Below are 62,498 nucleotides of genomic sequence, written 5' to 3'. Positions count from 1 at the left end.
AAAAAATAAAAAACAAATACAAACAAACAACCAAACAAAAACAAAATAAAACCATTCAACAAAAAAAAAAACAAAAAAAAAAATCCAAAACACAACCCCATCAAAACACACCACAAAAAAAAAACAAACAACAATAAAACCAACAACAAACACAACACATCCCAACACCAAACACAAAAAAAAAAACACACCAAAAACAAACATAGAAAAAACAAAAACAAAAAAAAAACTAAAACAAACACAACAGAAAAAAACAAAAAAAAACTACAAACAACAAAAAAAAAAAAAAAAACAAAAATAGAAACACAAAAAGATACAAACAACCTGCCTGCCCCGCCACTACTGCCTACACCTGCACCACACCCCCGCCTGCACCACTTTTCTTCCCCTACCACCTGCCTGCCCTTCCCACTACTACTACCCCACCCCACCCTGCCACCCTGCCTGCCTTCCGCCACCACTGCCACTACCCTGCCTCCCCTACTGCCACCCTGCCACCTGCTACCCTGCCTGCCTTCACCACCCCGCCATACCCTGCCTGCCACTTCCACTACTACCACTGCCTGCCACCACTACTACCCTGCCCCTTCCTGCCTGCCACCACTACTACTACTTCCTGCCTGCCACTACCGCCGCCACCCCTTCCACCACCACTACCCTCTGCCACCACCCCTACCACTACCACCCTACCGCCTGCCACCTGCCACCTGCCACCGCCTGCTACTGCCTGCCACCCCTTCCTGCCTGCCTGCTACTACTACTACTACTGCCACCCGCCTGCCACTGCCTGCCTACCACCACCCTGCTACTACTACCGCCATACTTTTTCAAATACAAAAACATGAAAAAAAAACAAAAAACACAAAACAAACCATAAAAAAAAAATAAAACACAAAAACACAACAAGTTTTTTCTTTTTTTTTTATTAAAAAAAAAAAAAACACCAACACAAACACAACCCAAAAAAAGTAAACAGACCATTTCACAATAAAAAAATGGTGTCTTTTTTTTAAAAATGGGACAAAAAAAAACCACACAAAAAATTTGTTGGTAAAAATGTAAACATAACAGAGTGCACACAAAAACAAGGAACAGTTAAAAAAAAAAAAAAAACTGTTGGAAAACATTGTATGAAAACACACAAAAACAAAAAAAAAATGGTTTTTTGGGGGGACCAACAAATAAAAAAAAAACCAAACAAAAAAAAAACAAAAACTTTGTATTTAACAACAATAACGTGGAGGGGTCAACAAACAAAAAAAAATTGAAACAAATTTGTTTTTGTGTAACAACAAACCTCTTTTTTTTTTTTCTTTTTTTTTTTTTTACCCGGCCGCCCCCGCGCCCCCACGCCCCGGGGTAAAACGCCCCCCGAAAACCCCCCCTCCCCCCCCAAAAAACCAAAAAAAAAAATACAACGTTGGGACAAAAAAACACAACAAAAAAAAAAAAAAACAAACAAAAACCCGCCCCGCCCCCCGTTGGGGAAATCAAAGTGAAACCCAAGATAAGTAAAAAACTTACCAACAAAAAACAAGCGCGCCCGCGCTAATTAACAAAAAAAGCCTCGGTTAAAAAAAAAAAAAACCAAAACGCCCCCCCCGCCCCACGCCCGCCCCCGCACCCTCGCCCCCCCCCCCCGCCTGCCCCAAAAAAAAAAAAACAATCGCCCACCAGCACTCCGCCCACAATTTTTTAACCCCCAAACCCACATTTGACCAAAAAAAACAACACCCCGCACCCCCCAATGACTTTTTTTCACCGCGCGCACACTGGCAAAACCCGCGCCACAACCGCGCCAACATTAGGCCGGAGGCCCCGCGGGGCGCGGGGCGGAGCGGGCGCGGCCCCGCCGTGCGTTGGGGGCGCGGGGCGTGGCGGCGGGGGGCGGCGCGACCGGCGGACGCGCGGGGCGGGGGGCCGCGCGCGCCGGCGCGCCGGCCGCTGGGGCCGCGCGCCGCGCGCCGCGCGGCCCGCGGCCCGCCCCCGGCCCGCCGCCGCCCCGCCCGCCCCCCCGCGGGGCGGCCCGCCGGCCCGCCGCCCCCCCCCCGCCCCCCCGCCGCCCCCCGCGCCCCCGGCCGCGCCCCCGCCCCCCCGCGCCCCCCCGCCGCGCCCCGCCCGCCCCGCCCGCGCCCCCGCCGGCCCGCCCGCCGCCGCGCCGCCGCCGCCCGCGGCCGGCCCCCCGCCCGCCCGCGCCCGGCGCGCCGCCCGCGGCCCCGCCGCCGCCGCGCCGCCCGCGGCGCGCCGCCGCCCGCCGCCGCCCGCGGCCCCCGGCGGCGCCCGCCCCCCCGCCCGCCCCCCCGCGCCGCCGCCCGCCCCCGCCCGCCCGCGCCGCCCGCTGCGCCCCCCCCGGCCCCCCGCCCCGCCCCCCCGCCGCCCCCCACCGCCCCCCCCCCCCCGCCCCCCGCCGCCCGCCCCCCCCGCCCCGCCCCGCCCCCCGGCCCCCGCCCGCCCCCGCCCGCCCCGCCCCGCGCCGCCCCCCGCCGGCGCCGCGCCCGCGGCGCGCCCCCCGCCGCGCCGCCCCCCCCCCCCCCCCCCCCCCCCCCGGCCCCCGCGCGCGCCCGCGCGCCCCCGCCCCCCCCCGGCCGCCGCCCGCCCGCCCGCGCCGCCCGCCGCGGCCGCCCGCGCCCCCCGCGCCGCCCGCCCGCCGCGCGCGCCCCGCGCGCGCCCCCCCCCGCGGCCGCCCGCGCCGCCGCCCGCGCCCCCGCCGCCGCCCCCGCGCCGCCGCCCCCCGCGCCCGCCCGCCGCCCCCGCCGCCCGCGCGCCCCCCCCGCCGCCCCCGCGGCGCCGCCGCCCCGCCCCCCGCCGCCGCGCGCGCGCGCGCGCCGCGCCCGCCGCGCGCCGCCCCGCCGCGCGCCCGCCGCGCCCGCCCGCCGCGCGGCCGCCCCCCCCGCCGCGCCGCGCCGCCGCGCGCCCCGCGCGCCGCCCCCCCGGCGCGCGCGCGCCCCGCCGCCCGCCGCCCCCCCCGCGCGCCCGCCCCGCCGCCCCGCCGCCCCCCGCGCGCCGCGCCGCCCGCCGCCGCGCCCGCCGGCCGCCCCCCCCGCGCGGCCCGCCGCGCGCCGCGCGCCCGCCCCGCGCGCGCCGCGCCCCCGCCCCCGCCCCCCCCGCCGCGCCCCGCGGGCGCCCCCGCCGCCGGCCGCCCGCCCGCCGCCCCGCCGCGCGCCCCGCGCCGCGCCGCCGCCCGCCGCCCGCCGCCGCCCGCCCCCCCCCGCCCCCCCCCCCCCCGCGCCCGCCCCCGCGCGCGCCCGCGCCCCCCCCGCGCCGCGCCCCGCGCCGCCCCGCCGCCCCCCCCCGCCGCCGCGCGGGCCGCCCGCCGCGCCGCGCGCCGCCGCGCGCGCCGCCCGCCGCCGCCCCGCGCCCGCCGCCGCCGCGCGCGCCCCCGCCCCGCGCGGGCCCGCGCGCGCCGCCCGCGCGCCGCCCGCCCCCGCCGCCCCCGCGCCCCGCCCGCCGCCGCGCCCGCCGCCCCGCGCCGCGCGCCGCCGCCCCCGCCGGCCCCCCCCCGCGCGCGCCGCGCGCGCGCGCCCGCGCCCCCGCCCCGCGCGCGCCGCCGCCGCGCGCGCCCGCGCCGCGCCGCCGGCGCCCGCCGGCCGGCCGCGCGCGCGCCCCCGCCGCCCGCCCGCGCCCGGCGCCGCCCCGCCCGCCGCCCCCCGCGCCGCGCCCGCCGCCGCGCCGCCCCCGCCCGCCGCGCGCCGCCCCCGCCGCCGCGCCCCCGCGCGCGGCCCCGCGCGCGCCGCCCCGCCGCGCCCCGCGCCCCCGCCCCCCCGCCGCCCCCGCCCGCCGCGCGCCCCGCCCCCCCCCCCCCGCGCGCGCCGCGCCCGCGCCCCCGCGCCCCGCCCGCGCCGCCCGCCCCCCGCCCGCCCGCCGCGCCCGCCGCCCCCGCGGCGCGCGCCCCGCCGCCCCCGCCCCCCCGCCGCGCGCGCGCCGCCGCGCGCCGCGCGCCCCGCGCCCGCGCGCGCGCGCGCCGCCCCCGCGCCCCCCGCGCGCGCCGCGCGCGCCCCCCCCCCCGCCCCCGCGCCGCCCGCCCGCCCGCCGCGCCCCCGCCGCCGCCCCGCGCCGCCCGCCCCGCGCCGCGCCGGCCGCCCCCCGCCCCGCGCGCCGCCCCCCCCCCCCGCGCGCCGGCGCCCGCCGCGCGCGCCCCGCCGCCCCCGCGGCCGCGCGCCCCCGCGCGCCCCGCCCGCCCCCCCCCGCCCCGCGCGCGCGCGCGCGCGCGCGCCCCGGCGCGCCCCCCGCGCGCGCCCGCGCGCCGCGCCGCGCGCCCCGCCCCGCCGCCCGCGCCCGCCCGCGCCGCGCGCGCCCCCGCCCCCGCCGCGCCCGCGCCGCGCCCGCGCCCGCGGCCCGCGCCCGCCGCGCGGCCCGCCCGCCCGCCGCCGCCCCCCCCCCCCCCCCCCGCGCCCGCCCGGCCCGCGCGCCGCCCGCCGCGCCGCCCCCTCGACGCGCCGCCGCGCCCCGCCCGCGCGCGCCGCGCCCGCGCGCCGCCCCCGCGCGCGCCCCCGCGCGCGCCCCGCGCGCCGCGCGCGCCGCGCCGCCGCCGCGCGCGCCGCGCGCGCGCCGCGCGCCGCCCCCCCGCCGCCCCCCCCGCCGCGCCCGCGCCGCCGCGCCGCCGCCCCCGCCCCGCCCGCCCGCCCGCCGCCCCCCGCGCGGCCGCCGGCGCGCGCGCCCCCGCGCCCGCCGCGCGCCGGCGCCCCGCGCGCGCGCCGCGCGCCGGCCCGCGCCCCCCGCCCCGCCCCGCCGCGCGCCCCGCCCGCCGCCGCCGCGCCCCCGCCGCCCGCCGCCGGGCCGCGCGCCGCGCGCGCGCGGCCCCCCGCCGCGCGCGGCGCCCGCGCCCGCGCCGCCCGCGCCGCCGCCGCGCGCGCCCGCGCCGCGCGCCCGCCCGCGCGCGCGCGCGCCCCGCGCCGCCGCCCCCCGCGCCGCCCGCCCCGCCCGCCGCCGCGCGCGCGCGCGCGCGCCGCGCCCCGCCCGCCCCCGCGCGCCCGCGCGCGGCCCCCCGCCCGCGCGCGCCCCCCGCGGCCGCGCGCCCCGCCGCCGGCGCGCCCGCCGCGCCCGCCGCGGCCGCCGCGCCCGCCGCGCCCCGCCCCGCGGCCCGCCGCGCCGCCGCCGCGCCCCGCCGCGCCGCCCGCCGCCCCGCCGCCCCCCCGCCCGCCGCCCGCGCCGCGCCCCGCGCCGCGCCCGCCGCCCCGCGCGCCGCCCGCCGCCGCGCGCGCGCCGCCCGCCCCGCCCCCCCGGCGCCGCCCGCGCGCCGCCGCGCGGGCGCGCGCGCGCCCGCCCGCCCCCCGCGCGCGCGCGGCGCGCGCCGCCGCCGCGCCCGCCGCCCGCGCGGCCCGCGCCGCGCCGCCCCGCCCCCGCGCCGCCGCCGCCGCCGCGCGCCGCGGCGCCGGCCGCGCGCGCCGCCGCGCCCCCCCCCGCGCGCCCCCCGCGCGCGCGCGCGCGCCGCCGCGCGCGCCCGCGCGCCCCCCGCCCGCCCCCCGCCGCCGCGCCGCCCGCCGGCGGCCCCGCGCCGCGCCGCCCGCCCCCCGCCGCGCCGCCCCCGCGCCGCGCGCGCGGCGCGCGCCGCCCGCCGCGCCGCGCCCGCGGCGCGCCCCGCGCGGCCCGCGCCCCCGCCGCCCCGCCGCCCCCGCCCGCCGCCGCGCGCCGCGCCCCCGCCGCGCGCCCGCGGCGCCCCGCGCCCCGCGCCGCCGCGCCCCCGCCCCCCCCGCCGCCCGCCGCCCCGCCCCCGCCCCGGCGCCCCGCCGCGCCGCGCGCCCCCCGCGCGCCCCCGCCGCGCCGCGCGCGCGCGCCCGCGCCCGCGCCCCCCGCCCCGCGCGCCGCGCGCGCCCCGCGCCGCCCCGCCCGCGCCCGGCCGCCGGCCGCCGCCCCGCGCCCGCCCGCGCCCCCGCCCCGCCCGCGCCCCGCGCCCCGCGCGCGCCCCCGCCGCGCGCGCGCCGGCCGCGCCGCCGCGGCGCCGCCCCGGCGCGCGCGCGCCCCCCCCGCCCCGCGCGCCGCGCCGGCCGCCCCGCGCCCCGGCGCGCCCGCCGCCCCCGCCGCCCCCCCCCCGCCCCCCGCCCCCCCGCGCGCCGCGCCGCCCGCCCGCGCCCGCCCGCCGGCGCGGCCGGCGCGCGCCGCCCCCCCGCCGCCGCCCCGCCCGCGCCCGCCCGCCCCCGCCGCCGCGCGCCGGCCCGCGGCGCGCGGCGCCCCGCGCCCGCCCCCGCCGCGCGCCGCGCGCGCGCGCGCGCCGCCCGCCGGCCCGCCGCGCGCGCGGCCCGCGCGGCGCGCGCCCCCGCCGCCGCCGCGCCCCGCCGCGCCGCCGCCCGCGCCGCCCGCGCCGGCGCCGCCGCCCCGCCGCGCGCCGCCGCCGCCGCGCCGCGCCGGCCCGCGCCGCGCGCCCCCCCCGGCCCGCGCGCCGCCCCCCCGCCCCCGCCGCGCGGCGCCCGCCCCCCGCGCGCGCCCGCGCGCCGCGCCCCGCGGGGCCGCGCGCGCCGCCCGCGCGCCCGCCGCCCCCCCGGCGCCCGCGCGCCGCGCGCGCCGCGCCCCCGCCCCGCCCGCCCGCGCCCGCCCGCCCGCGCGCCCGCCCCCGCGCGCCCGCCCGCCCGCCCGCCCCGCCCCGCCCCCGCGCCGCGCCCGCGCGCGCCCGCGCGCCCCGGCCGCCGCCGCCGCCGCCCGGCGCCGCCGCGCCCCGCCGCGGCCGCGCCCCCGCGGCGGCCCCCGCCCGCGCCGCGCGCCCGCGCCCGCCGCCCGCCGCGCCGCGCGGCGCGCGCGCGCCCCCCCGCGCGCCCGCGCGCCGCGCCGCCGGCGGCCCGCGCCCCCGCCCGCCCCGCCCGCCCCCGCGCGCGCCCCCCCCCGCGCCGCCGCGCGCGCCCGCGCCCCCCCCGCCGCGCGCGCCGCCCGCGCGCCCCCCGCGCCGCGCGCCCGCCCCCCGCCCCGGCCGCCGCCCGCCCGCGCGCGCGCCGCGCGCCGCGCCCGCGCCGCCCCCGCCCCCCCGCCCCCGCCCCCCGCCCCCCCCGCCGCCGCCGCCGCCGCGGCCCCGCCGCGCCCCCGCGGCGCGCGCCGCGCGCCCCGCCCCGCGCGCGGCGCCCCGCCCGCGCGCGCGCGACCCGCCCGCCCCGCGCCGCGCCGCGCGCCGCGCCGCCGCCCGCGCCGCCCCCCCGCCGGCCCGCCGCGCGCGCGCGCCCGCCCCCCGCCGCCGCGCCGCGCGCGCGCGCCGCGCCCCCGCCCCCGCGCGCCGCCCCGCCGCCGCGCCCCCCCCCGCCCCGCGCCGCGCCCCCCCCCCCCCCCGCGCCCCCCGCCCCCGCCCCCCGCCCGCGCGCCCCCGCCCCCCGCGCCCCCCCCCGGCCCGCGCGCGCCGCCCCCGCCGGCGCGCGCGCCGCGCGCGCCCGCCCGCCCCCGCCGCGCGCCGCGGCCGCGCCCCCCCCGCCCGCGCCGCGCCCCGCCCGCCGCCCCCCCGCCGCCGCCCGCCGCGCCCGCCGCCGCGCCGCCCCCGCGCGCCCCGCGCCGCGCCCGCCGCCCGGCCGCGCCCCCGCCGGCGCCCCGCGCGGCGCCCCCCGCCCGCGCCGCGCGCGCCGCGCCGCCGCCCCCGCGCCGCGCGCCGCCCGCCCCGCGCGCCCCCCCCCGCGCCCCGCCCCCGCGCCGGCCCCCCGCCGCCCCGCGCGCCGCCGCCCCCCGCCCGCCCCGCCCGCGCGCGCGGCCGCCCCCCGCCGCGCCGCGCGGCCGCGCCGCGCGCGCGCCGCCCGCCCGCGCCCGCCGCCGGCCCGCCGCCGCCCCGCGCGCCGCGCGGCCCCCGCCGCCGCGCCGCCGCGCCCCCCCCGCCGCCCCCCGCGCCCCCCCCGCGCGCCCCCCCCCCGCCCGCCGCCGCGCGCGCGCCCGCGCGGCCCGCCGCGCGCGCCCCGCGGCCGCCCGCGCGGCGCCGCGCCCCCCCGCCCCCCCCCGCCCCCCCCCCGCCCGCGCCGCCGCCCCCCCGCGCGGCCCGCGCCGCGCGCGCCGCCCCCCCGCCGCCGCGCCCGCCGCCGCGCGCGCCGCGCGCCGCCCCGCGCCCCGCCCCGCCGCCGCCGCGCCGCGCCGCCGCGCCCGCCCCGCCGCCGCCCGCCCGCCCCCCCCGCCCGCCCCCCCCCGCCCCCCGCCCGCGCGCGCGCGCGCCGCGCGCCGCCCGCCCCGCGCGCGCGCCGCCGGCGCCGCCGCCGCCCCCGCCGCCGCCGCCGCCCGCGCCCCCCCGGCCGCGCCCCCGCCGGCCGGCCGCCGCGCGCCGCGCGCCGCCGCCCCCCGCCCGCCCCCCCCCCCCGCGCCCCCCGCCGCCCCCGCCGCCCGCGCCGCCGCCGCCGCCCGCCCCCGCCGCCCCGCCCCCCGCCCGCCGCCGCCCGCGCGCCCCGCGGCCGCCGCCGCCCCCGCCGCCGCCCCGCGCCGCCCCCCCCCGCCGCGCCGCCCCGCGCGCCCCCCCCGCGCCCCGCGCGCGCGCCGCGCCGCGCGCCCCCCCCCGCCCCCGCGCCGCCCCCGCCGCCGCGCCCGCGCGCCCGCCCCGCCCCCGCGCGCCCCCCCCGCGCGCCCGCCGCCCGCCCCCCCCCGCCCCCCCCCCCGCCCCGCCCCCCCGCCCGCGCGCCCCCGCGCGCCCGCCCGCCGCCGCCCGCCGCGCCCCGCCCGCCGCGCCGCCGCCGCGCGCCGGGCGGCCGGCGCGGCGGGGCTGCCGCGGCGGCGGGCCGCGGGCGCGCGGGGCCCCCGCGCCCGCGCGCGCCCGCCGGCCGGCGCCCGCCCCGCGCCGCGCGCGCCGCGCCCGCGCCGCCCGCCGCCGCGCCGCGCGCCGCCCCCGCCGCCGCCGCCCCCCGCCCGCCGCCCGCCGCCCCGCCGCGCCGCCCGCCGCCGCCGCCGCCCGCCCCCCCCCGCGCCCCCGCCGCCCCGCGGCCCGCGCGCCGCGCCGCCCGCCCGCGCCGCGCGGCGCGCCCGGCGCCCCCGCCCCCCCCCGCCCCCGCGCCCGCGCGCCCGCCCGCCGCCGCCGCCGCGCCCGCGCCCGCCCCGCCGCCCCGCGCGCGCCCCCGCCCGCGCCCCGCGCCCCGCCCCCCGCGCCGCGCGCGCCCCGCCGCCGCCCCCCCCGCCCGCGCCCCCCCCCCCGCCGCCCCGCGCCCGCCCCCCGCCCCCGCGCGCGCCCGCCGGCCCGGCGCGCGCGCGCCGCCCCGCGCCGCCCCCGCCCGCCCGCCCGCCGCCCGCCCCGCCCCGCCCCCGCCCGCCGCGCGCCGCCGCGCGCCGCGCCCCCCCGCGGCCCGCCGCGGCCCCGCGCGCCCCCGCCCGCCGCCGCGCGCGGCGCCGCGCGCCGCGGGCGCGCCGCCCCGGCGCCCCCGCCGGCCCGCCCCCGCGCCCCCCGCCGCCGCCCCGCCCCCCCCGCCCCCCGCCGCGCGCGCGCGCGCGGGCGCGCCCCGCCGGCGCCCCGCGCGCGCCCGCGCCGGCCGCCGCCGGCCCGCGCGCCGCCCGCGCGCCCGCCCCCGCCCCCCGCCCCCCGCCCCCGCCCGCGCCCCCCCGCCCCCCGCGCCGCCGCCGCGCGCCCGCCGCCGCGCCCGCGCGCCGCCCCGCCCGCCGCGCCCCGCCCCGGCGCCCCGCCCGCGCCGCCCCGCCCGCCGCCCCCCCCGCCGCGCCGCCCGCGCGCCGCGCGCCCGCGCCCCCGCGCGCGCCCGCCGCCGCCCCGCCCCCGCGCGCGCCCGCGCCCCGGCGGCGCCCCCGCCCGCGCCGCCCGCCGCGCCCGCGCGCCGCCGCCCGGCGCGCGCCCCCCCGCGCCGCCCCGCGCGCGCCGCCCGCGGCGCCCCGCCCGCGCGCGCCCGCGCGCGCCCGGCCCGGCCCGCGCGCGCGCGCCCCCGCCGCCCGCGCGGGCCCCCCCCCCCCGCCCGCGCCGCCCCCCCCGCCGCGCGCCCGCCCCCCGCGCGCGCCCCGCGCCGCGCCGCGCCGCCGCCGCGCCCGCGCCCCCCGCGCGCCCGCGCCGCCCGCCCCCGCCCGGCCGCGCGCCCCGCGGCGCCGCCCCGCCGGCGCCGCGCGCGGCCCCGCCGCGCCGCGCGCCCGCCCCCGGGCGCGCCGCGCGCGCCGCGGCGGCGCCCCCCGCCCGCCCCGCCGGCGCCCGCGCCCCGCCGCGCCCCCCGCGCGCGCCGCGCGCGCCCGCGCCGCGCCGCCCGGGCGCCCCCCCGCCCCGCGCCGCGGCCGCCCCCGCGCCCCCCGCCGCCCGCCGCCCGCGCGCCCCGCCCGCCCGCGCCCCCGCCGCGCGCGCCGGCGCGCCGCCGCGCGCGCCCGCCGCGGCCGCGGCCGCGCCGCCGCGCCCGCGCCGCCGCCCCGCCCCCCCCCGGCCCGCGCCCCCGCGCGCGCCCCCGCCGCGCCGCGCCGCCGCCGCGCCGCGCCGCGCGCCGCGCGCCCGCGCCGCCGCCGCCCCCGCCGCCCCGCCGGCGCCCGCGCGCCGCCCCCGCCCGCGCCCCGGCGCCCCCCCGCGCCGCGCGCCGCCCCCCGCGCCGCCGCCGCCCCGCGCGCCGCGCCGCCGCGCGCGCCCCCGCGCCGCCGCCCCGCGCCCCCCCCGCGCGGCCCCGCGCCGCCCGCCCCGCCCGCCGCCCCGCCCCGCCGCGCCCGCGCCCCGCCCCGCGCCGCCCCCGCCGCCCCGCCCGCGCGGCGCCCCCGCGCGCCCCCGCCGCCCCGCGCGCCCGCGCGCCGCGCGCGCGCCGCGCGCCCCGCCGCCCGCCCGCCCGCCCCCGCCCCCCGCGCGCCGCCGCGCGCCGCGCCGCGCCGCCCCCCGCCCCGCCCGCCCCGCCGCCCCGCCGCGCCGCGGCCCGCCGCCGCCGCGCGCGCCGCCGCGCCCCCGCGCGCCCGCGCGCCCGCGCGCCGCCCCCGCGCGCCGCGCCGCGCCGCCCGCCCCCCCCGCCGCCCCGCCGCCCGCGCCGGCCCCCGGCCCGCCGCCGCCCCCCGCCCGCGCCCCGGCCGCCCGCCCCCCCGCCCGCGCCCCCGCCCCCCGCGCGCCGCGCCGCGCCGCGCCCGCCCCGCCCCCCGCGCCGCGCGCGCGCCCGCCCCGGCCGCCGCCCGCCCCGCGCGCGCGCGCGCCGCCCGCCCCGGCGCCGCCCCCCCGCGCCGCCCGCCCGCGCCGCGCGCCGCGCCGCGCCCCGCCCCGCCCGCCCCGCGCCCCCCCGCGCGCGGCCCGCGCCCGCGCCCCGCCGCGCGCGCCCGCCCCGCCGCCGCCCCCGCGGCGCGCGCCCGCCGCGCCGCCCGCGCGCCGCGCCCGCGCGCCCGCGCCCGCCCGCCGCGCGCCCGCGCCGCCCCCGCCCCGCGCCCGCCCGCCGCCCCGCCGCCCCCGCCGCGCCGCGCGCGCGCGCCCCGCCGCGCGCCGCCCCCCGCGCCCCGCCGCGCCGCCGCCCCGCGCGCCCGCCCGCGCCGCCCCCGGCCCGCCCCCCCGCCGCGCCCGCCACGGCCCCCGCCCGGGCCCCCGCCCGCCCCGCGCCGCCACCGCCCGCCGCGCCGCCCCGGCGCCGACCGCCCCCCCACCCCCCCCCCGCGCGGCGACGCCCACCGCGCCCCCGGCCGCCCGGGACCCCCCCCCCCCCCCCCCCCCCCCCCCCCCCCCCCCGCCCCCCGGCCCGGCCCCCCCCGCACCCGGCCCCCCCTCGGCCGGCGCGCGCCGCCCCCCGCGCCCCCCCCCGCCCCCTCGCGGGGCGGCCGGCGCCGGGGCCTCTCGGCGCCCCGCGCCCCCCGGCCGCCGGCCCCACTCCCCCCCGCGCCCCCGCTCCCGCTGCAAAAAAAAAAAACCGCCACCAACTGGCACCCCCCCCCCCCACACACAAAAAAAACCGAAAATAAACACCTACCACCCCCATGCAGGCAGCACTGCACAACGGCCCCCGCCACCCCCCCGCCCGGGACTGCCAACACCCGCCCCCCACACACCACCCCCCCACGCCGCCCACCCACTGGCCCCCCACACACCCCGCCAAAACGGCCCCACACTCCCCCCACCCCCCGCCCCCCCACCCCCCAGACGCGCACCGACCCCCCCCCCCCACGCCCCCCCCCCCCCCCTGCAACCCAAAAACCCCAACCCGCAAACGGGCGGCCCCACCCCCCCCACCCCCCGACAACCCCCCCCACCCCCCCACAAACACAAACACCAACCCACTCCCCACAACCCCCACCCAGAAAACCCCACCACAAATACCACCCCACCAAAACCACGCACCGCTGCAAAAAACCAACACAACACACCCACACAAACACACCCCACACCAGTAACCCCCCCACAACACACCAAAACCCCAGCAGCAAACTGCAACACCCCCTGCCAAAGAAACGGGCCAAACCCCCCCAGACCAAACACACACACCATACTACCTGCCCAGCACACCACCCCACCCCACACCTGCACCCCCATGCAAAGCACTCACACACTGGCACACATGCACACACAGCCACACCACAACCACCAAGCACACCCAACAAACACAACCAAACAACAAAAACAACCACATCGAACAACAAACAAAAAGACACCCAGCTACTGCCACACACCCCCACGCCAAAACAACCGGCTGACAGGTGGTGCATTAACTGCACCAAGCACTGGACTGGCCAAAACACTGGGCAGGGTGCAAAAGGGCAAACAACTGTGTGGCAACAATGCGCAAACAACAGAAAAAACCCCGTGACTGAACCAACAGAACCCCCAACCAAAACAAAAAACAATTCAACCAAAAACAAAAAACCAACAAACACACCCAAACAAACCAAAAAACCCAAAAAAAACCAAAAAAAAAAAAAAAAAACAACACAAACAAAACAACAACCAAAAAAAAAAAAACCACCCCAAAACACAACAAACAAAAAACCCACACACATAAAACAAAAAACCAAACACAACAAAACCAAAACAAAACCAACCAACAAAAAACCACCAACAGACCAACCAACCAACCCCAACCGCACCCAAAAAACCCAAAAACACCCAAAAAAAAAACAAAAAAAAAACAAAAAAAAACAAAAGCAAAAAAAAAGAAGCAAAAAACAAGAAAAAAAAAAAAACAACAAAAACAAAAAAAAAAACAAAAAATCAAAACTCAAAACTCACAAAAAAAAAAAAACAAACAAAAAAACTCAAACCCACACACACACACAGCACACCCACACCAACACGCCCAACCCACAACCACCCACCCCACACCCCATGACACACCACCCACAAACACACCAACAACACCAGAACCCACACCAACACCCAAACACACCACCCACACACAACCACCCCCACCACCCACACCCCCCCACACAACCACCACAACCACAACACCACCCCCCAACGCACACACACACACCACACAACACCCCACACCCCACCTCGACACCACCACACACACAACCAACACCCCCCCCCAAACACAAAAACCCACAACACACACCACACCCCACACCCACACACATTCACACCACCGAACACCCACACCCTGACACAACACCCCCCCACAACACCCAAACCCACCCCCACACACACACCCCCAACAACAAAAAAACCAACAAACAAACAACACAGCCACCCAACAAAAACACAACACAACAAAAACACACAACACAAACAAACCACAAACACCACACCACAAAACCTAAAAAAAAAAAAACAAAAACAAAACAAAAAACAAACATCAAAAAAAAAAACAATCAAACACTCACAAAACAAAAAAAAACAAACACAACACAACAAAAAACAAAACAAAAACAAAACAAACAACAAAAACAAAAAAAAAAAAAAACACAAAAATAACACGCAACAAAAAAAACATAAAAAAAAAAAACAAAAAGGCAAAAAAAAACAAAAAAAAAAAACACTCACAAAAAAAATCAAAGAAAAAAAAAAAAAAAAAAATCAAAAAAAAAAAAACAAAAAAAAAAAAAAACAAAAAATAAAACAAAAAAAAAAAAAACACAAAAAAAAAAACACAAAAGCAAAACAAAAAAAAAAACCTCAAACACAAAAAAAACAATCAAAAAAAAAAAAAACCCCCTCCACACCCCCCCCACCACCGCACCACCCCAAAACACGCAACAAAAAAACACCAAATCCCACCATAACAACACGCAAAAAAGAGCACACCAAAACAACCAAAACGCAAAAGGACAGCACAAAACCACCCAACCAAAACAAAACACAACTAAAAAAAAAAAAAAAAACAAACATCAAAAAAAAAAACAAAAAAAAAAACACAACAAAGCCCAAAAAACAAAAAAAACATACCCAAAAAAAACAACACAAAAAACTCAAACCAAGAAGCATAAAAATCAAAAAAAAAAAAAAACTATCCCAAAAAAAAACAAAACAAAAAGAAAAAAAAAAAAACCACAAAAAACCCGCACTCCCTCAAAAAAAAAAAACCAAAAAAAAAAACGGCACCCCCAACCCCACCAACAGACACAAAAAATCAAAAAAACAAAAACAAAAAAACAAAAAAAAAAAAAAAAAAAAAAAACTTTAAAAATAATAAAAAACAAACAAACAAACAAAGAACAGCACCCCCGCTCCAAAAAAAAAAAAAAAAACCACACCCCCGTCAAAAGAGCGCAAACCACCGCCACAAAAAAAAAAAAAAAACCATAGAAAACAAACAAAAAAAAAAAAAAACCAAAAAAAAAAAAATCCTTGCCCCAAAAACAAAAACACACCATCAAAAAAAGACACGACAAAGCATCCCACACCCCGTCCCCAACCGCACCACCCCCCCAAAACACACGCACCCTCCCACACACACCCCAAACTCCTCCTCCCCAAAAAAACGCTCCTCCGCACAACACACACACACAACCACACCCAAAACCAACACACACCACCACCCATAACAAAAAACACCAACAACCCAAAAACCAAACACATCAACGCACACCACAACACAACCAAATCACCACACCAAAACACCCCACGCCACAACCACAAAAAACAACAAAAACAAACACAAAAAACCACAAAACACACAAAACAAACAACACAAACCACCCACCCAACGAAAACAAACCAAAACCACAACAAACACCACAGCACAAAAAACCACCAAAACACAACAAAAACCAACACAAACACCAACCATAAGAACAACCAAAACAACAAACCTCAACCACAAAAAAACACAAACCCACGCACAAACCAAAGAACCACCACCAACCGGCCAAACAAACACCCAGCCCAAAAACCGCAACACAAACAGCCAAACCACCACCCCACAACAAGCAAAACCACACCAACACAACGGCACCACACAAACCACACCCACACAAAAAACTGCAAAACCACCTCCCAAAAAACAAAAACAAACAAAAAGAACACATCAACACAAACACGCCCACCAAAAACAAAAGCACACCCCCACACACAAACCACACAACACCACCCAACAAACACACACAAAACACAAACAAAGCCCCCACAGCACCACCCAAACAAACACCACACCAAAAAAACGAACATACAAAAAAACATCAGCACAAAACTCAAACACACGCAAAGCAAAACAACCAAAACAAAAAAAACAAACTGCAACACAAAACACAAAACCAACAAAAAAACCCCAAACCCACCACAAACGCAACGCACAAACACCCCACAAAAGGCCCCACAAACCAAGTACAACAACCCACCACACAAACAACCAGCCACAAAAAACAAAAAGCACCCAGCAAAACTGCACAAACAAACCAACACACACACGGCAAACACACTGCACTCCACCAAAACTCACAACAACACCACACACACACACACAAAAAACACCCACCCCCCAACACCAAAAAAAGCCACCACAACACCCCCCCAGACCAAACCAACCCACACACACACAAACAACCCCAACACACCAACACAACACAACCACAACAACACATCACCCAACAAAAACAAAAACCCAACAACAAACCCCAACAATCAGCACCAACAAACAAAAACACACCCAACAAACTCACAAAAACAACAACACAACAAAAAAAAACCAACAAAAAACAAAAACAACCACACCACAGCACACACAACAAAACAAACACACAAAAAAAGGCACAACCCACAAAACAAAAACCAACAACAAAACGACAACAAAACACCACAACCAAAGAACACACTCCACACAACACAAAGAAAAAACCCCACACACCAAACACAAACCACAACACAGACCACAAAAACCACCACAACAGCAACAGCACCAACAAAAAACCCAAACAACTCACAACCCCCACCACCCACACAAAAACACCACACTGCAACCAACCCAACCACAACACACCAGCACAAAAAACACACACACAACACAAGCACAAACAAACCAGCAAACACCCCCAAACGGCAAACAACACACACCGCTCAAAAAACCCAACAGCACCAACCAACATCAAACAAAAAGAACAAACTGCAAACCCAAACCCACCAAAACCCACAAAAACAAAACAACCAAAGCCACACAACAAACAAACAACAACACAAACTACCAACACCAAAAAAACAGCACAGCACAAAAAAAAAAAAAACCAGCCAACAAACACACCAAGCACAAACACCAAAACACAAGCAACAAAAAAAACACACCCAACACAAAAAAACCCAACACAACCACCAAAAACAACCCACAAACAAACACACGCCTCCCAACACCAAAACCCCAACACAACCAAAGCACAAACAAACCCACAAGCCACTCCAAGCAAAAACCACCAACCCAACCAAAGCAAACAACACCACAAAACCAAAGACAACCCACACAACACCCAAACCCACAACCCAACACAACCACACACCACCACAACACACCACCCAAAAACCCAAACACTCCACAACACACTCACAACCACCACGAACCTACACAACACACAGCACAAAACAAAACCCAACCACAACACAACTGAACCAACAAACAAACCCCACAACACACCAACAAAAAACAACGACCCACACACAACACGCCCCGTCTCACACGCCAAAAACACGCAAACAGCAAACAAACACACCCCACACACACCACAACACACACCAACACCACAAACTGCACAAACACCCACCACACCCACTGCAACACACACCCAACCACACACAACAACACACCCACCACAGCAAAAAACCCCACACACTGCACACAACAACACACAACTGCAAAACAAAACACCACCCATGAACACACACCAAAAAACAAAAAAAAAAAAAAACAACAAAAAAACCTCCCACACACCCCACAACACCAAACTGCAAACCTGGGGAAACCCAATACCAACCCCCCAGCAACACAAACACCCCACACAAAAACATCACCAAAGCACACCAAAAACCAAAAAAAACCACAAAAAACACCTCCAAAAACCAAAAAAAACTAAAAACACACCCAAACTCCCACACAAAACACCAAACAAATCACCCCACAAAAAAAACCCCAAACACACGCAAAAAATCAAAAAAACACGCCAAAAACACCCCTTCCAAAAACAAACAACCAACTCAAAAAAAAAAAAAACAACAAACCCAACAAACACAACAAACCCACACCCCTGCACAAAACAAACAAAACCACACGACACAACACACACACAAAACAGAACACAAAAAAAACAAAAAACAAAAAAAACAACCCACAAACCAAAACACCCCAAAAAAAAACAGGGGGGGGGGGGCAACTGCAAAAACACCCCACCGCCAAAAAAACAAAAACGCCACAAAACAAAACCCCCCAACCAAAAACACCCACACAACAACACCCAAAAAAAGCAAAAAACCCAAAAAAAAAACAAAAAAAGGGGGGGGGGGGCCCCAAAACCCAACCACAACAAAAGAAAAAAAAAACCATGCCACAAACACCGTTCAAAAAACACCCAAAAACTCCAAAACAACAAAAAAAACCACCAAAACAAAAAACAACAGCAACACCCGCACAAACAGCCCCAAACAACCCAACCAGCACACAAAAAACACTGCCAAAACCAAAAAAAGGGGGGGCACAACCACACACAAACACCCAAAACCAAAAAAAACAAAACACACCAACCCGCCCAACCACACACACAGCCATCAAACACACACCACAGGGGGGGGGGGGGGGGGACAAACACACCAAAAACCCAACAAAAAACCCACACAACACCAAAAGGGGGGGGGGCACCCCACTGGGAAACCAAACCCAAAAAAACACAACAAAAACCACCAACACCAAAACAACCCACAACACAAACCAACACACCACCACAACACCAATGGGGGGGACCACCACATCAAAACCAACAAACCAAACACACAAACACACACCAAAAACAACAACACCACACACCAAACCCACAAAAAAACCACACAACAAACCACCCCGCATCCACACGGTCACCCAACAACCCCCTTCAAAAAACCAACAACCCACACCAAACACACCAAAAAACAACCACCAACCCACAAACACACACAAAAACAAAAACCAAAAACAAACACACACCAAACAACTGCAAACACTCCACAACAACACACCACAAACACCCCACCAAACACAAACCAACCCCACACACCCCACCCCCAACCCACACCAAACCCAACACAAACCGAACACAACCCCCAACAACCCCCACCAACCCCACAACACCCCCCCCCAAAACAACCCCAAACACACAAGCCACCACCACAAAACACCACACCCAAACCACACCCCCACACCACACACCACTCCACAAACTTGCACCCACCCACCACACACCCCACAAAACCCCCACCAAACCCCACAACACACCATCCCCCCCCCACAACCCCCCCCCCACACCCACCCACCACCCACACCACGGGGCACCCAAATCACACACCAAACCCCTCCCCATCAACAAACACCGCCCACACCGCCCAACCCCAAAATATCAACCCCACCCCCACCCCACCACCCAAAACGCAGCACACACACCCCACACACACACCCACCACCAAACCCACACCCACCACCAAAAAAACACACATGGTGCAAAAAACCCCCCCCCACCCAAACACCCCACCCAAAAACTCAAACCCACACACAAAAACCCCCACAAAAAACACCAAAAAACCACAAAAACAAATACCAACACAACAACACCAAACCCCAACACACTCCCCCCACCCAAAAACCACCCACCCCCACCACAACACACAAAAACCAACCAAACCCAAAAACAAACAAAAAACACCAAGCACCAAAAAAAAAACCAAACACATAAACAACTCAACCCACCCCACAAAAAAAAAAAACCACCAACTCCTTAAGCCCCACCCACCACCACAGCAAAACCCCCCACCCCCCCCCCCACACCACACACCACGCCACCACCAAACACACCCCAACACAACCCAAAAAAACCAGCAACAACAACCACAAACCCCCACACCCCCCCCACCCCCCCAAAAAGAAAAAAAAAGCGCAACAACAAACCCCCCCCAAACCCCCAACAACACAACCCCCCACAACCCACACCAAAAAAAACCACCATGAAAACAAACAAAAAACCCAACACCCCCCCTAAAAATACAAAACACACCCCAACACCTCCCCCGAACCAAAAAAAAAAGCACCCACCCCCCCACCCACAAAACCCACACACCCCCTCCCCAAAAACCAAAAAAAAAAACACCACAAAAACAAAACCACAAACCCCACAAAAAACCCCAAAAAAAAAACAAAAAAAAAAAACAAAAACAAAAAAAAAAAAAAAAAAAAAAAAAAAAACAAAAAAAACAAAAAAAAAAAAAAAAAAAAAAAAAAAAAAAAAAAACCACCCCAAAACAAAAAAAAACCACCAACCAACCCCCAACCCCACCAAACAAAAACAACAAAAAAAAAACCCACCACCCACCAACCGCAAAACCCCCCCCCCCACCAAAAACAACCCACACACCAAACCCAAGACCCAAAACAGCCTAAAAACAACACAACCACACAAAACAAAACCACAACAAAACCAAACCAACAAAACCAACCAACAACCCCAAAAAAACACAAAAAAAAAAAAACAAAAACTTTTTTATATTTTTATGATGATTTTTAGAAAAAAAAAAAAAAACAAACAACAACAAAAACCACCCAAAAACAAAAAAAAAAACACACAAAAAAAAAAAAAAAAAAAAACACACCCCACAAAAAAAAAAAACCCACCACAAACCAAACAAAAAAAAAAAAAAAAGAACACACCCACCCCCAAAAAAAAACAACCACAAAAAAAAAACCCAAAAAAAAAAAAAAAAAAACCAAAAAAAACAAAAACACCAACACCAAAAACCAAAAAAAACAAAAAAAAAAAACAAAAACAACACAAAAACACCAAAAAAAAAAAAAAAAAAAAACAAAAAAAAAAAAAAAAAAACCAAACCCAAAAAAACCCACACACACAACCAACAAAAAAAACAAAAAAAACTACAAAAACAACCAACCCTCAAAAAAAAAAAAAACAACAAACAAAAAAAACAAAAAACAAAACAACCCACCCAACACAAAAAAAACATAAAAAAAAACCCAAAGGCAAAAAACAAAAAACAAAACCAAACAAAAAAAAAAAAACAAATCAAAAAACAAAACAAAAACAAAAAAAAAACAAAAAACACAAAAAACAAAAACAACAAACACAAAACCAAAAAACAAAAAAAAACCAAAAAAAAACTGTCAACATCGACATGTGAATACCCAAACAAAAAAAAAAAAAAAACAACCACAAAAACAACAAAAACCAAAAACAAAAAAAAGCAACCAAAAAAAAAAAAAAACAAACACCAAAAAAAACAAACAAAAAAAACAAAAAAAACAAACAACAAAAACCACAACCAAAACAAAACCCAACAAAAAACACACAAACAACCTCAAAAACCAAAAAACAACAAACAAAACAAACAACACAACTTAAACAAAACAAAAAAAAACAAACACAAAACCCAAAAAAACAAAAAAAAAACCACCACACACAAAAAAAAAAACAAAAACACAAAAAAACAAAAACAAAAAACACCACAACAACACAAACCCAACAAAAACCAAAACACCACAACACCCAAAAACAAAACAAAAAACAACAAACAACCAAAAAAAAAAAACACCAAACCAACAAACAACCCCCACAAAAACCCACCCCAAACAAAAAAAAAAAACCAAAAAAAAACACACACAACAACAACCCAAACCCAACAAACAAAAAAACACAACAACAACCCAAACACCCCAACAAACACCCACACAACATCACAACACACAAACAAAAAAAACACCAAAAACAAAAAACCACAAGCCCCCACAACAACACAACAAACACAACAAAACCAAACAAACCAAACAAAAACAAACCAACACCAACACAACACACAAAAAAAAAAAAAAAAACAACACACAAACACTAACACCAACACACCCCAAACACTACAAAACAACACAAAAACCCACACAAAAACAAACCAAACACACCACAAAAAACCCACCCCAACAAACCCCACAACGCAAAAAAACAAACACCAACAACAAAACCACCCACCACAACAAACCAACCCCAACACAAACACCCAACCCAACAAACATAAAAAAAAAACAAACAAAACCACAAACCAAAACACCACAAAAAAACCCACACAACAAAACCCAACAAAAAACACCACACACACCAAACCCACCCACACAAAACACACCACAACACACAAACAACCAAAACCACACACAACACAACCCACAACAACACAACACACCCCCCCAACACCCACACAAACAACAAAAAAACAACCAAAAAAAACACCCAACCCCAAACCCAAAAACCAACAACCAACCAAAACCCACAACAACAAAAACCCCAAAACAAAAAAACCCACCCAACACACCACAAAACACCCCCACCAACAACACCCACCCCAAAAAAACCACCACAAAAACCAAAAAAACAACCAAAAAACAAACACAACAAAAACAAATCACAAACCAAACACACACCCACCCCAAAAAACCCCCAAACACACCAAAAACAAAAAAAAAAAAAAACAAAAAACAACCACCCACCAACAAAAAAGCACAACACCCAACCCACCACAAACCACAAAACCAAAAACAAAAAACAAAAAAAAAAAAAAAAAAAAAACAACAAAAAAAACACCAAACCCAAAACCCCACACCCCACAAAACCACAACACCCAAAACCCACCACAAACACAAACAAAAAAAACAACAACACCCAAACCCAAAAAACCCAAAACAACAAAAACCCACCCCAAAAACAAACAACAAACACCAAAAACAAAAACACAACCCCCCACACCAAAAACACACACCCCCCAAACACAACACACCACACCCAAACCACCACAAAAACAAAAAAACACAACAAAAACAAACCACCCAAAAAAAAAAAAACAAATCAAAACAAACCCAAAACAACACCCCAACCAAAAAATACACCAAACACAAAAAACCACAAAACAAACCAAACAACAAAAAAGAAAAAACACCCAAAAAAAAACTAAAAAACAAAAAAACCAACAACAATCAAAACAACAACCACACAAAACCAACCAAAAAACCACACACAACCAACCACAACACCAACACAAACCAAAATCATACCAAAAACAACAAAAACCAAAAAACAAACAAACCAAAAACAAACAACACACCACACAAAAAAAAAAACCCCACCACCCAAAAACAAAAACACCAAAAAAAAAAAAAAAAAAAAAAAAAAAACAACTTACAAAAAACACAACAAAACCAAAACCACAAAACCCACAACAAACCACAAAAAACAAAAACCACCAACCCCCCACACACCAAAAAAACAACACCACCCACAAACAAACACACTTCCACAAACCACAAAAAACAAAACAAAACCCACAAAAAACCCACCAACACACAATCAACACCAACACAACCACACAAAAACCCAACACACCCAAACAAAAACACACACAAAAACACACATCCAAAAAAACCACACCACCCCACCCCACCCACCACACCAACACCACCCAAAAACCAACACAACACACCAAAACCACCCACACAACCAAACCCCACACCCCACCACCAAAACAACCACACAACCCCAACCCCACAACGCACCAACAAAAAAAAAAAACAAACCAAAAAACAAACACCACACACAAAAACAAAACCACCCACAAATTCACAAAACAACCCCCACCCACACCACCACAAAATAACACACAAACAACAACAATCAAACAAAAAAAAACACAACAAAACAACCAAACCACACCCCACAAAAAACCCACCACCCCCACCAACCAACCACACAACACAACAAAACCACCACACAAAACAAACACACAACAACAAACCCACCCCCCCACCCCCACCACCCCAAAACCACGTCACACCCTCAAAACAAACCCACCAACACAAACAACAAACAAAAACAACAACAAAAACAAACGACACCCACCACCACAACCCACAAACACACACACCCACACACCCAAAAAAAACACAACACCACATACACAATAATCACAACACACCAATACACACCAACAAAACACAACACACACACCCACCCACAACCACACACCAAAATACACAAAAAACCACAACCCAAACCAAACCACTCAACAAACACACCAAACACCACAACACCCCCAACACAAAAATACAACCCACACCACACAACCAAAAAAGAACACTGCCACCAACCACCCACCCCACACACAACAAAACCCACACACCCACCCCAACACCACCCACACCCAAACGAAAAACACCCAACCCCCAAAATACACAAACACCACACAACCAAAAAAACACCAAAAACAAAACAAAAACCCACCACCACACAATAACTCAAACAAACACAAAAACAAACACATCAACCACAACACCACCCACACCCCCACAACACACCCCCCCCCCAAAACACACACCACCACACACCCACACCACACCAAACACCACAACACACCACCACCCACCCCAACAACCACTAACTCACACAACCCCCACCCAAACACACCACAACCACCCACAACAACCACCCCCACACACCAACACACCACAACAATAACACCGCAACCACCACCCCACCACAATACCTAAACCATTCCCACCACACAAACAAACAGCCAACCCACTCAACCCAACAACCCCACATACCCACCAACCAACAACACACAACACCCCCCCCAACCACACCACCCCCACAACAAAACCACACCAACCACCCCCCCCCACCCTTAAACCCACAACAAAAACACAAATACCAAACACGTCACAACCACCCACAAAACCAGCGCACCCCCCACCCCACAACAACCACACCCACACAAACACACCAAATAAATAAACCAACATCACAAAAACCACCAATAACACTAACACAACCCCACCAATACACCTTCCCACACCCACCCACACACACACACCACCCCCACCACCCACACCACCACAAAACCCCACGCCAACACCACAAACACCACAACCACACCCCCAACCCCCCCCCCCACCCCCACTACACAACAATCCACCAAAACCACCAAACCAAAACCACACATCCACCCCACACAACGCCAGTCACCCCCAACACCCCCACAGCCACACAACCCCCAACCACCACCACCCCCCCCCTCACACCAAAACCCCACACACCACCTAGCACCCACACCCACACACCCCCCACCACCACAAAAACCCCCACACCCCACAACAACCACACCAAACCCAAAACACACCCACCAACCCACCAACAAACCAAACCCCACCCACCACACACACACACCCAAACACCCCAAAACCAACACACACCCAAACACCCAATCCACACACCCACCCCACACACCCACACACCACACACCACACATCACACCCCACAACACCAACCCTGACACTAAACCCACAACACCCCCCACCCACACCACCACACAAAAACCAACACCCCAACCATACCCAACACACACCCACACACCCCCAACCAACTACCACACAACCCCCCACAAAAAACCCAACCTAACCAACCACACAAACACCCACATCAGCACACACCAACCCACCAAACACAGTACCACTAACACAACCACCCACACACCAAAAAACCAAAAAAACCCACCACACCAACCCCAACAAAACACCCACCAACACCACACCCACCACAAACACCCACACACCCAACATCCCACCAACACAACACCCCCACACACAACCCACCAAAGACAAACACAAATCCTACCCCCAACGACAAAACCAACACAACACCAAAACCACCACAAACCAACACCCAACCACACAACACAAACAAAACAACACCACCACCACCACCCACCCACCCACCCCACACCCACCACAACACACCATAAAACAACCAACCAACCCCCCCCACAAAACCAACCCCCCACCCAACACCACCCCCCCACACCCCGCCACCACCCACCCACAACCACCGACCCCACACCAACACAACCAACCCCACAAAACCACCACCACCACACAACACACCAAACCCACCACAAACACTCACCACAACGTACACACCACCCCCCAAACAAAACCCACACCCATACCACAACCCAACACACACAAACCAAACACCAACCACTACACCACCACCACAACACCACACCAACACAAACACCCAAAACAACCCACGACACACAACCCACACCCCCACACCCCCACCACACAACACACACTCCACAAGCCCCACAACACCAAACAAACCACCCACACACCCACACCCCAACACCATACACAAAAACCACACAAACACCCAACAACCCACCACACCACCCCCTAACCACACAACACCCACCCACCCCACACAACCACAACACAAACACACACACAAACAAACAAACACCAACTACCCAAAAAAACACACAACACACACCCAAAACACAAACACACACCACCACACAACACACACCACAACAAACTAACCCAAACACCCCACACCCCACCCACCTCACACAAAAAAACCCCAGTCCTCACAACCACCACCACAAACCCACCACACAACCACACAAAACCAGCACACACCACAACACACCACACCCCACCAACACACCACCACAACAACCCACACCCACACATCCCCCCAAAACACCACCAACACCCACAACACAACAAACCAACACCCAAACACCCAGCCCCAACAACCACCCCACAACAAACACAAAAACCACAACACCACCTCACCACACACCCCACAACAACCACCAACCCCAAAAACACAAAACACACACCAAACACAACCACCCCCCCACACCACAACCCACCAAAACACCCAAACCAACAACCCACAAAAACACCTCCACACACCAAACACAACACACCCAACACACCCACCCCACAAACAACAACCAACCACCACCCAAACACAAACACACAAAACAACTGTGTAACAAACAACCCCCACAACCAACCAACAACACCCACCCTACAACACCACCAAACACACCCCAAAAAAAACACAACCCCACCCCACCCAACTCCACCACACACAAACACACACAACCACACACAGCCCACACAACAAAAACCAAAACAAAAACCTCCCACACACCACTCCAACACCCACACCAACTCAACCCCCCACACCACCCAACCACCCACACACATAACCACAACACAACACAACCCACAAAAAACACCACACCCCACCAAAACCAACACCCAGAACCAACACCAACCACCCAATAACACACCCCACACCCAACACACGAAACAACATTCCACACCCACAAACACAACAAACAGACAACCACAACCACAACACACAAAATCCACAACACCTTACACACACACCTGAACACACACCCACACACCACAAGCAGAAACCAACATACTACCACTCACCAACACACAAAACACAACACACAAAACACCCCCCCCCACACAAAAACACAAACCACACACACATACCGCTAAGAACACCAACCCCACACACACACAACACAAACACCGTCACCACCCCAAACCCAATCCACACCACAACAAAACACCCCACACAAAAACACAAAAAACCCAAAACAAACCAACCCACTAAAAACACACCCCACTCACTACCCAATTAACACCACAACAAAACACACCAACACCACAACCCACACCAAAAACAACATACCCACAAAAACCAAAACCCACCAAACAACCCAGACAAAAACACACCCAACAACCCCACACCACAAACACACACCCCACACCAAACAACCACCTCAAAGAAACCCACCAAACGAACAACACAAAACACACACCCAACCCCCACCCACACACAAACAACAACACACCCCCCCCCCAACCCCAAACACAAATAAACAACAAACACCACACACAAACAAAAACCAACCACACCAGAACAAAAACAAAAAACCAAAAACCCAAACCAACCAAAACACCACAAATAAACAACACCAACACAACAACAAAAAAAAACACCAAAAAAAAAACCACAAACAACACATCATACAACAAAAACATCACACCAAACACACACCAACCCCAAAAATACCAACACCCAACAAACAACGACAAACAAATACACAACCACAAACAACAAAAAAAAACAGGAAAAAAAAAAAAACAAACCGAACAACAAAAACCACAAACACCCAAACACAACACAAAAAACACAACAAACAACACACAAAAAAACAAACCCAACCAAACAAAACCACAAAAACCGCAAACAAAAAAAACAAACCCCCCACAAACCCACACAACCAACCACCCAAACCAACCCACAACCAACAAACCACAACCCAAAACCCAAAAACAAAACCAAACCCCAAAAAACCCCCACACTCCACAACAAACAGGACACCACATAAAAAAAACCCAACCAAAACCAAACAAAAAACAACACAAAAAAAACCTCAAACAACCAAAAACAAAAACACAAAAAAAAAAAACAACAAAACAAAAAACAAACATTAAAAAAAAAAACAAAACCACAAAAACCACCACAAAAAAAACACAAAAAAACCACCAACAAAGACACCAAAAACACAAAACAAACAAAACACAACAAACAGAAAAACAAAAACCTAAACAACACAACCAAAACAACACAACCAAAAAACACCAAACAAAAAAAACAAAAAAACAAACAAAACCCAACACAACACCAACAAACAACACAAAAAACAACCCAAAACACAAAAAAAGAAAACAACCCACAAAAACCACACAAAACCAAAAACAAAACACCCAACACACCAAAAACACAACAACAACCAAACAAACACAAAAAAAACCAAAACAACTAAAAACAAAAAAAAACAAACACCAAAAACACAACACACACAAAACACACCAAAACACACAAAAAAACAACACCCCACACACAACAACACCAAACAACCAAAACACACCACCAACAAAAAAACCACAAAACACAAAAAAACAAAAACAAGAACACATAAAACCAAAAAAAAAAAAACCACACACCAAAAAAACAAAACACACACCAACACCACAAACCAAAAAAACAAACACAACCACCCAAAACACACAAAAACACCAACAAACACCAACACACACAAACAAACCCACAAAAAAAAACAAAACAAAACAAAAACCACCCAAACAACACACACACATAAAACATAACAACAATAAAAAAAAAAAAACAAAACACCAAAACACACCCAAAAAACCCACACCAAAAAAACAAACCACAACACACCAAACACAAAACCCAACAACAACCAACAACCACACAACAACACCCCAACCAAAAAAACACCCAAACAAAACAAAAAACTAACACACAAAAAAAAACAAAACACCCCCCAAACAAACAAACAAACAACAAAAACAAAACACAACCAAACAACCCCAAAAACAACACAAAAAAAACCAAAACAAACACCCAAACACACAAACCAAACACACACCAAAACAAAAAACATACAAACACACAACCATACCACAAACCCACAAAAAACACCAAAAACAACAAACAAAACAACACAAACCACACCACAAACAACACCCAAACCAAAAAACCCACACACACAAAAAAAAAAAACCCACAAAACAAACAAAAAACACAACACACAACAACCACCAACAACCAAAACAACACAACCCAAACATCCCAAAACACAACAAACACCCAAAACACACAACAAACAACAAACAAATCAAACAACACCAAAAACCATAAACCCCCACAAACACACAACAACACAACACCAACACACAACAAACACCAAAACAAAAAACCCCAAACCAAAAAAAAACAACACAAAAAAACAAAACACCAACAAAAACAAACAAAACAAAAAAAAAACCCCAACCACACAACAAACAAAACAAAAACAACACCAAAAACACAACACAAAAACACCATACAACAAACACAACAAAACACAACACAACCCCAAAAACCAACACAAACAACAAACCAAAAAACAAGTCAACACCCACAACACAACAAAATAACAAAACCACCCCACCCACACACACCACACCAACCACCCACAAAACCACACAAAACACAACACCTCAAACACACACAACACCAAAACACACACACCCCCAAACAACACCCACACAAACAACAAAAAAAACACCACACCCAACAAAACAATCCAAACCACAAAAACACACAAAACCAAACACCACACAACACAAAACCACCAAACACACCCAAAAACAAACCCACAAACAAAAACAACACCAAAAACACCACACCCACACAACACCCACACCAAAAAACAAAAAAAAAAACACCACCCCACACACAAAAAACACAACACAAAACCAAAAAACCACACCACCCAAACCCACAAACACAAAAAACACACAAACAACACCAACAAAAACAACACCCAACACCCAAACCCACCCTTTCCACACACAACCAACACCCCACCAAAACACCACAAAAAAAATAAACCACCCCAAACACACCCACCCCCCACCCACCAACCAACACAACACAAACAAAACCAAAAAAACCCAAAAACCCAAAACACACACCCCCACAAAACACACACCCCAACCCCCAAACCCCAAACACAACCCCAAACCCAACAAAAAACCAAAAACAAAAACAAACACACCAACAACCACCCACAAAAAACACAAAACAAACTCAAACACAAACAAACCACAAAACACAACAAAACAAAAACCACACCACACAACAAACCCACCCAAACAAACCACACAAACCACACCACCCACAAACACACAAAACAAAACCACACAACACAAACAAACACCAAAAAAAACACACCACCCCAAAACCAAACACACCACCACTAACCAAACCAAACACACTCCCACACCACAACACAAAAACACAAAAACACCCACCACCCACACCACAAAACCCAACCAAAAAAACCCACAAACCACACACACCAACCCACACAAAAACACAACCACACACCCCAACAAACACACCCCCATCCCAACCACACAAACACACAACACCACAACACACAAAACAACAACCCACAACCCACCCCCACCACCCAACAACAAACACAACAACCCAAAAAAAAACCCACACAAAAAAAAAAACACCCCACACAAAACAACACCAAAACAAACAAAAAACACACCACAACCACAAACCAAACCACCCACACAACAACCCACCACCCAACACACAAAACCACCAACCACACCACACACCACCCACCACCCACAAAACATCACAACACAAACAAAAACCCACACCAAACAACACACAACCCACACACAACCCAAACACAAACAACACCAAAACCACACACAAAACCCCAACGCACCACAAAACCACACCACACACCAAAACAAAACCCACACCAACCAACACCAAAAAAAAAACACACCAACAAAACACACACACAACCAACAAACACCAAACAAACACCCAACACAACAAAACAACACAAAAAAAACCAAACACCCCCACAACAACACCCCCAAAAACACCCCCAACAACCACAACACAACCACAAAACAAAAAACAAAACGCAACACCCACCACACATTTAAAAAACAACAAAAAAACACACACACACCAAACAAAAACAAAAAAACAACACACACAACCAACCAACACAACAACAAACACAAACAAAAAAACCAACCACAACCTCCCACCAACCAAAACCCCACACACAACAAACAAACCACCACCCCACACAACACAAACAAAACAAACCAACACCAAAACCCAAAAACAAACCACACCACCCACAAACCAAACAAAACACAAAAAAACACACACAAAACACAACACCAACCACAACAACACAACAAAAACCCACACAAACAAAACCCAACCACCACAACAAAACCCCAACCCACACAACACACCCAACCCACCACAAAAACCCCAAACAACACACCACACAACAAAAAAACAACAACCAAACAAACACCCCCCACCAAAACCACACAACAACACACAACCAACAAACACAACCACAACAACAAAAAAACACACCACACAAAAACAAACCACACACACCTTACCCACACCAACCACAACAACACCAAAACAAAACCCCCCACAAACACATACCCACACAACCACACAAAAAACCACAACAAACACACAACCCAAACAAAACACACAAACCAACCAACCAACACCCCCAACACCAAACAACAAAACCCACAACCCCACAAAAAAAAAAACCCACACACAACACACAAACACAAACAACAACCACCCCAAACACAAACACCTACACACCCACAACCCACACAAAAACCAACAACAAACAAAACACCAAAAAACCAACACAACAAAAAAACACAAACACACAAACCACCCACAACACCAAAAACAAAACAAACACAACAACCAACAGAAACAAACACAAAAACCCCACCACAACAAACAAACACCCAAAAACACAACAACACACAAACACCCAAAACAAACACCAACACAACAAACCAAACAAAAAAACAACAAAAAACAAACCAAAAACAACCCCCCACACAACAACACAAAAAAACAAAAAACCAAACACCCCCACCAACAAACAAAAAAACAACCCAAAACACAAAAACAAACAAAACCACAACAACACACAAAAAACAACCAAAAACACACAACAACAAAACAAAAAAACCACACCACAACAACACAAACAAACACCACAAAACTCCACAAAAAAACAACAACAAACCAACCACAACACACAAACAACAACAAAAACCACCCCAACAAAACCAACAACCAAAAAACAAACACAACCCAAACCAAAACACCAAACAACAAAAAACAAAAAAACACAAACACAAAAAAAAAAAAAAAAAAAAACACAACACACCAACACAACAAAAAACAACAAAACCCAAACCACAACACACCAAACAAAACAAAAAAACCAACACACCAACACAACCCACCAAAACCACCAACCCCACACAACAACAACACAAAACAACACCAAAAAACAAAACACAACAATAACAAAAAAACCAAAAAACACACAAAAAACCCAAAACCACCCCCACAACAAACAACCACAAAAAAACCCCACCACCACCCAAAAACACAAAAAACACAACACCACACACAACCCACAAAAAAACCAAAAAAAAAAAACCCACAAATAAAAACAACACAACAAAAAAACAACAAACAAAAAAACAACACACACCAAACAAAAAACAAACAAACCAAAACACCCACCAACACAAAACAAAACAACCAAAACAAACAAAAAAAAACACACCACACAACCAACAACAAAAAAAACAAACACCCACACAAAAAACACACACACACCACAAAAACAACACCCAAAAAACAACACACCACAAACCCAACCAACACAACATCAAACAACACACACACAAACACAAACAAAACACACACAACAAACAAACAACACACAACCAAACAAAACACAACAAACAACAAAACCACCAACAAAACAAAAACCACACAACACAAAAACAAACAAACACACACCAACCCACACCAAAAAAAAAAAAAAAACACCCACAAAACACCCAAACAATAAAAAACACCCAAAACAAACACACAACCAACCACACACAACACAAAAAAAACACAAAACACACAACAAACAACCACAACCCCCAAACCAAAACAAAAACAAAAAAAAACAAAAAACAAAACCCAAACACCAAACACACAAACACAACCCCACCCAACACACAAAAAAAACACAAACACAAACAAAAACACAATCACAACCACACAAAAAAAACACACACACACACCACCACACAACACCAAAAACCCCCCAAACACAAAAACAAAAAACACACCCCCACCACAAAACAAACACCAAAAAAACCACAAACACAACCCAAACACAACCAAAAACAAAAAACCCACAACACAACAACACACCCAACAAAAACAAAACAAAACCAAACACAAAAAAAACAACAAACAAAACCCCCCCCCCCCACACCCCCCACCACACACACACAAACAAACCAAACAACAAAAAAACACAAAACAAACACAACCCACAAAAAAACCAAAAAAAACAACCACAACACCCAAACCACCAAACACCACAAAACAAAACCAAACAAACCAACACCAAAAACCCACCACACACAACACACCAACAACTCCACCCACCCAACACACAAAAAAAAAACACCCCACTCCCAACAAAAAAACACCCACCACCACCCCACAAAAACACACCCCACCACCAAAAACAACAAAAAACAAACAAAAAAAACAACAAAACCAAAAAAAAAACAAAAAACCAAAAACAATCAAACACACAACACCAACCAAACACACACACACCAACAACACCACACAAAAACAACAAACAAACACAACACCACAAAAAAAACAAAACAAAAAAAACAACAACACAAAAAACACAAAAACACCAAAACCCACACACCCACAACAAAACCAACACACCAAAACAACAACAACAATTCAAACCACACAAAAACCACAAAACACCACAAAAAAACACAACACAAACAACAAAACACAAAAAAACAAAAACACACAACAACAAAAACCAAAAAACAAACACAACAACCCACCCACACACACCCACCAAAAAAAAAAAAACACACAACAAAAAAAAAAAACCCAAAAAACAACAAAACCCCACAAACAACAACCCCCCCAACACAAAAAACAAAACACAAAACCAAAACAACCCAAAAACAAACAACACCAAACCCACAAAAACCACACACACAAAAAACAACCAAAAAAACAAAAAAAACAACCCACACACAAAACACCACACCAAACCACACAACCACACACCCACAACACAAAAACACAAACAAACAACCAAAAACCACCACAAAAAACCCAACAAACACACAAAAAAACACAAAACAAAACACCCAACAAACCACAAACAAAACACCAAACACACAAAAACAACACACACAAAACCACACAAACAACAAAAACCAAAAACACCCCACAACACAACACACACAAACACCAAAACACCAACAACACCAAACAACACACACAAAACAAAAACAACACACCACAAAAACACACCACAACACACACACAAAAAAAACCACAAACACCACCCCAACCAAAACCACCCACAAAACACCAAAAACACAAACACACAAACAAAAAAAAACAACACAAAACCCAACACACCACAACACCACCCCACACAACACCCCCCACCCAAACAACACCACACAACAAAACCCAAACAAAAACAAACACACAACCCCCAACAAAAAAACACACACAACACCAAACCACACACAAAAACCAAACACCACAACACCCCCCACACAAAAACCCCACAACACACCAAAACAAACCAAAAACAACCAAAACAAAAACAAACACACAACCAACAAACACACCCACACAACAAACACAAAAACCCCACAAAACAACAACACACAAACACCCAACAAACAAAACCAAAAAACACCAACAAAACAAAACAACACCACAAACCAAACAACAACCCAAACCACACAACCCAAAACAAACAACCAACACAACACACAAAAAAAACACCACAACAAAAAAAAAAACCCCCACCCAAACCCAACACCAACACACACAAAAAAAAACCACACAACCACAACACCCCACCACAACCCCACCCACACAAACCCCAACAACCACCCAACAAAAAAAAACCCAAACCACAAACACCCACCCCAAAACACAACAACACCCAAACAACCAACAAACAACACACAAAAAAACAACAAACACAAAACAAAAACAAACCCCACCACAACCAAAAAACACACCAAACCACACAAACACCAAAACCACAACCACCCACACAACAAACCACACAAAAACAACACAACACAAAAAAAACACAAAAAAACAACCAACACAACAAACAAACAACAAAACAACCCAACACAACCCACAACAACACACCACCCACAACAAACACACCCAAAAAACACCACACACAACACACACAAAAACACAACAACACAAACCACACACCCAAACAAACCCACTCAACAACCAACACAACAACACAAAAAACCCCAACAACAACACCACAAAACAAACAAACCAAAAAAACAAAAAAACAACAAACACACACACCCACCAACACCAAACCCACCACAACACAACACAAACACACCAACAAACAACCAACACCCCCCACCCCCACAACACACCAAAAAAAAACCACAAAAAAAAAAACAAAACAACCCACACCCCCACCACCCCAAAAACCCACCCCACCACAAACAACCACAAAAAACCCACACAAAACACCAAAAAACCACAAAACACCCACAACACCCACACCACAAACCACAAAACCCCAACCCACACACAAAACCCACACAACCAAAAAACCAAACACACACCACAAAAACCAACCCACAACAACAAAAAAAAAAAACCACACCCCACCAAACAAAAAAACCCACCACACAACCCCAACAAAACAAAACAAAACAAACACACACCACAACCCCCAAACCACAAACAAAAAACACACCACACCAACCACACACCACACAACCAAAACACCACACAAAAAACCAACCAAACAAACCCAAAAAAAACCCACCAAAAACAAAAAAAAAACCAACAAAAAAAACAAACACACCACCACAAAAACAAAAAACACAAACCCCACACACAAAACCACCCACACAAAACCCAACAAAAAACCCCAACAAACAAAAAAACACAACAAAACCCAAAACACAACCACCCCCACCAACACCCCACACAACCAAAACCCCACACCCCACCACCCACACAAAAACACACAACACCCACAAAACAAACAACACACAAACAACAAAACCCAAAACCAAACAAACCACCCAAACCACAACCAAACAAAACAAAAACCAACCACAACAACACACCACCCCCCAAACCAACACAACCCCACCCACACCACCCCCCAAAACAAAACAACAAAACCCCACCAAAACCACCCCACAACCAAAACCCCCAACCAAAAACAAACCCAAACACAATACCCACACAACCCAACACCCACCCACCCCCAAACCCAACCAACACAAAAAAAAACCAAAAAACACACCAAACCACCACCACACCACACAAAACACACACCCAACCACCCCAACAACAACACAAAAACCCACCCCCCAAAACAACCCCCCCCCACACAAACCAACACACAACAAACACACCAAACCCAAAAAAACCCCCCACAAACAAACCACCCACCAACACCCACCAACCCCCAAAAACAAACAACACCCCAACAAACAAAAACCCAAAAACAAACACACCAAAAACAAACACACCCACAAAAACAAACAAAAAACAACACAAAACAAAAAAAACACAAACCCCACACACCCCCCCCCCACACCCCCCACCCAACCACCACAAAACAAACCACCACAAACCCACAAACCACCAACCCAACACAACCAACAAAAACAAACACACCACCACCAACCACACAACCAAAAAAAACACAAACAACAACACACCACCACCACCCAAACCCCAAAAAAACACAACCCCACAAAAAACAAAAAACAAACCACAAAAAACACACACAACACCAAAACAAAACCACAAAACCACACACAACACAAAAAAAAACAAACACAACACCACAAAAAACAACACAAAAAAAACCAACCACCACCCCCCAAAAACCAACACCCAAACAAAACACCCACACCCCAAAACACCAAAAACCAAAACCCAAAACACCACCAAAAAAACCAAAAACCCCACCCCACACAAACCCCCCAACACCCCCAAACCCACCAAACACCAAACCCCAAAACAAAAAAAACCACCCAAAAAACAACCCCCCCCCCCCACACCAAACACCCCACAAAAAAACAACAACCACACCAACACCACAAAAAAACAAACAAAAAACACAACAACCCCCCACCAACACCAAAAACCACACCCCCCCCCCCACCCAAAAAACCCACCACAAACCACCCCCAACAAAACCACCACACCCACCCCCAAAACACAAAACCACACCACACACACCACCCAAACCAACCCCCCCACAACCGCCACCCACCACCCACACAAAACCACCACCCCCCACCACACACCCCCCAAAACAAACCACAAAAAAAAACCAAAAACACAACCACACAAAACAAAAAAAAAACCCCCAAACCAAAAACAAACCCCCCAAAAAAAAAACACCACCACACACAACAAAAACCACAAACCACCACCCACAACACAACCAAAAACCCCCACCCACAAACCCCAACAAACAAAACACACAAAAAACCAACAAAACACCACACCCCACCCCCACCACCAAAAAAAACACAACAACCCAAAAACACAAACAAACAAACCCCCCAACCCACCCCCACAACCACAAACCCACCAACCACCAAAAACCCCCAAACCACAAAACACAACCCCCCAAAACCACAAACCAACACAAACCACACCAAACACCCCCAACCCCACACACCCACCCAAACCCAACCCAAACAACCCCCCACCCACACAACAAACCACCAAAACCCAAACCCACCACACAACCAAAAAAACCCCACACCCAACCAACACCACCCCAAAAAAAAACAAACACAAACAACCCCACCCCACACACACACCACCCCACCCACCAACCACAAAAAAACAAAACAAAACACCCCCACAAACAAAACCCCACCAACCCAACAAAAACCCCCAAACCACAACCACACACCCAAACAACCCCCCAACCCCAAACAACCAACCCACACCACCCCCAAACAAACACACAAAAAAAAAAAAAAAAAAAAAACCACCCCACCAAAAAACCACAACACCACAAACCACCCCCCCCCCCCACACCAAAAAAAAACACAAAAAACAAAACACCCCCCACCCCCAACCCCCCACACACACAAAAAAAACCACCACACCCAACACACCCCCAACCCCCAAAAACCCAAAAAACCCACAAACCCCCCCCCAACCCCCACCACCAAAACAAACAACACAACCACACAAACCCACAAAACCCCCCAAAAACACCAAAACCCCCCCCCAAAAAAAACAAAAAAAACCAAAAACCCCCCAACACCACAAAAAAAACAAAAAAAACCAAACCAAAACAAAAAACACAACCCCCACAACACACCCCCACCCACACCACAAAAAACAAACCCCCCATCCCCCAACAACCACACCACCCACACACCAACCCACCCACCACCCAAAACCCACCAAAACACACCCACCCCAAACCCCACCCAACACAACAACACCAACAAACCAAAAACACACAAAAAAAAAAAAAAACACACAACCAAAAACAAAACCCCCCCACCCAAACCACCCCCACCCCACCCAAAAAAAACCACACCCCACAAAACAAAAACAACAAACACACCCACAAACCACCCACACAACACCCACACCACCCACCAAACCCACCCCCCACCCCCCCCCACCACAACCAACACCCACAACGCACCAACACCCCCACACACAACAAACAAACCACCAACCCCCCACACCACAAACAAAAAACCCAACACCAAAACCCACACACCCAAAAAACCCACCAACACCAACACCCCCACACCACCCCAAACACCCAAAAACCACCACCCACCCCCACAAACAAAAAAACCAACAAACACACACCCCAACAAACACCAAAACACAACCCAACCAACCACAAAAAACAACAAACACCACCAACCCACCAAAAAACACCACAAACCCCACACACACACACACAAACAAACCCCCCCAACCCCACCACCCCCCCCACAACCACACCAAAAACACCCCCACACAACAAAAAAAAACCACCCCCCACCACAAACCCCCCACAAAAAAAACACCACACAACCCCACACCCCACCCACCCAAACAACCCAACCAAACCACACACCCAAACCACAAACACCACCCCCCCACCCACACCCCACACCACCCACACCCCAACAAACAAAAAAAAAACCCCACCCCCCACACCCAAACCCAAACACCACCCCACCACCCACCACCCAAAAACACAAACAACCCCACCCACAACCCACCAAAAACAAACACCCACCACAAACCCCAAAACAAACAACCCACAAAAACACAACCAACACAACACCCCAAACACACCACACACAAAACCAAACAAAAACCAAAACCACAACCCCACAACCAAAAACCCCCCCCAACAACCACCAAAACCCACCACCAAAACCACCCAAAACACCCCCACACCACCCCCCAAAAAACACAACACCAACAACCCACCCCCAAAAAAAACAACCAAACAAACAACCCCCACACCACCACAAACCACACCCCACCAAACAAACACACAACAACACACACAACACAACCCACCAAAACAAAACCAACACAAAAACCCCCAAAACCCCACCACACCCAAAAACCCCAACCAAACCAACCCACCCCACACAACAACCAACACAACAAACAAACAACCCCACAAAAAAACCAAAACCACACACACACCAACCCCCACACCCCCCCACCCCAACAAAAACACAAACAAAAACCCAACAAAAAAAACCACAAAAACCACCCAAAAAACAACCAAAACACAAAACCACCACCCAACAAAAACCCACACACACACACAAAACACACAAAACAACAACACCCCCACAACACACACAACCCAACACACACCAAACACCAAACCAACACACAAACAAACCACACCACAACAAACCCACCAAAACACAAACAAACCAACACACCAACACAACAAACCAACCACACACCAACAAACCCCACACAACCCCCACCACCCCCACAACCCACCCCACAACAACAACACAACACACAAACACACACAAACAAACCCACAAACCACCACACCAACCCCCCACCCACCACACAACAACAACCCCCCCCCACCACCAAACACAAACACAACAACCCACCCCCCCACACACCAACCACAACAAAAACACCCAACCACCCACCCCCCCCCACACCCCCCCCACACAACAAACCAACCAACCCCCAACCACACCCCACAACCACAAACCACAAACCAACCCAACAAACCCCCACAACCAACCCACAACCACACCACACAAACACCACCACAAAAACACCAAACAAAACACCCCACACCCACAACCCCACCCAACCCCTCCCCCAACCCACACAACCCCCACCACACCCCCCCCACCACCACACACAACACCCCCCCACCACACCCCCCCAAAACACACAACACACACAAAACCCCCACCACCACCACCCACCCCCACAACCCACACCCCCCCACCCCCACCCACACCCACCCACAACCCCCCCCAACCAACACAACACACACCAAAACCCCCCACACAGCCCACAACCACCACCCCAACCCCACAAACCCCCCACCCCAACACACAAAAAAACACCCCCACACCACACACCCAACAAACACAACCCCAACCACCCCAACAAAACACACACCACCACACAACCACAAACACCACAACCAAACCACAACCCACAACAAACCCAACAAAAACACAACAACCCCCACAACCAACCCAACCCCCCACCACACCAAACCACACACAACCACAAAACAACACAACAAAACACCCAACCAAAACCACACCACCAAAACACCAACACCACCAACCCCACCAAAACACAACCACCCCCAACAAACCAAACCCCAAACAAAAACACACCAAACCACCCAAACCCCCAACACCCCCCACCACCCCACACACAAACACCACCCCCACAACAATACCACCCACCCAACCAAACACCAACAAAACAAAAAACCACACCCAAAACACCCCCTCCAAAACCACCAACAACCCCACAACAACAACACCCAACAAAAACCAACCCACAACCCCCCACAACAACCAACACCAACCAACCACACAAAAACCCAACCACCACAACCCCTACCACCAACACCACACCCCCACCAAACACACCACCCCCCCAACACAACCCACAAAACCCCAACACACACACAAACCACCAACACACCACACACAACCACCCCCCAACACAAAAACAAACAAAAAAACACAAACACAACACCACCCACACCACAAAAACCACCCACAAAACACCAACCACCACCCAACCACAACCAACAAACAACAAAACAACACAAAACAACACACACAACCACACACAAAAACAACCCAACCACCACCACAACCCACAAACCAACACAACCAACCACCCCCACAACCCACCCACAACAACCACAACACCACACCACAACCAACAAACACCCCAACACCACACCCCAAAAACAAAAACCAAAACCCCACCCCACCACCCAAAAACCAAAAAACCCCACAACCAACACACACCACAAACAACCCCCACCCCACCACACCACCAAAACCCACCCACAAAACACCCACACAAAACACACCACCCACCCCAACACACAACAACCAAAACCCCCCAACCCAAAAAACACCACCCCCACCCAACAACACCCACCCCCAAACACCCCCAAACCACAAAAAACAAAACAACAAACACCCCCACCAAAAACCCACCACCAAACACCCAACACCCCCCCCACCCCCACACACAACACACCCCCCCACAAACCCAACCCCCACCCACACACCAAACCCCCCACCACAACCACACCCCCAAAAACAAAACAACCCCCCCCCAACCACACACCCAACCACCCACCCAACCCCCAAAAACCCACCCACCACACACACCCAAACCACAACACACACCCCACAAAACACACCACACCCCCCTCCCAACACAACACCAAACCCCATCCCACAAACACCCACCAACACCACACACCCCCAACCACAAACCCACAACCCACCCCACAACCACCCCCACACAAAACCCCAACCCCAACCCACCACCCCCCAACAACCACACACCCCCCAACCACACACACAACACCACACCCACCACAAAACAAAAAACCAACCAAAACACCCCCCAAAACCACACACCACCAAACAAACACCAAAAACCCCCCCAAAAACCCCAACCACCCAAAACAACACCCCACACCCACCCACCAACCACCACCCCCCCCCACACCACACCACCCCCCCAAAAAAACCACCCACCCACCCAACCCCACCACCCCCAAAAACAACCCCCACCAAACAACCACAAACACACCACAACCACACACCCAACCCACTACCCCACCACCACCAACCCACAAACCCCCACCCCACCACCCCCCCACCCCCACACACCCAAACACCACCAAACAACACAAAACCAACCAACCACACCCAAAAACACCACCCCCACCACCCCCCACCCCACAAAACAACCCCCCACAAACACCCACCCACACCCAAAACCACAAAACAGCCCCACCCGAACCCATCAAAACACACCCCTCACACCTGAACACAAACCCCCCACCTTCTAATCTACTACCAAACAACAACCTAACTACTCCTACTCAACAAACCAACCCTCCGTCTACAAAAACCTACCCACACCCCTATCCCTACCTCTACAGCCCTTACAACACAAAAGACGTACACCTACCACCACAATTAAGTAAACCCTAAAATAATAAAAACCCCAACCACACCTTCGACCATTCTTAACCTACACAATAACACAACCCCCGACTACTCTCAATACCCTAAAACCTAGACCACCTAAACTACTCCACCAGCTCCTTACCCAAAACCAGCTGAACACACCAACCCTAGTTCCCAACTAACCACTATCAAGCCTATCACATACCATAATCCAGCCTACCTTCCCCCCTCTAACTACCTCAACATCACCTTACTACTCATCTCCACCGCTCACACACTACTAAACACCATAGATCAACTGCCTCTGTGTTAAAACCCTCCACTTTCTTATCCCCCCACCTAAGCACTTATACAACCCCAACCACTCTATAACGGCTTGACCAGTAAGCACCCAGATCAGTAACAAATCACACTCCTACCATGTCAAAACGTATAGGACAAGACTATAAATACGACCACTACCACACGCACTTACCTAACTCCACCCAGCACAACCCAGACTACAGCCCGCAACAAACCTGGACACTCCATCCAACATGCTAACCACTTAGGCATCCCTAACACCTACCACCCTACACACTACAACAACGAACCACACTCCCACGTACTACTCTCCACTCCCTACCCCAACAACTCACACTACCACACTAAATCCTAAAAATAACCTAGGAAACTAACACCTGTCTACGACCTTACAAACTACTCTACCCACTTACTAAAAAAAATTTTAATAAAAAAAAAACCCTACGTATAACGCGCTATCCACAAAAATCAACCAATCCCGCACCTGTGCTAACCACTAACCGACTACCAACCCTCCTCTACGACCCTAGACCCTAACCTAGAAACAAACTACTGCTTAACTCTAACGCACGGGTAACTTCCTCAACTCTAAAGAGATGCCTACCCCGGCCAACCACTACCCCCCCTAACCTACATCACCCAAGTATCTACTCTAGAAACCTATACCACCACCCGCTAACGACACTACACACCGCTAACAACCTCGCATAACTATTACACTCGCCTAAGCACCCTACTCCTTAACCTCAGTACCTACTACTCTCCCACGACACCCTAACTCCTTTCAATAAAAGAGACCCTTACCTTAAATAACAACTCTTACTACTGAGCTAACACCAGGCCTAACCTCTAACACAAACTAACACTCGTGAACCGCTATAACCCGGCACAAACCCTAACACTTACGAACATCCAGCCCTAGTATGACAATAACCGTAACTCCACACTGACCTACAACACCATCCGTTCTGCACATCCTCCTAACTAACACTATACCTACTTAAAACAAACCTGCAACAGAACCTAAAAATCCCCCAACTTACAACCCAATAACACATAATACTAAATACACATACACAACCCTCTTACTAACCTCCCTAAAACCGCGTAACCTTAGATCTACTCGGCACCATCTCTACCACAAACTAAACCCAAACCCTAACCCTAGAGCCTAACCCTCACCTAACCCACTACTCACCCTTTAATAACTCCTAACACTCCTTAACAAACCCTACCCTTAACCCTCCTATAAACTCCACCCTTCCTCCCTACTTATACTACCTAACCCTATAACCTAACTAAATCTAACACATAAAACCAACCCCCGCACCCTAACATACTCACCTACCACTCTTAACCTACACGCACCCTACTACCATCCAGTAACCTACCTCCCTTAAATCACCCCCTTACCCTCTACCAAAAACCCTAAACCCTACCCAACTTAACTCCTCTAACAACTCCTAACCTCTACATACCTATCCTAAACTTCTACGTACAAAATCTAAAAACCGAGTTTAATAACTACCGTACTCCCCTAAATCCAACAACCAAACATCAAACCCTCAAAACTCGGCACACTAACCGTCACACCCTAACCTCTCCTCTAACCTACTTAACCCACGCAACCTCATCAACTAAACTAAACCCTATAAAAATACCGCCCCCCTTACCTAAAACCATTAAACAAAAACCTAAAAACTACTAATACACCATAACACTCCTAAAATCATATAACAAACCAGCACTCCAAAACAACCTACCAAACTGTAACTCCATACAAACAAAAAACACAACCCTACCCTCACCCCGAACCCTAACTTACCTAACCTCTACCTAACTCCTAATCTCCTAACCCCTACTACTACTCTCACTAACTATCCCCACATCTCTAACCCAATACTACGTAAACTCCTCTAAATACCCAACCTCTCTACTAACTCCACCCTCTCTCCTTCTAAACACTAAACACTCACCTCTACAACCCTAACTACTACAAATCTGACTACTAACTCTAACTCTAACCCTACTCTCCTTCTATAAAAACCTTAACACTCCTAACTCAACCTAACTCCTACCTTACTTCTCCTAATTCCGAACTCACTATTATCTAACTACTATACCCCTAAACCTCACAAACTCCTAACCCAAATAACCTCATCTTACGTACCCTACCACTCTAACCCTAACCTAACGTCTCACCCTCTAACCCAGAATAATATTACACTCTACACCCACTAAGCCTAAACTCCCTACCCCTTAATCCTACTAACTACCTATACTACCTCCTCTTATCTAACCTTACCTACCCTAACCAACTCTCTACACATCTAAACCACCCGAACCCTAACTCTAGCCCTCCTCACTACCCTCTCTACTTAACTCCCTTAACTACGCTCTAACTCTTAAACTCTCAACTAACTCTAACTCCTACCCTCACACTAACTACTAACCACTCTAACTCTCGCTACCTCACCTCCCCCTTAACTCTACTACTCCCCCTAACTACAATTCTACCTCTAACTTACTACCTACTACCCTACTCTCTCTACTCCTACCCTAACTTACTTTACAAACCCTAACTCTAAACACTACCCTCTACTTACTCTTCCCATAACTTCTAGCCTTCTCAACTCTTAATACACTCCTATCACTTCTACCTTACTCTCTATTCCTCTTTACTAACTAACTCTACTCTTACTCCTTACTCTCCCTCCTAACTACGTACTAACTTTCCCTCTCTTCCTTAACCTCTTTTCTTCACAACTCTCTACCCTTCCTAACTCTCTTTACTACTTCTCTCTCTACTACAAACTACTCCCACTTCCTACTCTCTAACTACACCTCCCTACCCTACTACTACTACTTCTACTTACTCCTCTACTCTTACTCACCCTCTTGTCTTCTACCTCTACTTTACTAACTCTTCCATCCCTAACTCCTCTTTACCCCTAACCTAATCCCTCAACACCTCTCTCTCCTCAACTCAACTCTCTTCTCCTATACTCCTTCTAACTCCTTATACTTCTACTCCTCTATCCTCTTCCCCTCTACTCTAACTCTCTACTTCCTCTCTCTTCTTCAACTCTCTCTACACTCTTACTCTCTACCTGACCTACTCCCTAACTACTACTCACTCCTCCCCCCCCTCACCTCCTACTCCTCCTCCTCTTTACCTACTCCTCTTCTAACTCTAATCTCTACTACCTCTCCTCTAACTACTAAACTCTACTCGCTCCCTAAACACCCTACTCCTACTCCCTCTCTTCTAACCCTCTACTCACTCTCTACCTACTCACTTACTCAATTACTCTACTCTACCTACTCTCTCTTACTTCTACTCACCTACTCCTACTTACTCTCCTATTCTCTTACGCTCTCTACTAACTACTCTCTACCCCTAGAACCTCTACTGCCTATACTCCCTCTCTCCTCTACCCCCTACTCTTTACACCTCCTTACTCCCTCTTCTACTTTAACCTCCTACTACTCCTACTCTACCTTCCTCTCCCTAACTTACTACTCCTACCTTCTCTACTACCCCCTAAACTACCCTCCTACTAACTCTCACCACCTCTCCCCTACACTACTCCTTCTACCTCTACTCCTTCTACCTCTCTACCTTCTACTCTACCTTACAACTCTATACTCTTTACCTCGACTACTACCTCTCTCTTCTACTTTCTCTTAACCCTACTCTACTAATACTACCCTCTCCCTACTCTCTACTAACTCTCTACTCTTCTCACTCTTCTCTCCTTTTACTCCCCCTTACCTCTCTACCCTATCTTTCATCCTACTCTACTACCTCCTTCTCTTTTCTCTCCCTACACTAACTCCTCTCCTATTTACTCTCTTATAACCCCCTCCTCTACTCCTCTCTACTCCTATCCTCCTTACTTCTCTTCTCTACTACTACATCCCCTACTCTCTACTCCCTTCCTACCTCTCCCAACTACTCTCCCTTTAACTCCTTACCTACTTTCTCTTCTACCTCTCTACTCTCTTCTACTCCTCCTCTCTTACCTCCACTTCTCCTCCTCTCTCTCTCTACTCTCTCTCTACTGCTCTCCTTACTCTCCTCTACTCTCTTACTCCCTTTAAAACTCTACTCCTCTCTTCTACTCCCTTCCTTCCTCCTACTCTTCCTCCTCTCTACTTCCTACTCCCTCACCTCCACCTTCCTACTCACCCTACTCTCCTACTACTCCCTCTTTTTACCTTCCTTCCGCTCTACTCCCCTCTAACTACTCTAACCACTCTCCTCTACCTCTCTCCTACTCCTCCCCCTCTCTCTACCCTCTTACCCTCCTACTCCTACTCTTCTACTCCCACTCTCCCTCTCTTCTCTTACCACTTACTCTCTACTCTCCTCCTCTTACTCCTCTCTTCTCTCTACTACTCCTCTCTCCCTTCTCCTCTTCTACTCTCCACCTCTCACTCCTTCTACTTACTTACTACCTTCTCTCTCCTCTACTCTCCTCACTACCCCTCTACCTACTCCTTCTCTCTCTTACTCTACTCTACACTCTACTCTCTACTCTCTTCCCTAACTCTCTCTCACTCTCCCTCTACTCTTACTTACCCTTACTTACTCCCTTCCTACTCTCTCTACTACTCCTACTCCTACCTTCTACTTTCTTACTCTCTACTACTTCTCTCAACTCTCTACTTACCCTCCACCCTCACTCCAACTTACCATCTCTCCCTCTCCTCCACCTAACTCTACCTTACCCTCCTACCCTCTACCACTCAACTTCTCACCTTCTTCCCTCTAACTTCCCTATTAACACCTTCCTCCCCTCAACTCCTTACCTCCTTACCTCCTTTCTACTTCTCCCCTTACTCACCCTCCCCCCTACTCCTCTTCTACTCCCTACTCTCCCCTCTTCTTTAACCCTTACTCCCTTACTCCCCTCCTCTTAACTCTCTCTTCCTCTCCTCTCTCTTACACTCTCACCCACCCTTCTACTCCTACTACTCCTTACTACTCATCACCCCTCCCTCCTACTCCCTCCCTCTACTCCTCTCCCCTCTCTTACTCTCTCCTCCCTCCTCTTCTCTCTACTACCTCTCCTACTTCCTTCTACCCCCTAACCTCCTTCTCTCCTACTCCCTACTAACTCTCCTACTAACCCTCCTCACTACTCCCTTCCTTCCTACTCTCCCTTACTCCCCTCCCTCCTCCTCTCCTCTACTACTTACTCCTCTCCCTTCCACTCTCTACTTCTCTCTCTACTACCCCTACCTCCCTAGACCTCCTCTCCCTCTACTACTCCACCCTTACTACCCTACTTCTCCCTACCTTACTATTCTCTCTACACTTCTACTCCTCTCACCTTTAACTCCCTCTCCTCTCCTAACTTAACTCTACTCTTCTCTTTCTACCCCTCCTACATAACTACTACTCTTCCCTCTACCTCTCTACCCTAACTACTTACTTCACTACTACTCTCCTCGTGTTCTTACTCCTACTCTCCCCTCCTACTTCTCTCCTACTCCCTACTTACTACTCTACTCTTACCCCTCTTGTAACTAACTCTACTTTCTACTCTACCCCCTACACTACCACTTCTCTCTCTCCTACTTCTCCTACTCTCTCCTCTACTACTAACTTCCCTACTCTTTAACTACTACCTACTACCTCTTACCCTACCTCCTCCCTCTCCTACATACTCTAACTCCTACTACTTACTACTACTTCACTATCTACCTCTTCCTACTCTTACTACTCTCTCCTCTCCTACCTCCTACTACTCCTACCCTCCCCTAACTTCTCTACTACTTACTACCCTTCTTACTTCACTCTCTTCTCTTTCTCCTCTACTCTCCTCCTCCCACTACTTCTACTCCTTTACTTCCTTCTACTCTCACTCTCCTCCCTACTACCTCACTCACTTCCCTCTTCGTACTCTCTAACTCTACTCTTACCTACTTAACTTACCTCAACTTCTACTCACTAACTCCCTTCTCCTAACTCCTCTTACTAACTACTCTCTCCTACTACTCTTACTACTCCTCTCTACTCTAACCCTCCCTACACTACTCTAACTCTCTCCCTCATACCTACCCCTACCTCACCTAACTTCTACTCTACTACTCTCTACTCTACTCTCTCTGTTACTCCTTACTCTTCCTCTCACTCCTTACCCTCTAACCTCTACATCCCCTACACTCTCATGCTACTCTCCCTACTCTACTCCCCTCTACCCTACTCCTCCTCTCTCCTTACTTCCACTCCTACTCTCTCTACCTCTCTTCTACTCCTCTCTACTACCTCCTCTCTCTACTCTACTCTCTCTCTACCTCTACTCTACTCTTACTCAAACTCTACCTCTCTTCCTACTCTCTCTCACCCTACTCTCTTACTCTTACCTCTCCTCCTTACTCCTACCTCTACTTACTACTTTACTACTACCCTCTCTCTCCTACCCCTCCCCTCTCTCCCTATCTCCTCCTTACTCACTACTAACCGCTTCCTCGCTACTTACTCTACCCTACTACTACTCTCACTACCTCCCTCCCCTCTACTTCACTCCCTACTCTTACCTCTACTTCTCCTACTCTCTGCTCTCTACTTCACCTCTCCGAACTCTCTTTGACCCCTTCCCTACTACCACTCTTCCGCTACCCTCACCTCAACTACTCTCCACTTACCTAACTCTCACTCTCTCCCCCCTAACCTTACTCCACTCCTACTCTAACTACTCTTCTCCCCTACACTACTACTCCTTTCCCTAACTTCTTACTCTACCCTCTCTCCCTTCCTCACCTCCCCTTACTCTCCTCCTAACCCTCTCTACTCCATCTACTTAACTACTACCCCCAACTACTACCCCTCACCCCTAACTCTTTACTTACTACCCTACCTCTCTCTACTTACTCCTCTCCCTACTAACTTCCTTCCTACTCCCTCCTCTGTACTCTACTCTTCCTCACTCTCCACCTACTCCTCGTCCTCTTCCACCTACCCTCCCTACCTCATTAACCTCCTATACTCTCCTCTACTAACGCCTCCTCCCTCCCTACTCCCCGCTCCTTTCTCCAGACCTGACCTACTCTACCTCCTCATTGCTACCCCCAACGTCCCCCCCACTCCTCTTTACCTCCACTTCCTCCGTCTAACTACACTCCCTACCCTCACCAAACCTACTTCCCTACATCCCTCCACCTCCACCTTCACCCACACCTACCCGGTCTCACCTCAACTCACTTCCCTACTACCTATCTCCCCCTCACTCATCACCCTCACCTCACCCCCCCCTCTAACTCTCCCTCTCCTACTAACCACTCTCTTCTTCCCTACTCCTCACCTCTCACTACCCTCTGTCTACTACTCTCTAAACTCTACCTCTACCCTTCTAACCTACTCTCCTCACCTTACTTTACCTACTTCCTCTCGTACTACTCTCTACTCCCTACCCTTTCTAACCTCCTACCTCCCCCCTACTCTACTCGTCCCTCTACCACCTCGCACTACTCCTCTCACCTTACCTTTACTACCCTCCTTACCTAACTTACTTCTCCTTCCTCCCCTCTCTACTCTACTTCTCTCTAATCTTTAATACTCTTCACTCACTAACCTACCTACCCCGCTTTTCCCAACTCTGGACCTCCCCTCTACTTTTCCTTACTACTCTATTCCTACTTCCTTTAACCTCACCCCCTTACCCCTACACCCACCCCTCTAACCTCTCCACACCCTACCCACTACCTAACTAATTCCGCTACCTCTCCCCCTCCCCTCCACTTTCTCTACTCTCTCCTTACACTCCCCCTCCCCCAACACCTTTAACTAACTCCTCTTTACACCTCCTCTCCCCCTCCACTACCTTCTTACTACCCTCTACTCTCCTGCCCCCCCCTGTACCTTTACCACTCACCCTCCCCCTCCCCTCTACCTCTTTCTCCCCCTCCTACTTCTCCACCCCTCTACCTACCTCCCCCTGACCTACTACCTACCCTCTCCTTTACTCTACCCGCACCCTAACTCTTCTCCACTCTACTACTACTCCACCTAACCTAACCCTCTCTTTCCTCCACCACTTTCTCTCTCCCACTCTCTTCCCCCTACCCTACCCCACACCACTCCTCTCTCTCTTCCCACTTACTTCTACTACTCTGTCTAGACTTTCCCTTTACCCATTCTCCTCTCCCTCCCCCTACCTTACTCCTCTCACTCCCTCTTCACTACCGCTATACTTTACTCCTACCTTCCCTACCCCTCTCTTCCTTAACTTCTCTACTTACATAGACACAACCCCTTTACTTACCACCCAACTCCTACTACCCACCACTTACACTACTACCACTCCCCCTTACTTACACTCTAACTACTCTTTACTAAACCTCTCCTTACTCCAACCCAAACCTACCCCCTCTTTACCACCTCTCTATACCTTTCTCTTACACTTACGCCCCCACTTACCACTCTCCAACTAACCTCCGCACCAAACTACGCCCTACTATCCCTTACCACCCCACGAACACGTACTTACTCTTTCACACTACCACTGACCTCCACTTACCTCCCCCACACTTACACATACCCACTACCGCTCCCCTTCTACCCCCAAACTTACCTCCCTAAACCAAAAAAACTACTCATCCACTACTTCTTTACCTCACAACCCTTTACCAAACCTCACCAACTCGCTCTACACACACTACTACATTTTAAACCCCCCATTACCACACCCTACACCCCACGCGCCTGACTACCCCTACACTCTAACAAAAAAAAAAAAAAAACTAAACAACTAAAAAAAAAACACAAAAAAACAAAAAAACAACACCAAAAAACAAAACAAAAAAAACAAAAAAAAAAAACACCAAAAACAACAAAACTAAAAAAAAAAAAAAAAAAAAAAACATAAACTACTAAAAAAACCAAAAACTATCAAAACAAAAAAAACTCTTTCAAAAAAAAAACTCCTAAAAAAAACAAAAACAAAACTATACCAAAAAAACCCTAAGAAAAAAACTACTAAAAAAAACAAAAAAAAAAAAAAACTAACCTAACCAAAAAACTCGACTATTACACTTTAAAAAAAAAAAAACAACTCAAAAAAACTCAAAAAAAAAAAAACCACCAAACTAAAACAAACAAACTAAAAAAAAAAAAAACATCGGTAAAAAAACTTCAACAAAACTAAATACAAAACAAAAACTCTCAAACCACTAAATATAAAAATAAACTTAAACCAAAAAAAAAAAAAAACTGATTCTTAACATTACAAAAAAAAAAAAAGAACCTGATACAACTAACTAAAACCCCTTTTAATATCAAAAAACTACTACCTAAAAAAAAGAAAAAAAAAAAAAAAAAAAATCTCACAAAAAAAAAAAAAAAAAAACAATTTATGAAACACTACTACTAAAACCGAAACCAAAACCTAAAAAAAACAAATAACAAAAAATAAAAAAAAAAACAAAAACAAAACTAAAAAACACAAAAAACCAAAACTCAAAAAAAAAACTAACAAACTAAACTAAAATCTAAAACAAATAAAACACCTCTAAAAAAACTAAACAAACCTCAAAAAACTCACCACCCTCCAAAAAACTTTTACTCAACAAAAAACTAACTACTACACTATAAATACAACAAAAAAAAAAAAAAAAAGTCTCAAAAACGAAAAACAAACAAACAAAAAAAAACTAAAAACTAAAAAAGAAAAAAAACAAAAAAATAAAAAAAACCTAACAAAAACAAAAAACTAAAAAAAAACACCTAATACCAAAACCCTCACAAGAAAAAAAAAAAAATATTTATTATTTATAGTACAAAAAAAAAAACTAAAAAAAAAAACGTCTAAAAAAAAAAAACAAAAAACATAAAAACAACTAAAACACCAAAAAAAAAAAAAAAAAAAAACACTAAAAATAACCTAGAAAAAAAAAAAACTAAAAAAAAACCAAATAATCAAACAAAAAACAAAAACAATCGAAACAAAAAAAAAACATATAAAAAAAAAAATAAACTCCTAAGAACAAAAAAACTAACTGTAAAAAAAAAAAAAAAAAACACAACAACAAAAAAACACATCTAACAAAAAAATAAACAATAGAAAAGAAAAACTACTAAAAAAACTTCCTAATCAATAGAAATTTAACAAACAAAACAAAACCAAAGAAAAAAAACTAACACAAAAAAAAAAACTTAAAACACCACCTAACAAAACAAACTAAACGACTACTCCATAACTCCTTTAAACCTTCTAGACGTCACCAACATCTACAATAAACCTAAAAAAACACTCTACAAACAAAAACTACTTTTACTACCAACACATCAAAAAAAAAAAAAACCAAAAAAACTAAACTACAAATCTAACAACAAAAAAAAAAAAACACCAACCCCACAAAAAAAACAAAAAAAAAAAAAAAAAAAATTTACTCCCAAAAAAAAAATAAACTACCTCCAAACCCCCACCTAAAAACTAGACCAAAAAAAACCTAACAATCGAGAACTACTTTAAAATAAAAAAAACTCTACCTACACTAACCTAACACCAAAAAAAACCAACTTATTAGCACCCAAACAAAAAAAAAAAACTAACTTACCAAAACAAAACTAAAAAAACTAACTACACTAAAAAAAAACTCTCTCACAAAACTCCCTAACTCTACCAAAACATAAACTAAACCCCTCCATAAAAAAAACATAAAACAAAACTAAAACCAACACCAAAATACCAAAAAAAAAAACAAAAACAAAAATAACCAACAAAAAAAAATAACAACAAAAAAAAAAAAAAACAAAAAATACCCTTTTCCCTTTACAAAAAACTAAAAAAACTAAAAAAAAAAAAAAAACAACACAAAACAACAACAAAAAAAAACAAAAAAAAACTAAATAAAAAAAGAAAAAAACAAAAATCTAAAAAAAAAACACAACTACAACTAACAAAAAACAAAAAAAAAAAAAACTAGAAAAAAACGACCTTAAATAAAACCCCCTAAAACTAACAAAAAAAAAAAACTAAAAAAAACAAAAATAACAACCTCAAAATAAACAAAAACAAAAACAATAAAAAAAAAACAACTCAAACTAAAAAAAAGAAGAACTAAAAAAAAACAAAAATCTCTTTATAAAACATAAAACAAAAAAAAAAAAAAAAAAACTAAACAAAAACTAAACTTCTTGCAAAAAAAACTAAAAATAACCAAAAAAAACCTTATAACTCTAAACAAAAACAAAAAAAAACACAAAACTATAATACTACTAAAAACAAAAAAAAAAGCGGAAAAACAAACTAAAAAAAAAAAAAAAAAAAAAAACACAAAAATAAAAAAACATCTAAAAAAAAAAAACCAACAAAAAAAACAATAAATTCCTACTCACAAAAAAAAAAAAAACTCTACCTTCAAAAACCAAACCTACACAACTAAAAAAAACTAAAAAAAACCTTAAACTAAAAAAAAAAAAAAAATAAAATCTCAAGATCTAAAAAAAAAAAAACTACAACAACTAACACTAAAAAAAAAACACTAACCCACTAAAAAAAAAAAAAAAAAAAACAAAAAAAAAAACAAAACAAATCTTACACAAATAAAAAATATTAACAACAACCTAAATAACAAAAAAAAACCCACTACTAAAATAAAAACCAAAACAATAAAAAAAACTAATAAAAAAACTAACACTAAAAAAAAAAACACAAACAACTCTAAAACTAACGAAAACTAAAAAAAAAAACTAAAACAAAATAATTCAAACTAAAAAAAAACTAAAAAAACCTAAAACTACACCACAAAACTAAAAGAAACATACTCCAAAAACATACTAAAACAAAACTAAACTACCTAAAAAAAAAAAACTCAAAATAATCTATCTCAAACATCTAAAAACTCAAAAAAACCAAAAACTAAAAAAACATCAAAAAAAAAAATAAAAAAAAAAAACCAAAACTAAAAACAACAAAACAAACCAAACAAACTAAACCAAAAAAAAAACAAAAAAAAAAAACAAAAAAACTAACAAAAACACAACAAAAAAAACTACAAAAACCAAAAACTCCCTACCAAAAAAAACAAAAAAACAAAAAACCCTATCTACAAAAAAAAAAAAAAAAAAACTAAAAAAAAAAAAAAAAAAAAAAAAAAACTAAACTAAACTAATAAAACCTAACAAAAAAAAAAAACAAACCCAAAAAAACATAAACAAAAAACAAAAACAACCAAACAAAAAAAAAACAAACCGGTTAAAAACTAAAAACACCTAAATAAAACTAAACAAAAAAAACAAAAAAAACATAAAAACTCTAAACTACAACTAAACCAAAAAATAACCTCATAAAAAACAAAAAACTAAAAAAAAAATACAAATTTCTAAAAAAAAACGCCCCTACTCAAAAAAAAAAAAACAAACACCCTCTAAAAACACAATAAAAAAACTAAACACAACCAACACAAATAAACTAAACAAAAAAAAAAATAAAATTACTAAAAACTAAAAACAACCCGCCAAAAAAAACTAAACTAAACTACAAAAAAAAAGACAAAAAAAAAAAAAAACAACACACATTTTACGTTACACTACAAAAAATACTAAAAAACAAAAAAAATAAAACTCAAAAAACAACCAGAAAAAAAAAAAAACGACCAAAAAATCTTAAACAAAAAAAACAAAAAAAAACCTAAAAAATACAAAAAAAAAAAATAATTTACACAAACTAAAAAAAAAAAAACAAAAAAAATAAAACTAAAAAAAAAAAAAAACAAAATCTAACAAAAAAAAAAAAAAAACAACACAAGAAAAAAAACAAAAAAAAACTACAAAAACAATCTAACTAAAAAACAACAAAAAAAAAAAAAATAAAAAAACTCCTAAAAAAAACAACAACAAAAAACTAAAAAAAAAAAAAAAACAACTAAATAAAAAAAAACTAAAAAATCAACACATTCTAAAAAAACTAACAAAACTAAAAAAAATCTACCATAAAAACAACTAAAAAAACTTACTAAAAACAAACTCCACTAAAAAATAAAAAAACCACAAACCAAAAAAAAAAAACAACGCTAAAACTCCCTACTACTAACCCCTTTTAAAACTACAACTACTATAAATACTAAAAAAAAAACGGTTCCCTCTAAAACAAAAACAAACCCACCACAACTAAAAAAAAAAAAAAAAATAAAAAAAAAAAAACCCACAAACAACCCCTCACACTAACTACAAATAACCAATGCCCCCTTACACCACAACAACAACAACAAACTAAACTACAACAATCAAAAAAAAAAAACAAAACCTACCCGCAAAAACAAAACTCCACTTTAACTACACACACACTTAAACACCAAACCACCACGACCACACACTCCACAACACACTACGCAACCAACTAACCCTAACAAACACAAACTACTAAAACAAACTACTAACAACCACACACCAAGAAAAAAACGTAAAAAACACCTCACCAAAAACACCCACCACAACGCCAAAAACTAAAATCTAAAACTAAAACACTAACCAATCAACTACCACCTACACTCACCTAAAACTACCACCAGCCAACAAAACTAAAAACACAACAACTCACTAAAAACTCCAAACCACGTGCACCCTACCCACGCCACGCACTAAACTACAAACCACGAACTAACACAAACACGTCTCGCTTCCCAACACTGTCAAACCAAATAAAAACTTAAAACCAACCAAAAACACTACATTACTACAAACCCAACACAAACTAAAACGCAAAAACAATAAAAAACACTAAACCAAACACAACTCACAACAAAACAACACAACCCCTATACCAACACACAAAAACCACTTCCACACACGCCTACCCACTATCTACCACAACCCACGCCACTCCAAACCAAAAAAGCAACGACCAATAAAACACTCACTCATTCACAACCTACACCGACAAACACTTCTACCATAAAAACAAACCACACAAAAAACCACCAAAAAAACCACCACAAAAAACGCTAACCCAATACAAACAAACACCCAACATAAACATAATAAAAAATACAAAAATAACTAAAAAAAAAAAACCTTACCAAACCGCTAAAAAACTCTCCAAAACGAAAAAAAACTCTCCACTAACTACCCACAAACACAAACACCACCCCACCCAACACACATCACCTCAAACAACCCACTCTACTAACGCAAAAAAAACAAACACTACTACACCTAAAAAAGCTACACACCAAAACCTTCTAACAAACTCAAAAAAACACCACAATAAAAACCTACTACAAAAAAAAAAAACAACCCACTCGAAAAAAACTAAAAAAAAATCAAAAACAACACAACTAAAAAACCAAAACAACCAAACAACAACTTAAACAAACACTAACAACAACCAAAAAAAAAAAATAAAAAAACCACAAATAAAAAAAAACACCCAAAAAACCCAATCAAAAAAAAAAAAAATCACTACCCACAAAAAAAAAACCAACCAAAAAAACACTAACAACACAAAAAAAAAAATACCACAAAAACCTAAAAAAAACACTAACTAAAAAACTCTAAAAAAAACCATAAAACACATAGAAAAAAAAAAACTAACAAAAAAACAAACACCCAAAAAAAAAAATAAACACACAACAAACCAAAAATCACACAAACCAAAAATTAAAAACAAACTAAAAAAAAAAAACCTTTCTAAAAACCAGACCACAAACAAAACACCAAAAACAAAAAAAATAAAAACAAAAAAAAAAAAAAACACCACTAACACCAAAACTACCAACAAACCCACAAACTAACTAAACAATACAAACAACTAAAAAACCAAACAACAAAAAAAAAAAAAACAAAACAAAAACAAAAACCAAACACACCCCAAAAACCAACAAAACAACAAAAAAAACTAAAAAAAAAAAAACAAAAAAAAAAAAAAAAAAACAACAAACATAAAAAACAAAAAACATAAAAAAACAAAAAAAACAAACAAAAACAAACACAACAAAACAACAAACTAAAACCAACAAAAAAAATACAACAACAACCTCACCAACAAAAAAAAAAAACCCACCCAACACAAACAAAAAAAAAAAACAACAAAAAACAACAAAAAAAAAAACACAAAAAACACAAAAAACACTTCACCAAAAAACCACCAAAAACAAAACAAAAAAAACACACCATAAAAAACCAAAAAAAAACCAACATCAATTATGATGTTCAAAACCAAAAAAAAAAAAAAAAACCACACCAAAAACAAACAAACAAAACAAAAAACAAAAAACACACCAACCACAAACCAAACAAACCCCAAACAAAAAAAAAAAAACAAACCCCAAAAAACCAATACCCACCCACACAAAACAAAACCAAAAAAAAAAAAAAACAAAAAAAAAAAAAACCAAAAAAAACACCCAAAAACCAAAAAAACCACACCAATAAAAACCAAAACACAAAAAAACAAAAACTACACAACACACCAACTCCAAAAAAACACTCAAAAAAACAAAAAAAACACACACCACAAAAAAAAACCCACAAAAACAAAACATAAAAAAAACCCAAAACAAAAAAAAATACAACCAAAAACACAAACAAACAAAAAAACAACCAAAACAAACAAAAAACCCCAACCACAAAAAAACCCCAAAAACATAAAAAAAACACAAAAACAAACCCAAAAAAAAAACAAAACCACAAACCTACAAAACACCAACCAACAAACCCCAAAACACCAACACCCACCTCAAAACAACAAAAAAACACAACACAAACACCAAAAAAACCCCACCAAACAAAAAAAAACAACCACCCAACCCACCACAACCCAAAAAAATAAACCAAAAACAAAAAAAAAAACTAAACCACAACTAACAAAATACCCAAACAAAACACACAAAAAAAAACCACCCAACCCCACCAAAACACCAAAAAACTAAAACAAAAAAAAAAACACAACACAAAAACACAAAAAACACAAAAACACCCAATAAACAACAAACCCACCTTACCACAACAACAAAAACCCACCCCACAAAACCAAAAAACAACACAAAAACCCAACAAAAAAAACACCACAAAAACACAACCAAACCCAACCAAATCCTACAAACCACCATAAAAAAAACAAACCCCTAAACAAAAACAAAAACAACCACCCAATCAACAAAAAACAAACAAAAACAAAACAAAACCAAACCAAAAAAAAAAAAAAAACATACACACCCCCCACACAACACCACTTAAAAAAACACCACAAACAAACAAAAAAAAAACAAAAAACCACCAAACACAACGCCAAAAAAACACAACAACAAAAAACAACAAAACCCACTAAAACATCTCACAAAAAAAAACAAAAACACAACCAAAAAAACAACAAAACACAAATAAAAACCACAAAAAACAAACAAAAACCCCCACAAAAAAACACAACAACACAAACCAAAAAAAAAAAAATAAAAAACTAACAAAAACACCCCAAAAACAACCCAACCTACACAACAACAACAAAACAAAAAACCCAATCAAACAACCAACTACACACCAAAACACCCAATAAAAACAACACCCACAATCACAAACAAAACACACAAATCCCCACAAAAACCAACACAACACCCACACCCCCAAACAAACAAAAACAACAACCAACCCAACGAACACCACACCTTCAAACCCCAACAAACACACAAAACCCAAAACAAACCAAAACTCCACCCAAAAAACAAAACCACACAAACCACACAAAACAAAAACCACACACAAAAACCACAAAACCCGCCCCAAACCACCAAACAAAACAAAAAAACAAACACACAAACTACACAACACACCACCCAACCCACAAATAACACACCACCACAACAAACAAAAAAAAAAACACAAACAAACCACAAACAACCACACCAAAACCAAAAACAAACCCATAAAACACCCTTACAACAAAAAACCACAAAACACTACCCCAAAACAACCAACCCAAAAAAAAACACCCACCCAACCTCAAAACACAACAAAAACCCCCTACACAAACACACAACAAAAACCACCAAACACACATAAAAAAAACCACAAAAACCACAACCAACACCCACAAAAAAAAACCAACAACAAACCCCAAAAAACACAACAAAACCAAACACCCCAAACCACCACAACCACAAAAAAAAAAAACCAAAACACCAAAAAACCAACAACAAACAAAAACAAACACCCCAACCAACACCACCAACAAAACCAAAAAAAACACAACCCCAAACCACACACCCACACACACCACACCACACACACCCAAACCACAACTATAAAAAACACACATAAACAACACAACCAAAACATTTAACACCAACACAAAACACAAAAACCAACAAAAACACACCAACAAACACAACCAAACCAACAAAACAAAACAACCCCCACCACACCAAACATAAACAACAACCCAACAACCACACCAAAACAAAAACACAAACCACAAACAAAACAAACACAAAACAAAAAAAAACAAACCAAAACACAAAACACAAAAAACACCAAACAACACCACCCACAACCCAACACCCACCAAAACACACCCAATCACAAAAAAAACCCACCAAAAACCTAACAACAAACACAACAAAACCCAAAACCACAAAACCAACCACTTAACAAAAAAACACAACTACCACCAAAAACAACCCAAAAAACTCACAAAAAAAAAAACACCAAATAAACACAAAAACCCAACAAAACCACAATAAAACCCAACCCCCAACAACACCAACACAACACAAAAACAAAAACAACACTCATAAAACACTACCAACCAACAAAACCAAAACACACAATACCCCCACCAACCCAACTAACACAACCAACCAAACACCCAAAAACCAAACCAAAAAAAAAAAAAAAAACAACAAAACACACAACAACACAAACATCCACACAACACACACACAACACCAAAAACAACCCAACCACCACAAAACCACACAAAACCAAAAAAAAACAAACAAAAACAAAAACACCCCCCACAACACCAACCAAAACACCACACAAAACACAACCCAACAAACAACCACCCAACCCAACCCAAAACCACCACCAACAACACACAAAACAACAACACAACAAACACCAACAAAACTCCCAAAAACAACAAACAACAACCAACACAAACCACACACAACCACACACAAAACACCACAAACACAACAAAACCAACACACACAAAAAAACACCCACCCCAACAAAACAACCCTAAAACCAAACAAACACCACAAAAAAATAAAAACACACACCAAAAACAACCAAACAACAAACAAAAACCCCAAACAAAACAACCCCCCACCCCAACCCCACCCCCCCAAAACCCCAACACCCCCCACCCACCAACACACCCAAAAACAACCCACACACACACAAACCCCACCCAAACACAAAACAAACAAAAAACCCACCACCCAAAAACACAACAAAAACAACACCCAAATTACCCACACACCACCACCACAAACAAACACACACCACTAAAAACAAACACAACACACCACCACACACACAAAACACACACCAACAACACCACAAAAACCACCACCACACAAAACACAATACAAAACCAACCAACAACACACCAAACACCCAAACAAACACACCACCACCCAAACCCACACCACCAACAACCACCCACACAACACCAACACAAAACCCAAAACCACACAACAAACACCACCCAACACACAAAAAAACAAAACAACACCAACAAAACCAACAACCAACACAAACCAACACCACCACACACACCCAACACCACATTACCACACCACCACCCACACAAACACACAACAACCCCCACAAAACACACCACACCCAAACAAACACAACACACCACCCCAACACCCCACACCCCTACCCACAAAAAAAACACCACCACAAACAACAAAAAACCCACACCCACCAAACAAAAAAACACAACCACACCACCAACACAAACACCCAAAACACAAACAACCAAAACCCACCAAACCACACACCAACCACCAACCCCACAAAAAACATAACCACACACAACACCTCACACCACACAACCAAACACCACCCCACAAAACACAAAACCACACCCAACAACAAACACACACAACACCCACACAACCACCAAAAAACAAACAACAAAACACACAACCCAAACAAACACCCCAAACAAAACCACACAAACAAACAAAAAACACACAACCCAAAACACACAACACCACCACAAACAAAAAAAACCCAAAAAACACAACAAAAACCAACCCCAACCACACAACCACCCCACACCCCCCACCAACCAACACCAAAACAACAACACAAACACAACACCCCAACCAAACACCCACACCACCACACAACACCAAACCCCAAAACCCCACACACCACCAACCCAACCCAAAAAAACCCCACAAAACAAA

The 62,498-nt window shown here is 50.4% G+C and overlaps 1 pseudogene; it reads left to right on the top strand.

Annotated features, from left to right (window-relative positions):
• Positions 1–6,133: 6,133 nt before the first annotated feature.
• Positions 6,134–14,296, top strand: LOC122138840 (annotated as a pseudogene).
• The last annotated feature ends 48,202 nt before the right edge of the window (positions 14,297–62,498 follow it).

This window comes from Cyprinus carpio, chromosome A3 (genome assembly GCF_018340385.1).
Source record: "Cyprinus carpio isolate SPL01 chromosome A3, ASM1834038v1, whole genome shotgun sequence".
Classification (NCBI taxonomy): Eukaryota; Metazoa; Chordata; class Actinopteri; order Cypriniformes; family Cyprinidae; genus Cyprinus; species Cyprinus carpio.
Note: the sequence above shows the minus strand (reverse complement) of the source record. Positions and strands in the feature narration are given on the sequence as shown.